At 43.9% G+C, this 72,089-nt stretch overlaps 1 protein-coding gene across 1 annotated transcript; it reads left to right on the top strand.

Moving 5' to 3' along the window:
- Window positions 1-48,130: 48,130 nt before the first annotated feature.
- LOC120837877 lies at window positions 48,131-71,419 on the top strand. Its single transcript, XM_042293825.1, has 4 exons — window positions 48,131-48,268; window positions 60,869-60,922; window positions 70,289-70,431; window positions 71,314-71,419. The coding sequence occupies exons 1-4, from the start codon at window positions 48,131-48,133 to the stop codon at window positions 71,417-71,419; spliced, it is 441 nt and encodes a 146-aa protein (XP_042149759.1).
- The last annotated feature ends 670 nt before the right edge of the window (window positions 71,420-72,089 follow it).

Here is a 72,089-nt window from a genome sequence, read left to right as displayed (position 1 = left end):
TTAAATATATAAGACCATTAGAACACAAGACGTTGAGCGCAGTGGCGGATCCAAGGGGGGGGCGGTGGGGGCGATCGCCCCCCCCCCCAAACGCCTCGCCATTTTTTTTTTTTTTTTTGTGGAGCCAGTGTTTTTTTATATTTTTTGTCTTTTTGCTCGCTTTTGAAGCACATCCCTTGGTACGCCAAAAAGTGTGGCGGCAACGCGAAGGGAGTGACGCTGTTGCTTCACTTTCAAGAGCATTCGTAGTGTTACTTATGCGCCATGAAGCCCCTGTTGTCTTTCTTTTGTACATTTTGATCCTCCTAGACACCGAGAGGAAAATATGACTCAGGAACAACCAGGAAACTGGTACATTATTGACACACGCGTCATACAATGCTACATTGTCGCGTTTTGTCTCGCGCGTATCCCGTTACGCGAATAATTATTTCCGTAAAAAAAAGCACGCTGAACACTCAAATTTGGTCTGCATGAAGCGAACAAAACTTAGGAATGAAATTAAATTATACCTTGGTAGAAAGTCTGTGCCAACCGGGGCGTACTTCTCGAAGCGAAATCTCGCGCGGAATTATGCACCTCTTTGACGGGCGGTAAACTCGGCCATCTCAAATCGGCATTTCTTTTTCTCCGGAAAGGACTTGCCAAAGGCAGTCATTTATGGCTCACGCAAAGTGAACAGGCTAAGGCACGTCTCAGTGAAGCTTGAGACTTGTGTCTAGGTGATAGCTGGCACTAAACAAAAACTTTCGTTGGATGCCTTCACTCCAACTGTCGCATTTTGCCCCGCGTCTCATTTGGCCCATCTTACCCTACTTCACTTTGGACAAACGCAATCTATTAGTTTTGGAGCTTCCCCCACACGAGTGTTCGTGCGGTCGAGGTGTTTTTTGACATATCAGTAGTAGTAACCAGGCATTGTGCGCAGCTTTTATCGGCGCCCAGCATGCTCGGGCTCACGAGCGCTTAGCTTCGAAAGCATACACTGTAAAAAGCAACCGTCAAATTTACGGCGCTATACGCTAATAAAAACTACAAGTACGCCGTGAAGAGGAATTATCTGAAATGCATCGTAAACGAGCAAAAAAACCGAGAGGGAAACGCAAAACTTCATGGAGCAAGAAAACAGAAAGAAAAGACGCGCTTCGCTAATTGGTCACCACTCTTGACCTTTCGGAAGCTGCGGGAACCCAGAGAGTCTCCTCTCGCCCCTTCACCTCCTTTTTTTGTCCGCGCCAGCCGCGCCAACGCAGAGCGTAACTGCCTTAACTGAAAAAGGAAAAAAAAAGAGAACTAAGTGCAAGCAGTAGAGCAACAATGCGACTAGCTAGAAGTGCTAGAAGCATAAACAAAAGAAAGGAACGTTGGTTGGGACAACGCGGAAAGGAGTGGAAAAAGCTGACGTTCAGTTCATTTTCCCGCCTTCCCACCCGTCTCCGCGCCATTTTGTCCTCGTTCGTTTGTGGCATTCCCGGATTTTTGTGCGCCTGAAAATTTGGAGCGGAAGGTAACTGGATACTCGAGGCAGGTATTTCACAATCAATCTGCTGCTTGATTGGCAAGGATAGTGTAATGGTGGCATAAATACAACACCCTAAAAGATGTTTACTTGCAGAATTTGTAGTTTCTGTTCAAGCACGCTTGATGGTTGTGCAATTCGATGAGCACGTTTTCAGCTCTCGAATTCTTCAGTGTGTGGACGAAGGATGCTGTCGCCAGTTTGTTACGTATGATGCTCTCAGGTGTCATATTTTGAGAAGACATAGGCCTTGGTACGCCTAAGGGAAGTTTGGTTTGTTTCGAGGACTTTGGAAAGCTTTCAGTGCATTTTGCCACCATGCCTAGAGGAGTGCCACACAAGGGAGGCTTTGCTAAAACATCTAAAAGGCCACATCACCGACAGCATTTTGTTTTCGTGTTCGTGCTCCAACTGTCAGAAGGTGTGAAATCATAGTTCGATCACGGCACATTTGAACTGGGCGCATTTACGAGTGACGGGTTTCTTGGGCGACGGCGCATCGCCTGCAGGCCCGCTTCAGGTTGAGGACTCTTCGACTCGGTCGACTAGTGCGGATTCTAATGAAGACGGTGCTGTTAACGTGATGCAATCCCCTAATGATAACTACGACGTGTTAATGTCTCTGTCTGCGGGAGAAAAAAGGAAGGCCGTAAAATACGACCTTGTTTTTTTTTGTACCTGAAGTTCAACGGAACGCTTCTTATGCCGGTATCAACAGTTCAAAAAACCATTTATGAATTTCAACGTCGGCATTTCTTGCACAAACAATACATGTTCGGCCAACTTGCTGAAAGCCTTCAAAACGTGCTTGGTTCAGTCGAGGTTCATAACATCATTGAGTTCATAACATCACTATACAATGATGTTATGAACCTGAATACTACCTCCTTTCTCGTCGTTTAAATTGCACCGTAAACATAACGGCGCGCTGTAAATTTTTTTTACCGCAAATTTGAAGGCCGACCGTAGATTTCTACGGTCCCCGTTTATATTTATCGTAAACCAGATTTACAGTGCACCGTTATTTCTACTGTACAAGTTTGGCAGCATCAGCTGCCTGGTATTTGACCGTAAATTTTACGGTCAAATTTACAGTCAGGACGCTAGAGTGTAGCGTCCTGACTGGTGCCTCATACGAGCAGGCACGTATGGCGTGCACGTGAATATAGCTTTAGTAAGCTTGCAATTGCACGTGATTTTCCGCACGAGCAGAGACATTGCGTTGGCCAGATGCCCAGCTTTCTGAGGCTATGCAGTCAAAAGTACGGGAGCGTGTGCCTTGGTGTGCATAGCCACAGAAAGTTCAAAGAGTTCATCCCCGACAGGTAAACCGATACAAAAGCTCTCAAGATCTATATTATGTTATCAGAGTTTAGTAAAAACGATGACTCCACAAAATATATAAACACTCCCCCCCCCCCCCCCCCCCCCCCCGTTTTACGCCGAGGAACCGCCCCCCCCAAAATGGAGGTCTGGATCCGCCCCTGGTTGAGCGTTGAGCACTGTGAGGATAATTTTTCAAGGCTTAATCCAACATGCATATTCGGAAATATTCGGGTTCGTCTAGTCCGGATTAAACGAGCGCTTTCTTGCCGCCGGCGTCGTCAGTGAAGAAGCCACTTCCGGAAATACGATGAAAACACGACGCTCAACCACGCACGTCAATAACAGAATGGCAGTATGGCCGCCAGATGTGCACTTTCGGATACTTTCAGCTTAAGGCTTGGATTTAATTGGGGTCTGTGGCTTTCCCATTTGTTACTAAATCTAGTACCCGAAGGAAAAATCCATCAATGTAACCCTGTTTGGCAGTCAATGTTTTCTAGTGGACCGCTGACTGTGCCTGACTGTACGTCAAGCATGTCTGATTGGCCAACAAGTTACTCTGACCGACAGTCAAACTCCAGTCAGACCCCGCTTGTCGGCTTTCTGATGGTTTCCTGGTGGCAGTCGGCCGCCGCGAAATGCCATCAGGATGTCTTGGTGGTGATTCTGACTGTACATTGATTGTCTCTGACTGTACGTCAGAAAGCTTTGACGTGCAGACAGACGTACGGTCAAAGGACGTAAAGTTCGTTCGGATACCACTATTTCGTCAAATCTATGAATACGAAAAGTAATCTGTGCACGAGAAAACGATTTTGGGACGTGAGCCCATAAAACCGCTGACGTTAGAGATATGACACGCAACCGACCGACAACCTTGATCAGAAGCCCGCCGAAGCGCCGAACACGACACTTCGTACTTCGCTTCGCCCATAGAGGCTTCGCCGAGCTTTCATGAACGATCGCTCTCGACTCGTTTTGTTTGCCCGCTCGCTCCAACCTGTCGATCCTGCCCGGGCTCTACAATGTCTTATGTTTTAGTAGAATTTCTACTCGACAAGACCCAGCCTGTTGTGAGTTCCGACGATGTAAGGGACTTTAGCGGTGTAGTTGAAGACGACAGGGTGTACCAGGTCTACTGGGCCGGTGATGCGCGAACAAAAGGATCGTTCTACGACTCGAAAGTACTCTACATGGCAGGTGAGTAGAACTGAAGTACGGCGAGTGATGTACGAGTGCTTCGCATAACATGCTGACGGCTTAACTGCATTTGCAGCCTAAGCATTTCGTATAAAACCAATAGTCAAATCGAATTTCTCTAACGGTGGCGTAGCATAGCGGTTAAGGTGTCCGATTTGTACGCATGTGGTCGCGGGTTCGATGCGCGGTGGTGCTCCTATTTTTTTTTTTTTTTCGAACATTTTGTTTTAATGAGGCATTTGGCGATATTTATGAGTGCGTGTAGCTTTACTCTTATATAAATGCTGCCCTTGTTGATGAAATTCCCTTGGCAGTGGCAGTCAGACGTCATCTGATGGACCATCAGATGACGTCTGATGGTCCATCACGTTCCACCAACGCTGCTGACTGGCAGTCAGTGTCCCAAATTACGTAGCTTGATGGAATTTTCAATAGGGTAGCTATAAATGAATCTAGCCTAATGTCGCGCCCTCAATCCGATCTAAGGCTTGGACTGAATTTGTCGGCTGTTCCCTTTCCATCGGGCAGCACACTGTAGATTGGGTGAGCAGAGCCCGCGCTACCGTTTTAAGCAGAATGTATTGCCTATTTTTCTGCACTCGATGGCGTTTCCGGCTAATTTTTTCTGATTGGGTCCACTTTTTGACAAATTCCCTGACGAGTCCCTGATTTTTTTTTGTAACTAAAATTTCTCTGACAATTTCCGGTTTTTCCGGTTTTCCCAGTCGCTAGACACCGTTTGTTACATGCAAGCAGAAGTTGCGAGAAATTTTAAACAAACAGGACAACAAATTTCGCATGCAAAGCCAGATCAAAAAGAATAACAAATATTGCACATACCGTCTAACGCAATATCATTAAGAATGAACAATAAAAAAAGAAAAAAAACTTATTCACACACAAAATACAAAACAACAATGACAACGAAATTAAATATGAAAACCCATTTGCCCATATACTTCAATCCAGATGACAGGAAAACAGTAATTCAGGTGATGACCCGATTTTGACTTTATTTGTACTATAAACAGGAAGTTCTTTTAGGCTTAAAAAATCTGCTAAAAAAAAATAAGAAAGCGCGAAATCTACTCTTATAAGGTCTGTGCAGTTGAGTTATCTGGCCGGGGTGATATAGTATAGGGTGCGAATCGTCGCGATAGAACGGATCAATAAATTTTTTAATTAACTGTGTAATAGTTGAAAGTAAACATATGGTTCAAATCACGTCCGTGCAACCGGCACAAGGCTGATGGTGTGAAAACTCGGATAATAAAACGCGTAAAAAAAAAAACTGGCGGGCGCATTTTCGGGCACGAATGAAATATTTTGTGCACTACCGCGATTCCCAGTACGCTCTGCGCGTCTCTAATTAGAACCCTAGGTTGATATTTACTAATTTAAATGTTAATTACCAACTTTATATAATTAGCCGGCTTATTGGGGCGATTATCCACCTATAGTACGCCCCGCCCCCATACATATAAGTTATAACCCACCTGCACAGACTGCATAAGTGTAACTTTCAAGGCTATTTTAAAACAGCCGAAGTAGCATAAAAATAAACATCTATAACCTTCATTGCATTTCGGCAATGAAGCTCAGTTTGTAATGGCAAGCTGTAATGGTGAATCGCTAAATTGACTAGTACGGCGGTTTTATAGGCTAATTTCGGAAAGTTCATAATGTCTGAGAAAAGTGCGACAAGAGCGAACTAATAACCTTTCTTTGAGATAAATTAATTTGCTATGTTTACAACTGTACGATACAAGCAAACTGATGCCTAGTGTCTATTAAATATATAAATCCTCTTTTTGTGTTACTGCCGATACGCTTAAGTACAGTGAGTAGTGTTTAATTCTAAAACATACCCCTAGATGGTTCTTTTTTTTTTTTTTTGTGGGGGGGGGGGGGGAGATTACGTAGTTTAAATGTATTTTAGGGGCCATATATGACGCTAAAACACTGAAGTTGTGACCCGAAGAAACAATTAGAAATTAAGCGGTCCAGCTTCGTGAGGTGGTAAAGCAATAGTCGCTCAATGAGCCCCAATGACATACTTGCTTTGTGGACCATATAACAGACCTGATATAATCAACTTAGGCTGTCCGAAAAAAATAAAAAAAAAAATGTTTAGATATTACTATTAATTCCAGTTTTCAAGGCGAATATCGTTTCTTATGGTAATGAAATCTGCTGCATCTTGTTTCATCCAAACGTACAAATTTGATTATATTCATCCACAATTTCGAACTCTTCAGTTGGGGTTCCGGTTTTAACTATTCAGTTCAGTTTTGGGTTCAGCTCCAAACCTAAAAAAAGTAGCTGTTCAAGACAGCTTCGAATTGATTCAAAGCGGTTCGAGCCACAAAAGTTTTAATGTTTTCTCGCATTTCTGGCAGCAGACATTTGTCTCCACGGAGCGAGTAGTCCACACATTTGGAGGTCTAGGCGTTGATTAAATAATTTAACCCGATTAATCGCCACCCTTTAGTTGTTTAATTTATCAATTAATTGGCTTAGTTCATTCTCAAGCATAATAATTCTAAAACATCAAACAAAGTTGTGCCTTTGCTGAATATGTGATAAACGATGCAATATAGAATTTCGAATTTTATATCCACCTTAAAGTGTAGTTGAGACTCGAGAGCAGTCAGAAGGTGCCCGCACGCACAACCTATTACTTCAGCAGCAGAAGCAAAAAGGTTCATTGATATTCTCCGGCAATAGCTAACTGCTCTTATTGTTCACAGCTGTCTCTGCTGCACTAAACGGACACTCGCACGGAGTCCAAGTGGCACGTTCAACCTTATCCTCTTGTTTGGAGTTAGAAGTCTCGCCCCAACAGCTTACTTTGGGTGAAACTTTCACCTGATATTTGCCTTCAAATAGGTGTATACTCATCCACGTCTGCGTGGTGAAAGCGTTGAGTTCTTACTTTTTTATTAGTAAAAAATGAATCGAGATTGAAGCATTAATCGATTAACTGATTAAGATCCCAGCCTTAAAAGTATTCCCTATTGAAAATTCCATCAAGCTACGTAATTTGGGATACTGACTGCCAGTCAGCAGCGTTGGTGGAACGTGATGGACCATCAGACGTCATCTGATGGTCCATCAGATGACGTCTGACGGCCACTGCCAAGGGAATTTCATCAACAAGGGCAGCATTTATATAAGAGTAAAGCTATACGCACTCATCAATATCGCCAAATGCCTCGATAAAACAAAATGTTCGAGAAAAAAAAAAAGAAAAAGCAGCACCGTTGCGCATCGAACCCACGACCACATGCGTACAAATCGGACACCTTAACCGCTATGCTAGGCCACCGTTAGAGAAACTCGATTTGACTACTCGTTTTATACGAAATGCTTTGGATGCAAATGCAGTTAAGCCGTCAGCATGTTATGCAAAGCACTCGTACATCATTCGCCGTACTTCAGTTCTACTCACCTGCCATGTAGAGTACTTTCGCGTCGTAGAACGATCCTTTTGTTCGCGCATCACCGGCCCAGTAGACCTGGTACACCCTCTCGTCTTCAACTACACCGCTAAAGTCCCTTACACCGTCGGAACTCACAACAGGCTGGGTCTTGTCAAGCAGAAATTCTACTAAAACATAAGACATTGTGGAGCCCGGGCAGGATCGACAGGTTGGAGCGAGCGGGCAAACAAAACGAGTCGAGAGCGATCGTTCATGAAAGCTCGGCGAAGCCTCTATGGGCGAAGCGAAGTACGAAGTGTCGTGTTCGGCGCTTCGGCGGGCTTCTGATCAAGGTTGTCGGTCGGTTGCGTGTCATATCTCTAACGTCAGCGGTTTTATGGGCTCACGTCCCAAAATCGTTTTCTCGTGCATAGATTACTTTTCGTATTCATAGATTTGACGAAATAGTGGTATCCGAACGAACTTTACGTCCTTTGACCGTACGTCTGTCTGCACGTCAAAGCTTTCTGACGTACAGTCGGAGATAATCGATGTACAGTCAGAATCACCGCCAGGACATCCTGATGGCATTTCGCGGCGGCCGACTGCCACCAGGAAACCATCAGAAAGCCGACAAGCGGGGTCTGACTGGAGTTTGACTGTCGGTCAGAGTAACTTGTTGGCCAATCAGACATGCTTGACGTACAGTCAGGCACAGTCAGCGGTCCACTAGAAAACATTGACTGCCAAACAGGGTTACATCAATGGATTTTTCCTTCGGGTTGTTATTGTTTTACGATTTTGTTTTCTAAATTGAAACAAAATTTGTGACATTTTGCTCAGACTCAGACACCTGAACAACAACAAACCTTATTTACCTCATACATGACTGTTTCATATTACCTATTTCGTTTAAATTTTGTTTAGGAGACTGACCAAATTAAAGTTCAGGAAGAATAACTTCGAACATGTGTGCAGGCGCAGCTAACCTAAAGAAAAAATCACAATGCTGAAAGTCCAATTAAAACTGCGCAACTACTTTGCTTGATTTTTGTTGTGCGCAAAACATTAGGACACGTGCCTTCTGGTCGTATATCATATACACTCCGTGTGACGCGACCGGCGCGCCGCCGCGCGGCCGTTACCGAAGCTAGACAGTGAGAGCCCCAGCGAAACGAAACCACGCCGCGTACATTGGTACGCATTGAAGTCAGAGCGGTGCGGTTGCGCTGGGTTGACAGCATGAACTGCTGCGTCGTTAAGTGCTCCAATAGTTATACGTCGTATCTCGTGGGGACGAAGTTTCACAGTTTTTCACCTCGCCGACGTTTTGTGGGACAGCGACAACGATGGACCCGTGCCGTACGACGCGAGAAATTTGGTCTCCCGATCCCGTCTGCCACTGTGTCAGCACGGATAACATAGTCTACACTGCCGTTTTGCGCTCTGCGTTTGTTTTCGTACCAGTAACGCCCACATATCTCAGCTTGAACTGAAATGCCATCCCGCGCTCGAGGGTATGCAGCGCGAATTTCGTTGAAGGAATGCCCTCCAAAGACGTTTCGTCCGCATCGTACGTGTCGATGATATTTCCGGACCAGTATGGCACGCAGTCTGTACTTTTGAAGAAAGATTCGGACGGTACAAAAAGTGACAAATATGAATTTAAAGAAAACTACAATGAAACTTGGAATCACTGGACAATCGATGTTTAAGTATGGAAGTTTATGTGGTGTGCTTTTTTTTTTTTTTTTTGATCAGCCTCTTTTTGAATGTGGAAACGCTGACACCCCGAGTTCTGTAGACAATTTTTTTCGCAGTTTTAGAGCCACCTATCGCAAAGTTGTTCGAACTGAAAGTACCGTCCACTGGTCTCTTTCCACCTGTGAAGTCTGCACCTCCCGGTCATGATGAGTGGTATTGACAGCCTTTGACGGTGAAAACCGGTTCCCATTTAGTAACGCCGCCCAAAAATATTTCCACCTGGTTAAACTATGCCACCTCTTCTAGGTATATTAAGTGTTTTGTCAAGTTAGGTTGTCCAAATACCTGTGTGCCGAAAATCAGCACCTCGCACAACCAGATTACTACACAACAGCTGACTGCAAAATCCTTTGACGGCCAAACCGTGTGTTTGCCGGCAACTTGGTTATCTCGGCTCTGAATCCACCTTTCGTAAAGTTGTTTCAATTGAAAGTACAGCGCCACTAGTCCCTTCCTACCTGTAAAGTCTCCATCTCTCACGACGAGTTGTATTCTCTTGACAGCCCTTTCATGGTTAAAACCGTTTTCCATTTAGTTACGCTGCCCAAACCGAATTTCCGCCTGGTTTCCCTATGCCACCTATTTTTGGGTATTAGAGCTGTTGTGTCAAGTTACGGTCATATCCAAGAACCTGTGTGTCCACATCATACTTCGCACAACCCGGTTATAACACATTTTGGGTCCAATATTGGATATTCTTGACAGCTATATTTCTTTATTCGTTCGAACCATAACTTGCGCACCTGCTGTCTTAATAAAACTTGGCCCACTTAATGCACAAACTTAGTGAACATCTCACTCGCCTCAAATATCATCGTCCAGCTGTCCTAGGTTTATAGCGACGAGCGAAACAAATTTCCCACTGAGAGCAGTTATGGTGGCGGCCGTCTTGCTTTTCGGAAAATTGGTCAAACCCCTTTTTCGATCGCAACGAAAGAAATCACCCCTAATAACGACCCAAACTCAATATGTAGGAAGCGGAGAACAGCTAAATGCTCTTCTTAAATCTACCCCAGCACTCATGCAACGTCACCCTGAACTTATCTGCTCAAAAAGCAAAAGTTCCGTCCGTGCGCGCTTCCGCCGCCACAGCTTCGCACGCGAAAAGGAGCCGCAGGCTGCTGAGCGCGCCTCACTGTCGAACGCCAGCTCCTCCGCTTGCGGCGCTACGCGCGTTTTTCAAAGCGCCCCCTATAGTTCCCGCACGGAGCGTATATTAAAAGACGCGTAAAACAATGCCATTTTGAAGCATCACATACATTTCGAAATGAGTCACTGATTTTCCGAAACGCTGCCATCCTGCGACTCACCAAAGCATAAAATATCGCGTCGCACCTCTCTCCTCCCCCCCCCCCCCCCTCCCACCCCCCGTTTCTTGCCTCGACTTTTCATGATATCATACGCTTTTCATTTTCACTGCATGAACAGTAATAACACGAATTACGGTTAAATTTTATTTCACAGTTACGGTATTCAAACTGATTCAGCTGTGCTAAAACCGCTACTCTTGGTTCCGGTTCGCCGTCCTGACAGACGGGCGCGTTAAGAATTTCAGAACGAGGTCATTTAAAGGATCTACAAACCGGCGCAAATTTGCGTGCTGATTTGCCGATGCTTTGAAGGAGTTCGTTCTGAAGGACTTTGAACGTGCCCGTTGGATGGCGGTCTAAGCTTTACGTCCTGAAATTTGTTGTCGTCGACGTCACATCATAAAGCCAAGTTCATAGCTTTTTAAATTCTAGATATGATTCGCCCCCTTCCCACCCTAAAGCTGCCTTGAACCCCGCCTCCCCTCCCTTTTTTTAGGGTAGCTATCCACAGTTTGAAAAACACTGAGAAATCTACTTCGAAACCCTTTCTTTATAGAATCACTTAGTGGCAGCCACAGGAGTTTTTTTTCTGACAATATTATTTACACAACACTCTAGTCTAGGCGACAAATCAGGAAAAGTAAAATAGCTCTAAGCGTAAAATTTATATCATTATTCAAAGATTCGTTTAAAGGCTAAGACTGCTCATGCAAAGCGCAAGGCCAATATAGTCTTTTCTTAAACAATCGTTTCCGCAATTTCTTCTTGATAAGTTGCCTGTCAATAAAATGCAAAAGAACAACACGTTTCTTCATTAAAGAGACCATGAAATGATTTTAAAATTGAATTTCATCCACCACACGTCGTAAAAGGTGTGAAAAGAAACACAAAAACACAAAAATAGGGAGCCAAAAAAATTATTTGCTATAGTACTTTTAAAAGAAAACTGGACTCTTTTGCGCCTTTTTTCCTTCGAAAGCTCTCTGCTTTTTCACTATGATGCATCCGCGGAAACGGACCACGTCAGCCAAATCCACGTCGCCTATTGGGTAAAAGCCTACCTCACCAGCACCGCGATCGTAAACAATAAATAGCCGGCGAATGTTTCCTAAAAGTTTTGTTAAATAATATTCAGATCCACATTTTGTAGCATAATTAGAGATGTGTGGCGAAAATTGCCAAATTTGATAATGCTGAGAGCCAAGCGCCATTTATCGTGTGGTAAACGAAGCAGCTACTGCGCGTGCGCAGTAGGGCAGGGCCGACTTCAGTTACTTCGGTCGCTTGGGTCGCGACGACCGACGAACGTTTATATTTCTACGTGTTCTTCTCGCGCGTGCCGACTTCAAGCAGCAAGAAAAAAAGTACTTAAAACAGACAACGACGAACAAGAACGCTGGATCCATAAACACCCGAGAAAAGCAACAACGGCCATGAATCCACCGACTCCGACGAAGCGAGCTGCTAAGAATATGGGCCTAGCAGGCACTCCGACTCGGCGCAGCGTTGCTTCGTCGCAAGACCGTCTGCCTACGACCGGCTGGCGTGCTGAATGGAATATGCCCGCGCTACCCTTGTGGACCCTTCCCGTATTATAGTTTGATCGCTGACCTCACTTTTAGATTAAGAGGTGAGGTCAATCTCTTCCCCTTGTTTTCCGAAGCAGTGTTGACGAACACTCGTCGAAAAGGGACTCTCGTCGATTCTATCTTCTTGTTTTGTGTGATATAGAGCTGAAATAAACGCCGTATGGATTATCTTCGTAACACGGTATGTACACTTTGTTATTGGTATGCCATTATTATTCTGACAGACTGCACGTCACTATCGAGCTATAGCAGTTCGTGGGAGGTATACGTGCAATGCCGGTCCAACCTTTCTTTGCCGAGTGTCGCGTCAGTATCGAGTTGCAATCGTAAAAGCTCGGTCCCGAAGCGCTTACCTACAGCGCTAATACAGCACTTCCATCAAACGCGCGCGTCCGCTCCGAGTGGGAACAGGTATTTACGTGGTTCTTGCTGACACTCGTAGTTCAAACGTATCTTTTTTTAACGTCGGCTCGCTCCTGCATCTCCGAGGCCGCGAAAAACGCCGCGGCAATTTGCTTCCATCTACGTCGCTTTGCAAACGACTGACACGGGCCGCCTTTTACCAACAATGACAGTTGGGTTGACTTCTGGAGTCTTCACCGGAAAACTCGCTGCACTTCCCAACAGGCATACCGGCGTATGGGACTAGTCCCAAGCTGTCGCTGTAGCGTAACATATCTCATTGAATTTCGCTCAGCTGCGATGCGGCGATGAGAGGCGCCGATTCAGAAAATACGTCGGTGACATCGGCGCAGTAAAACCTACCGGCGCACCCCAACTCGTCGCCGCTAACGCTCCCATTCTCCTACTGCCGAGAGAACTTCCGGTTCCGGAAACAGCGTACGTCACGGCTTGTTTTGCGGTCAGTTGGACAGAAAGAAAAAGTCGATATTTCATTAATTTTTTTTGTGTAGAAGTTAATAAACCGAGACGAAAACGGATGCCTGTTCGGCATTCAGTGAACATTGACGGTTTAATGTGAAAGTTATCTGGAAAAAGTAAAAAGGTCATTTCATGGTCCCTTTAAGCACTATTTCTTGTATATAGAAAACAAAAGTTGCATTTGATGTGCCGCTGATAAAATGGTGATTTCAATAGGACTTGCTTTTGTGACCTAGAAAATACCCTAGTTTCCGCTACTGGTCTTTTTGTAAGTGGCTTTCCCCTAAAGAAACATTACACTGGTTTCAGTCGTTTGAAACACGATTACAGGCATATAGGCTGCAAGAGTCATTAACATGCAAAGGAAGCATAGCTGCTCAAATATGTTTTAAATGAGATGCCTTTTAACGCTACCTCTAATTCCACATTTTTGTCTGTTCATCCGTCCGTCCCCGCGTTTCCCACTAAATATAACGGGGAAACTTAATTGATGTTTAGGTAAAGTGACATCAATTGATGTAACGTGACCTGCCGTCACGTCACCTATACATTATTTCAGTTTTCCCGCTAAATTCAGCAAGAGTACTGAGGTCACGTGACTTGACGTCCCGTGACCTAAACACCAATTCAGTTTTCCTGCTATATTTAGCGGGGAAATTGATACCACGTGACCCGACCTCACGTCCTGACGTCCCGTGATCTATACACAAGCTAATTTCCTGCGGAGTTTTGTTTTTCAAGAAAATAGATGTCACGTGATGTCACGTGACCTACATACCAGTCCAATTTCTCCGCTAAATTTAGCGAAGAAACTGATATCACATGACCTGATGCCACGTGACTTATACACTAATAAACCGAACTCACCAACCGTTCGGCACGCGCGAGCTTGAGCAAGCCAGCTTGGGTGCCGCCATAACTTTTGTCCACAGACGGGAGGATCGCGGTGAAAGCGCGGAGGCATGCGCAGGTCCAAAGCCTATGCTGCTGCCGTCGCCTTGCTCCCTCGCTTAGGCATCGCACCGCCAGGACAGGCATGAGTGTTCCGCTTTTTTTTCCCCGCTAAGGAAGGATGAGTATGCTGTCCAACGTCTTCTTTTTTTTTTCAGCCCCTGGTATTTGAACACAAGACCCACTTGAAGCGGCGCAGACTTGTCTCATGCTTTTGCCGCAAAGTTTATTTGCCGTGTTTAGGAGGGAATATTTTAGAATATCACAAAGGGTTCATGAATCCCCTTCGAGCAACTAATCCTGGTTTAATTAAGCCCTTCTTGAGCTGTGATTCTTTTCAGGGGCACGCATGATAGTGGCGAGTTTGATTTTTATGTTCGTGTGGTTTCGGCAGTCTTAGGTAGTAACGCGTTACTAGTAACGCGTTACTGTAATTTCGTTACTTTTTTGGTAACTTGTAACTGTAACGAGTTACTTTTTTAAAATGTAACTTGTAACTGTAGTTCTATTACTTTTTTCTGAGGTAACGATGAAAGTAACGACGTTACTTTTGTCGTTACTTTCCGGTGTTTTATGAATAATATATTACTGATCGGAGGTACAATTTAGATTTTCCTTGCACTTTTCAAATCGTCTATTCCGACATTTCGAGTGTCCAGTTGGCCTTTCACAAACCTGTGAATACGTTCTTTTTCACGAGTCACCACCCCAATATAGCTACGTGTAGATATCATGAGAAAAAATCTAGTTATCTTTAGGCACGCGCTTGAACTTTGTGACTGAACACTACATCTTAGTGTCCTGAAGCACTATCTATTTAGCGGTTTTTCCTTTTTCTGTAAAAACGCTTTTTATTCTGGTGAATCAACCGTGAAACAACAATACACGCGGAGGGCACTGCGTATGTTTCGTATTCTGATTTGTGTGGCGAGGAAATTTTCAAACACTAATTTCGAGAAGCCACTTCTGCTAAGTTACAATATGAACTAAAAAGCGTACTGTTTAATTTTATGCAATAAAACTTGGTGAAGGGCGTTTTCTAGTTTTTCCTATTTTTTGTGTTATAAAAAAGTAACTGAAAAGTAACGTCGTTACTTTTTGAAAGTAACTGTAACTGTAACGAGTTACTTTTTTGTTGCGGTAACTGTAACGGTAACTTCCCTACTTTTTTCTGAAAGTAACTGTAACTGTAACGAATTACTTTTTAAAAGTAACTTACCCAAGACTGGGTTTCGGTCATAAAAAAGTCTCAGGAAGGAAGCATCAGTGTTGCGCAATTTTTTGTTCCCGACGTGTGTCGGTGTGGCCGTAAAGCAGCGCCAGATTCGTTGTTAAAGATTTTAAAGGCTTGCATTTTGTGTAAGCTTTTTGAACGTAAATACTTGAATGGTTTACTGACAAACATGCTGAGCAACATTTGCACCTGTGGACATTCAGATCCCGTTGTTCCTGTTTTCTTGTGCATTTGGCTTCTACCCTGCAAAACGTTTTGGGATACGTTTGTAAACAAGGCATTAGTTTACATATTGGAAATGTGCTTAACCGATGCTAGTTCATGTCATGTTTCTGTTTGTTGCTTCTACCTTTGATACAGGTTTTAAAACAGTTGCATGTCTCGCCAGCTCTTCGGTCGCTGCTTTCGAGGCGTCTCTTACCCGCGTGCACTTGGCTAGAAACCAAGGGACATGAAAAGAAGAGCTTAATAATTTCGCTTTGCGTGACCGGTCGGGGGCACGAACTTGGAGAAATAACTGTAAACGTAGAAAACAATGGTACAGAACGCTCCCGGTAATGACATGTGTGTTTAACGAATGAGTGACGAACACGAAATGGCGCACGCTATCGGGGCGCAAACACGATCGGAGACAAGCACGATCTTACGACGCCCCCGATGAAAGGGACCAAACCTGCGGGTTCCGTCAGTTTTGTCCTAATCCATTCTCAACAACAAGGCAATCGAAATTCGTGTGAGTTCGTTTTTGCGACACAGCGTTGATTTTCTAGCTTTCTCAAACAAGCAGACTCATTTACAGTCCCTTACCGCCCGCTCGGGGAACTATGGGGATCCCTTCTTCTCTCAACTGCCGGTTCTTCGTAAGCTATGAAACCCCACACCCATGTTTCTGGTTGTTTCTCAGCCAAGGACGCATCACGTAAAACCCATCATAACAACGGAGAAAAATATTTAAACACGTTGGAGACGCTAAGGTGTGATTTTGGAGCAGATAGACTGAATTAACGGTAAGGGTGAGAGCGTGCATCATAGAGTCCGCGTAGATGTTTCATATTAAGCCGAGTTACACGCAGGACAAAACTGCATAGCGTTTTGGAACCAATGAGGGTAATGCCGTCTGCTTTGTTCATACTTGTGGCAGGTGCTTTGTCTGCCAGCCAAGATATTCTCAGCATACGAACAAGCTACACAAGTTTTTTTCTTTAGAAAAAAAGAGTTAAAAGTCGATCCTAGGTTATTTTTATCCCGTGAATTTGAATATCACGTTCATATTCCCCTAAGATGTAACTAATTGTAAGAAAATATGAAAAACCTCCGACCAGTCGTTACGACATACCCAAATAGTTCGGCCGTCAAGCGCGTGCCGCTCGTGTGGGCAGCGCGTGCAATCGAAAGCTTGCCTGGTATATCCCCCGCACTGATATCAGTCGTGACGTCTTTTGTTTCCCTTCTTGGAGATAGCAAGAGTGCTCGTGTATACCTCTAATAGGCGCTGAAGATGCTCGTGAGCGGCGATTACGAAAACTCTGGATATGACGTCACGCCCATTGAAGGAGGGGCTTCGCGCTACTTGAGAATATAAAAAAAAAAATAATAATCTGGGTATGCGTGATCCTGGAGGCAAAATGAAGACGATTTTAGTGTTTTTCCTGAAATGCAGAACCGATTCAGTTTCCCTCCAAGCCCAAGTCATATTTACGAGCACCCTACACCCGCTTGAACGTGTAGAACGTCAGTTGCAAAGCCATGCACGCAACTAAAATTCCTAGCAAGCAGTGCTTCACCGCATTCAAGAGGGCATCTGCCGTCGCCATGCATATGCTCGTGCGAGCAAGCCTCTGCAAACACAAGCCTTCCACATTAACCTTAACACCCATACTACACGTACTCGCATACATGGTTAACTTGCCGGAAAAGTTACGAAAGGAGCAAAGGCTTCGGCTCCAATGCGAGAATTTAACTCCTATTACAGGTTACTCAATGCTTGCCATGAGAGCGAGAAGTCAATGTACGACGGAAGGCAACCAACACATACTAGGGACTAAGCTTCTGCTGCATTCTTGACCAGTCAGCAATGTAAACGAAAAAAACATTCTCCCCAAGGAGGGCGCTAGAGATCAAATAAATGAAATAAAAATAATTCAAGCCCATGCTGTTTCAAGCAAGCAGTAGCACGTAAAACTAGGCGCCTATGAACGCCAACGCACTTCGTGACAACGACCGCAGCATGTAATGCCGTCTGCTCTGTTCATACTCCTGGCAAGTGCTTTGTCTGCCAGCCAAGCTATGCTCAGGGTGAAAGCAAACAAAACTACGAGTGAACGCACACAGAATTCTGAGTTCGTTTACGTCACCGCGTAACATGCGTCATAGCGACAACAGCTCGGCGCTGGCGTATTTTGTAATAACTGTATACCCGTTATTTTTTGTTGCGACGCTTCCTGATCATGTTTTTAGGAATTCCACAGCATTTTTTCTCCCACTCTCGATTCTACTCTAATGCATCGTCCGTACTGAGCTTACGACAAGCCTCTTCAACGAGCCGTAACCGGAAATTGAGCTTTTTGAACCCGCTAGAGACTTTCGAAGGTCTAGCCTTTAAAGATCTCTAAAATTACGAATTTTAGTTAATTGCTCACCAGACAGTGAGGGCTTGCTTTCCCTTCGAATGTCCGCCGAGCTCAAAAAAACATATAGCGAAAACGGCATTCCCGTAGCAGTAAAGACGCTTTTTAAGAAAATCTGTTTCGAATGATAAATATCACCCGGTACATAGGTATAGAGACCGCGCGCATCCTAGTTGCCAGATAGCGTCCTTTCCTCGCTTTGGTGGTAAGCGGTGCCACCAGATAACTCTTCGATAAGCGGCTAGTGGCAGCCTTTTTCAGGCTCGGTTTCCCACGATTCAGAGGTGGCAGTAATAAAATTACTGTAATGAAGTTACAATTAATTTCTTGCGATAATGAGCAATATAATAAATCACTGTTTTAAGCTGGTAATTGACTAATGCAATGCTGTAATAAATTACTTTAAGGCAGTAATTTTAAAAACATAACCCCCTACTTTTGATATTACATTTGTGTCACAGGAGACAGTCTGTTTGCGAGCTTCCGGAAGAAATGGAAAGACTTTTTTGGGGGAATGCGAAGATGTTGTGAAAAAGAGTGAAACATGAGCCGAATAAATTAGGGCTTTCTGAGCGCAAAGTCCCTTACGTGTCACAAGACAGAAGCAAAGACAGGGAGAAAAGCTTTCGTGGGAATACATCACTGGAAACCGCATGAAACTATAGACAAGACGGATTTACGGCGCAGCGTCAACAGGAGTAAGAGGCTTAAATGTCAAAGAGCACACGATCAGTGAGATCAACACATTTTGAATCCTGAGACGACAGGAAACTCCGATCTTCAGCCTTGCCCTTTAGTCGAGCAAGGTCAAACCGTCAAACTTCGACCACTGCGACTTAAACAACAAATGACACGAGTCAATTGTTACTCCAATCTTCTACTGAAAACGCAAAACAAAAAAAAAACAAAAAAACACGCAAAAAAAAACAAAAAAAAAACGGACAACTCAATCACGTCTTCAGACTTCGTTCTTCTGTCCCTGCTTTTTTTTTTATTATTCCTTCGTCTCAGGTTTACTATGAATGTCATTCGCCAGCTCTACTATGTTTTTTTTTCCCCCTATCTTTAAATGTTTTCTTAGGGATTTAGGCCATTTTGTGTCTGGCCGTGGTCTTGGCAGGCAAATTTGTTTTTTATAATCGAAAAACAAAGGAGAAGTGAGCTAAACAGGTGCCATTCGCTGTGTAAAAATCTGCTTTTTCCTTGAGGAGTTAGTCAGGATTAAGAAAACGCACATACATCGGCACCCGTTCGTTGAGAAAATATACATTTTAGAAAGCTCCCGTCACCCCTTTCTTTCCCTGGCTGCGTTTCTGCTTAGAAAATATCCCACCCCCTTGCGTGACAATGCGCGATAACTTGCACGCTTCTTGTGTTCTTGAGTAATACATTCCGAGAGAAATGTTTGGGAATACGCTGACTAGTACGTTTGGGATAAAAGCAGGAGACTACGTCCGGGTATGAAGGGAAACGTCTCACATGACAACTTCTTGCGAGAACGAGGTGCCATGGCCCGACTTAAGTTGCTGACATGAGCTATGACTTCTTCAAAATCAGGAAGACGCAATCCCAACCGCCTTGAACCAAAAGCCTTCATAGTTAAAGGAAATGTGAATCCGGTAATTTCATAAGTCACATCTATAGAAGCTGCTAATCATTATAACAATAATTCTCCCTGGTGTATTCTTGTTGAGCTCGCTTGCTCCATTGCGTTAATTTCATTATTGCCGTACTCACCGTTTAACATTTCTGTAATTTACTTCCGGAGAACGACTTACTTTGAGGTGCATGCGGCGGTTGCGGTGCGAGCAGAAATATTTGAGTACTGCGTAAATAACATGTTCACGAATTACTGCTTGAAAGTCTGGAAAACTAATGTCAAAGTAATTTCATTACTCTTGAAAAATAATTTGCATGTAATGAAATCACTTTTAATCTGGTGCAATTTTCAACACAACCTAATGTAATATCGCAGTTTTCAAAGATGTAATTAGTAGTGTTACTTAATTCCTGTTCGACAGTGATTCCGTCATCTTTGCCATGCTTCTCTATGGGAGACCTGCTTGTTTTAAATATCGTTTCGTGGGTGTGACGCGTGATAGCAGAACTTGGTACTTGCACTACGCGTGTCGCTTAGAATCAGCTTTGTCATGTGACCCAAAGTTTGGGCCTAAACGGTGCCAAATAGTTTTATGAACGCGTTGAAGCTGAGAGACCTATGGCGCGGTGTTCAAGCCAGCGTACGTCGACGTCAGAGCAGACACGCGATGTGGTGCCCGGGTGCCATGGCAAGGAAATACTTTTATTTTGTTTGTTTGTTTATTTTTTCCTCATCTGCGCCGTCAGCCCGGCGAGAAGCCTTCGGCAATAAGTAATACTTGGGTGCGCTTCAATAGTACTTCATCTGGTCGATCGAGTCCCAGCGTTCACCGCGCTGTTTCAATCAAAATACTATCTTAAGCCGTGGTCTCGTCATTGGCGTGCAAGATCGTCTGCTCGGATGTTCCTGCGCTCTCAGCGACACAACAGGGTGACGAATACAACGTATCTTTCGAACGCCCGGCAAACCCGCTGAAGCTTGGCGACAGACGCCCCTAGTTGTATTTAGAGCTGGCAAAGCCACGACCGCGAGACCGTGCTTTCGTAGAATGCTTTGTTTGTATGAGCACTCACACAAAGAAAATATTTCGAAAACAGCTCTCTTATGCCTATATGCCATTGCCAGAATTGAACACAACCTACGAGTGGTTGGAAGTTTGCCAAAGGGATCTTCACAAACAAGCAGCACCTGCTTGCACGTGTAACACGAAAGTCGGGAGGCCTCCCAGGCAGCAGACAGTTTTGGGCCAATATTAAAAGAGTGCTGACCAAAAAAAAATAAAGGTCCAATGATGGTTCACTTTAGTCAATCTGTTCTCAATATTGTCTATGCCATTATTTAGAATCTTTAGTGTTGGCCCAGCTTATCTACTGAACAGGGTTGTAACCGATTTCCAGGTACCGATTTCCAGGTACAAGTAACTGGAAATCGGTATCTAGGCACATTTGTTGCATCTGAGGTACGAATCTAGGTACTTTCATTTCTTGGTATCCGTATCTGTATCTTAGGTACACTTTCCAGTAACTTGTAACTATATGAAGTTACTTTTTACATATACTTTTTTATTCACTTTGTCAAAATTGTACAAACTGTAAATCTTGAAGCATTAACACAATACCACATGCCGTGATTAACGTTGAGTTGGGTACGACCTGGAAGCAGACTTGTACACGTTACTGAAAAAAAGTAACCGATTACAATTGCAATTACTACAGTCAAAAAAGTAACCGATTACCGTTACTGATTACTGCCTCCCAGAAGTAATTGAACAATTACTGCAAAGTAATTGATTACTTTTCACGTTACTTTCACGTTACTTTTTATTGCGATCACAGAAATACACAAATACACAGTAAAATATTGTGTACACAATTTTGTTTGGTTATTGTTTCCTTTTTTGTTTTCAGACCCGGACCTTGTCGTGTAGCTGACGCGTCGACCTAAGGAACAAAGCCCACTAAAAAGTCAATAGCGAGTTCCCGCTTCCCGTCGACTTTATCAGCAATCTGCAATGAGATCCGGAACTCCCCAGCCAAGGCTGGTGGCGCGCTTGTAGAAGAGCGTGGCGTAAAAGAAAAAAGGATTTGCCGACTAATCCTAGTTTTATTTTTTTTAGATGTTAAAAAAATGTCAATCATTTTTGCTCCATGGCTGAGTGACTATGCTGATTTTTGTGAGAAAAAAAAATTGTGGGATGAAAAATGTAATTGGTAATTGTGTAATTGATTTTGTAATTGATTACAGAAAAAAGTACTTGAATTACTCCGAGCGTTACAGCTTGACAAATGTAATTGAAGCGTTACAAAATTACACTTAACTGTAATTGATTACAAGTAATCAATTACTTGTAACGCGTTACGTACAAGTCTGCCTGGAAGGCACTGACTTGGTCGAACGACGCTTGAGCGAACGAAGCCCCGCCCATGATGTTTCATCGAACGACACTTTAGTGAATGGCGGTGTTTATTTCAGCGAACGGTGGATTAGCGATACCTTTCTAGCGACACCAATTTATCGAATCGCTTGAGAACTTCGTCTAGAAAAAAGAGGGACCTGCTTCCTTCATATCAAACCGAAATCGATATCATTGCGTGTTTGAAGTTCCTCTGACAGCTATATCAGGGAGGAGATAACTTGAAAGATGTACGCAGTTTCTATGGCCTGTATCTTCATTTCATTTCATTTATTTATTATGTCTCTTAGGGCCCGAAGGCATTATACAGAGGAGTGGGGCACAGTAAACGGAGCAAAGCAAATAACAATGAAAAGGCGGAAAATACACAAAATAATTACTAAACATCATTTAACACGTTAGAAATGTCACAGAACATGGAATGAAACAAATATCAATGAAACGGCAAAAATACATAAAATTACTACCGAACTTGATGTAACAGGTTTGTAATGGGAATAGTAAAATTGTCTGGGAAGGTGATTGTGACAATGATTGCGGGAAGGCGGTTCCAGTCAATCGAGGTTTGAGGCGAAAAAAAACAAAAATCTTGTCTGGGTGGTGGCCCTCTTCCGCCGTAAATACAATATAAAATATGATTAAAAATTGATTATAATTACAATCGTAAAGCAATGTAACATCGCGTATATAAAACAGGTTCCCCTAAGAAAATCGGACTCAAAATTTGTAGTGATCAAAACGGGAAAAGGTAAAAAAACAAAAACAAACAAAAAAACAAAAAAAACTGATTTTTTTTTTTTGATTACCGAAAGAAAAAAAATACGAGGAATCTTGAAGTATTTGTTCACCGTTACAAAGGTTATGGGCGTATACACTCGACTCATGCGTTTCTTTATGCGGCCTACGTCTTCTGGGCCCGTCGACGTCAGCACCGGCTGAGGGCAAAAGCGTCAGCAAGCAAGTTTCGGCGGTTTCGGCGTGACATGGTAAACAGTGGAAGCTGTGTCCTCGGTGAACCAATTGGAGCGTGGGGATAAGGCACGCAAGGACGCAACTCCAATGTGGACATCGCATTGACACCAATAAAGCATATTTATCGAACGTGTTTCTGTGTGTATCCTTAGTATAAAAAGCCTTACTTCCAATTCATTTTGATAAATTTGGGGGAAAAAAGTGTTTTTGAAGTACTCGTACTTGTACCTAAGCACATTTTTAAGCGCGTACCAAGGTACGTACTTAGGTACCTTTTTGTATGAGTAACTGTAACTGTATCTTAGGTACATTTTTGAAGTAACATTTACATCCCTGCTACTGACCAACCAATATTGGAAGTACATTGGCATAAAATGGCAAATCTTGGCCTGTCAGTTCTATTGACTTGCAAATATTGGATAAACGTGGGCATAAAATGTGCAATCTTGGCCTGTCAATTCCATCGGCTTCCGAATATTGAATGTACACTGGCATAAAATGGTCAATATTGGTCTGAACGTTCCATTGGCTCATATTAGATGAATACTGGCGTAAAACGGTCAATGTTGGCCTTTGAGAACCCTTGGCTTGCTAACGTTGGAAGAGCACCGGAATGAAATGGTAAATTTTGGCGCGTCAGTGCCATCGGCATTCCAATGTTTGATGGTCACCGACATAAAATGAACACTCTTGGCTTGCCTGTATTATTGGGTTGCCCATGTTACAGAAACACAAGCTTATAATGGTGAATGTTGGCCTCTTATTGCCGTTGGCTCATCGACATTGTAAGAACACCGTGGCAATGGGTTCATCTGATAATACCATTGGCTTAATAATGGGAGCACGTTGGTGTAGGCTGGTTTAGGCGGGTTAGTTTGCCGTTAGAAGTTGAGGTTGATCGAGCGCTCGTCAACTTTATTTAATTTCATCAACGCGCGATTGAGATGTTTTTCTGCGAAGTAGGAGAGAAAATCACAAGGTACGGACATTACAGGCGATATCCTGCTGCTTCTATGTGCATATTAAGGCGTCGCCAGCAATATAGGCTCATAGGGACCGCCAACTTGGACCGCCGATGCCTGCGTCTATGCCTCGTCGTTCCGTTCCGGCGAAATACACGAGACCTTCCGCTCCATATTATTATACTAACCCTATGATCTCGACAAAAGGTTCTTACCCCAACTAAGAGTTTCTGGACTGCACTTCTTGTCAGATATGGAACCTCTTTGCGATTGACTAAAACAAAGAAATATTTTGAAATGTGGTTATACAAAAACGTCTTTATGACTCGGCACTACTGCTGTCACAATAAGATGCGGAATGCCTCCAACATGGAGTAAAGGCACAGATGGCAGACGACAATGTTGGTTTCGATTTCGAGTCTAACAGGAAGTGACGTCAGGTTTATATTTATAGTGATCGAGATTAAAATATTGACAGTATACTCCGTCGTAACGTTGACGAGCGCACGCGCTCGACCGCGTTGGCCGACGCCGGCTGCGAACGGGGGTTCATACACCGTCGTCATGCGCAACGAGACAAGGCGCAGCTTAGCCCGGCGCGCGTCAACGTAGCTCACCGCGGATTCGAGCATGATTTATTTAGATCTATTAATAAGCCAGTTCTCGTTAAAAATAAAATCAAACTTGGTGATTCCCAAATTGAGTTAGTTAGCCAACATAAAATTTTAGGAGTACTTTTTTTAGTATATGATGTGGGATTGCCATATTAACTATCTAATTGCCAAACTTTCCAGAGTTGTTCGCATTATTGCCCGCTGTCGTAATGTTTTACCGATCAGTATTAAGTTAAAACTTTACTACGCACTATTTGAGTCCAATTTAAATTACTGTCACCTTTTATGGGCTACGACAACTAAGACAAACCTTCAAAATCTACTATTGTTGCAAAAAAACGTTTTACGTTATATCGCGGGTGTTTCATATACAGACCATACAGAACCATTATTTTCTAGATATTAAACACTTCTCGTAGAACGCGTATATAATTAACGTTTACTCTGTACCCATCGTTTCTCATCGCCAACACTCATAGATTTTTTTGGTATTTTCTTACTGAACTTGGAGAAACGTGAAGGTGATATAAACACACGCCGTGTAGACACTTGGCTCCTTCCTCGGTGCCGCACAAATTACAACCTCCAATCATTGCATTACAAAGTACCGTACATGTTAAATAAATGTTTCACGAACAACATAAACATCTACACGATTGGCAAGAAAGACTTACGTACTTACTGTTTCAACGATTGATAACTAATTTTGTTCTTCTGCTACTTCAATGTTATGTGACCTTGTTTTATTTTTCTTATCATCCTGGTAAAGTGTTTTATATGTTTGTTGTCCGAACTGCTGCAATATATAAGGGGAACCCAGGCCCAGTCAAGCTGCTTTTAGCAGCTTTTTGTCTGGGAACCCCTCTAATACTTCTGGAAAAATAAAGTTTATTGTGTTGTATTGTATTGTATTGTATCTATTCCCGCCGTCGACGAGCGCAGACCCACGACGGTGACTATCCCAGAAGCCCTCGCAAGAGTGCCTCATTCGGGAATCCGGTTGTCAGGACTCAGGGCGTCGGAACATCGGGGCCATCGGGGCTAGTCAGGATTTGTGAGATACCCATTTCTGGGATCTGAACTTATCGTTCTTGCCATCTGTTGTGTGTTGTTGTCGTGTTCCTGCCTTGGTGTGAGCATTTAACATTCGTGCGCTCGACTGGGCGAGTGTGTGCGTGGACGGGGACCGCTCTGAGGATGCTCTACCACCAATTCTTATTAGGCCTATCGACCTGACGAGCCGGTTGTGGTGGGTCGTGGTGTTGGGATGCCGGGAAAAGCTGGAAACTCGATGACGCGCCAAAGGTAGTGTTAATTAGAATTAAGGATGACCTAATGTGTGTGCTATGGTCACGTGGTAGTCGCACTCACCGGCAGCCGTTCCCGATCAAAACAGCGCCGTCGAAAGTACGGGAACGGTGGACCCAGTGAAACCTCTAAACTATTTAGTAAGCCATAAATTTTCAACTGGGATGTCTCAACTTGTAAACGATAGCAGCCGGACGCGGTGAAAACTGGACTGGATCCCGTATTGTTTCTATAGACTCTGTAGAGTGCGCTACAATTTCGAACGCGTACATGGCGTAATTGAGGCATCGTCCGCTCTCTTCGGTGCCAGTCTCTGGAGTCAGCGTCAAAGTCTACTATGATGATAACACACCGGCTATCTTTCAGAGAGAGGTGTCTGTGGAATATCGAGTGCACCGATTTTATCAAAGCATTCTGGCGGAATCACCGGAGTCTCTTGGCGCGACTCCGGCAAACTTGCTAGGTTCCAACGTACGTTATATTGAAAAAAATATTATTTTAGTTAAAGTTTGTGTAACATTTTGGAGAAAAGAAATGGTAGTTTGCACTTGTTATTAGTATAATTTGCTTGTTATCGAACTGCAAACCACTCCCTTTGAATAGCTGGACAACACGACGAGGGCGAACAACATTGACCGATAGCATCTAGGCTAGGTGGCGCAATCTACCTCCCGTAGAGACAATGCGGTTGCCACGGAGATGCGCATGTGCAAAGTGGGGCAGTTTGTCGGGGCGCGCTGAACCACGCTGGTCTACGCTGGACTGTTAACGCCATGGTTCGGGCGCTCCTCGGCACGGCGCGACGTGGCGCACTCACCGACGAACGTCGATCTGCGTTGGCAGGGCGTTCCGTTCGTGGACGTTGAAGTATAAGCCACCATTTCCGCTCCCCTGGTTAAATACTTTTTCCATGGTGTAAGATTTTAACTAATCCGTTTAACGTGTTTCTAAAATTGTTCATGATACCAATTGGTCTTATAAAGTAGTGAATTGGTAAATCATGGTGCAGTCGCTTATGTACCAAGACTGCGATTTCCCAGAAGAGCAATATTGGTTGTTGTTATGGTCACAAAATTGAACATGTCAGCCATTGGCAGTGAGGCTCTACCCATTAAAGAAACTTGAGTCGGTCACACTATAGGACGGTTTCACATGACATATCCTCCGGCTTGAAATGCCTCCGGAAGTCAGGTTAAGGAATATTTTCCTGTGCCTTTCAAGGCATGGAAGAGTTTTTTTTAACTCACTTGAGTCTTGTTTCGTATTTGACTGCTCTGGACAGACTAGTCAGGAATATATAAAATAGCTTTGGCTAGTACTCAGTTTTTATACATACATGTTTTTATTCTGAATCAAGACGAGCCGGTGATTGACGGTCAAAACAGTACCAGTAAACAACGCCTGCGCGACTCCGAAAAGAGAAAGCATGATAAGCAGGGGAATTTATGCGACCAAAATGCCGTCTGTATTCATACTAACAACAAAAGTGGCGAACACTGTCGAAAGCATTCCGCAGCAGCACAAAGCGCATCTCCTACAGCTATCCTACTAAAAGCCGAACTCTGAAGCACATTGACTAAAAGCTAATCTCCTAAAACACTTCGTTCAACAACACAACAGCTGACGCTGTCAGTCGCAGAACTTTTTGTGTGGTCTTTTGTATTTTTATATTTGAAATTTAATAATCACTCCTTTATACAAAAGCTCGATTGCTTTCTGGATTTTCTTTTGTAGATTTGTTGCATGTCTTGTCGGGCCTCCCTCCCCACTCCCCCCCCTACCCCCTCCCTCAGAGTTTAGGCATTTTTTGGTACCTTTTTGGTGTTGAAAAAGTCTGTGTTTACCTTGCTTACCTTGAAGAAAACAGTTTATAGTCGTGGACCGCTACGTACCAGGTTAAAGATCTGCAGAAACGAGCAGTAACATCACTCACAAATGTTTTGTATCACGTACACTCTCACCGCTACTTCGTTGAGTATTCTCTTGTTACAAAAAAAAAGCAATCACACACGCAAAACATTTCCAGTATGCATGTTCCACAAAATAAATCCAGATCCTGAATATACACACAAATATTATGCCAACACAACATCAAGATACACATTACGCACCATGAAGTACCACCAATCAAGAGTACGAACAAACTATGATACACAAAAAAATGTCACATCAAAGTTCACAGCTGTTATGCTTACACCGAAACTCTTTGTTTATCTTCGAATTGAATGGAGACAGAGATAATAGCAACTCATTCCTTACTTGACGATCCTATCTCTCCCTCGGCAGCAACAACGGAAGCAACCACCAACAAAATGTTCGTCTTTAGAAATAATATCAATTATTTATAGCCCCAAACAATACATACATTTAAAACCATTTCAAAGACATATTTCGTAGCTTTAGCGTGAAATTTTAAAATACGTGTGGTAAGCTAAAACTGTTATTAAATGTAGTGTATTATTTTGGCCAACGTTGAATAGCATTTTGTTTATTTCAAAATTTATATCCAGTTTCGTTTTATTTTATTTTTTCAATTTTATCTTTTTTTTTGTGTGTTGCCCTTGTAAGCTGTACAGGGGTAGAGGGTCTTATCGTGCGACACGAATCGCTTTTTGCCCAATCCTCCTAGACTTCATAACGGTGCAACTAGACTCCTAGACGCACCGTTATTGTAAGAGAAGGAGATTGGATAAGCGATATGGTCCCCGAAGAAAGAAGAAGCTTCGCAAACACACATCCCTTGGCTACGCGTCCAACCACCACCGTGTGACTGATAGTGGCGTTCCGTTGAATCAAGTAGGATGTTAGTTCGCTCAATTTAGCACGAAGTTAGCCCTCTAAATTTAGACGACTACTCCACGGCTACGGTCACGGCTGGGGCTATGAACGTATGGCAGCGTAAATCTACTAAAACACAATCTGCATCGATTTGCGTTTATTAGTTTTAATTGAGCTTCCGGAGTTTCCTGAGAACAAATAATTTAAAGGAATAAAAGGGTAAAAAGTAAGCTGTCAGAAAAAAGCAATACAAAAACAGGTTGTTTGAACTTGGAGACGGAGACCGACAAAGCAAAAAGACACAAGGAAGAGTTTCAAACGCAGCTGGATTCCTATATCAGTGCATTGAATTCCTTAGCTCTCAACAGTTAAAGCTGTTCGCTGGTGAATGAACCCAGCTGTAGTCAGCAAATAAATAGAAGTCTTTACGTTTTCTCCAATGTCTCTCAAGAAGAGCCTTTGATCAGTGTGTTAGAAAAGACTAAACGGAACCCGAAGCTTTTTTACAAGTGAGTCCTGATACATTTTACTTCGCACTTAGAAAAGAAAGATTAATAATACTGATTCGTTGAAGATTAGTTTTCATGGCGCGGAGACTAGCATACACAAGTTAATTACTCAGCGGATAACCATGAAAAAGTCAACATAATTTGAGTGTCTTGAGCACTATCTTTAAGATTTGTGGCATCCAGATGTTGTAATTTTAATGACACAGCGTGCTCCGCACGAGGACATATGCGCATGTGACTGAAGTATTACACTGTAGCTTCTTTTATTATAAGATTGAATGTGTTATGATGACTTGTTTTAGTTCTAGGGTAACCAGCTCGTGACAGCAGGGGCAAGTTTGGCAAAACCTACAAAACATATCTTAAACATAAAACAAAATAACAATAAACGAAGCTGTGTTTTTGGTGCTTCGCTGTGGGTCAAAATGAGTTATGACATTCTTTATCTTCTCTGAAGGCTGCATGCCGCTGATTAAAGTGCGATGACTCCATATCAGCTAAGTGCTAAATAGGCATAAAATGACCGCAGATTTCTATCCATTACAGATACATCACTAAAGATGTGGTGCGATTTTTCGTCGGCTTCTCGGTTCTTCAAGCGAACCCAGTGGCGTCACAAGGAAGGTGCGAAGGGGGGGGGGGGGGGGGGGGGGAGGAGGGGCAGACCACCCCAGGTGCAGCGCTCCTGGGGGTGGCGCGGCGGGCCGCGAGATGGGGAAGGGGGGGGGGGTGGTCACAGCGGGCGACCAGAGGAGGGGGGGATGTTGCGACAGGCGACGATCCGGGGGGAGGGGGGTGGAGGGGGGGGGGGAAGGGTCACCGCGGCCCACCGCCCCGGGTGCCGCTCACCCAAGTGACGCCATTGCGACCTTCCGTCCTAACAGAAGGAGCCCGCTCAGCTCCTATATCCCTAGCCGAACTTCGCTCTCTTTCCACCGCCGTTTTTCTATAACGTCAAGCACAACCAAACTCAGCATGTCGCCGCTTTTTTTCAGCTATGTTCTTTTTAATCTGTTCTCCCCTGTTGCAAGATTACGGTACATCCAGAGAGTGACTCGTTCCGCGACCCGGCCATGCGTGCAACAAGGAGAAAAAAGAAGGCACGTGTACCTCACTTTCCCGTTAACATGCGCACATGGTTTTGATGTGAGCACTGAAATTTTTTAGGTGAGGTCGCACACGCGTTTCGCGTTGGCGTAGAGACATTGGCGAGAGGCGTGCGCTTGCCATTGGAGCCAGACGTCATTTTTGCGCGTTGCAAACGACGATATCGTTCCATATGGATGTACGAGTTTGTTGTGCTTTTTTTGATGCTAAATGACAAAGAAATGTTCCAACGCGTCGAGAACCCGAGGGAGAGGGGCGGACGAGAGCGCTTGAAGAGGTCAGAAAGGCCGAGCTGTGGTTGCAGTGGGTAGTCCTAAGCAATGCTTTCTTTCGCATCAAGTCCAGACGCAGCCGACACTACGAGCAGATGGAACCAATCGTACAGCGTCAAAAGCACACCATCGTGGTGTTCGTCGTGCTTCAGAATCAGACTTGTACGTAGTTCAACTACTCTACTCAAGTTACTGTAGTTTAACTACTTTTCTGAGTAGTTTAGTAACTTTCAATTACATTTTTATTTTGGCAATTAGAAGTTTAATTTAATTATTTTTTCCGACTAACTTCTACTCAAATAACAAATTTTATTACTTTCGGATTTTAGTGGTTGTTTTGCCTATGAACAAACATTCCTACACAAAAGAGATAAAATGTTGGAAGATCAGCTGATATTTGCAAAGGGGGAGAAGCATGGGGCGTAGGAAGGGGGAAGGGGGAAGAAAATGGTTTGGAAAGTCCGAAACCCCCCAAAAATTTTCACGAGCCCCCCACTGCAACAACACTGCTACGAGGCGTGGGGAGCGAACATACACGACGCTAGAGAGTCCAAGTAACTGCTGAATTAGCGCCGAAGACTGGCGTTTCTTTGTGTTCCGAAGCTCAAGGAGACTTGACCCATTTGAAGAAAGAACTGGTCCCCGCTTCTTCCCAGTGTAGAAGCTATCGCCAACTACAGAAGGCGCAAACACTGCATTCTCACTCAAAGGAGGCAACAAAATGCAGCACCTGCTTCGAAACTCATATGGTGCTCCCGCAGTTTGTGCTGTACTTCAAGAATCGCGTGCTGAAGAGCAACGCAAAGGCGACCTTCTTGCGTTGCCTTTTCTCCCAAAACTCACAATAGGCAGATCTTTGAAGATTCAAAGATCGTTCGAGAAACCTTAATAAATCCTTCAACGTGTTTATATAAAAATAATAAACAAGCAGCGTTGGTAAGTACTCTAAGTACATGGTACTTAAAGGGCCCATGAAACGATTTTTGGGTTGGGATAGATCATTTTAGATTGGAATTTTACTAATAGCACATCGTTCAGTGGGCCAAAAGAAAAAAGGTAGAAAGTCAAAAGCCTGACATTCAGTGCGAAAATTTGAAAACACAGCGGACTATTTCGTTCCTCCTCCCCTTCGTAACCGCTCTGCCTTTTCACTGAGATACATCCGCGGTCCCGAAAGCGTGTCATCGGGTCCAAACTGACGTCACACAAAACCGGACCTCATTTAGACCCTTCACCCCTAAGCTGACATTGTGGTGGAAGCTACGCGCTTGCCGAACCTATCGGCCACCTCCGTTTCATCACCTGACTTCATTCTCTGCAGCCACATTTGCCACGCTTACGTGGCAAAAGTGCGGCTAGCCCAACGAGGACGTAGCTTCCACAGCACTGTCAGCTTAGGGGTGAACGGGGTAGGGAAAAAAACTTTCGTCTGATTTTGAGCGACGGGCTAATCTTCTAGGGGGAGAATGAATGTGTCCGGATTACACAAACCAGGTTCCGAGCGAGAGGGGCCTCCCGTCTTTTCGTCTTCTTGAACTGTTTGGTGGAATGCGCGATTTGTGAGTTGAGGAGGAAAGCGAAACAGGAAAAAGTTGGAAAAGCGTTTCATGACCCCTTTAAAGTACTGCTCTTTAGAAAACTTTTACTTTACTTGAAGTACATTCTCTGAGCATGTACTTGTACCTTCCGAGGAAAGAAAAACTCCCGACTTCAATGTACATTCCCCGAATTTAAAAAAAAAAAAAAAATGGCGTATCGTCGTGAGAAAACGCGCTATTTCGAGACGTCATCTGGTCGTTATTTTTAAATGCGACCAGATGACTTATAAGTTGATTGTGTCAAATAGCTCGTCAACGAGAGTCAAACAACTACTCTGCGGCGACTTGAGTTTATACAATATTTGCTGCCATTTCCGTAAAAAACTGATGAACCTCCGATAACCCTTAGAGCAATGCATACCAGTTTGAAAAAAACAAAACAAAAACACTATATATAGGGAATGCAAGGTCAGCACGAAACATTATGTTAAAAGTACACTTTACCTTATAATATATTGTATTTGTAGTATGTTACTTCAAGTACATTGCACCCGGTGTCCTACTACTTTACTTGAAGCACATAACCTTTCATTTACTTTGTACCTTACGCCACACTGTAAACAAGCATGCGCTGTCTAAAAAATCCAGCTCAGGCAGTGCTAAACCTCAAAGTAGAAATGAAACATTTGCAGTACATTATTGACCAAACAAACAAAATAATTAATGCAGAAACAGAACCAGCTAATGAAGCATTTCTGTGAAAAAAGAAGCCAATATATATTTGGCCAGCACAATTTCACTAACGGATCAAAACCTATGTACTTTCTTTTTACATAAAAAAACATTTAAAAGTAACTTCAATAGTAACTTCAAAGGTAATTCGATAGTTATTTACTGTAATTTGTAATTTTTTAATTACTTTCCATTCGAGTGATTTCTACTTTACTCAAATCACTTTTGAGGTCAATACTCAGTACCTTAAGTTAGTCACTTTTTTTGAGTAACTTGTACATGTCTGGTTTCAGTACGTGTTCTATCGTCGCTAAACCAATAGGAAACGAAACATATCTAGTGACTTGCGCTTTGGACGCTGTTCCATTGGTCCCTTTACCTTGTAGCCTTGGCTGCGTCCGGACTTCAGCTGAGACGAGGTATGCGTAGCGCAAGCTCGTCTGCTTCTTGCTCAGGGGTTGCGATGATGTGAGAACGCCGAGCCCTTCTTGGCTGATTACAAAAAAAAAAAAAAAAATATAGTGGGTAGACCACGAGGTATCTGGCATTGAGGTCTACCCACCATCCTTCCAATCAAAGCCAATAAGAACTCGGGGTCGTTCTGACGTCACCGCAGCCACTTTGCAAACAGCAGACATCTTGCTCTCCGCATAACTACCTTTGTCTCCACTGCACTCGATGAAGCGTTAAAACGCGAAACGCGGGCGTTCGGCGTTTGGATTCCGCGTTCGAACGCGTACGACGAGTGCAGTGGAAACAATGGAAGCCTTTTTCTTCACAGTAATGGCCGAACGCGCTAGAGCACGGAACGTCGGCTTCTGACGTTAAGCGACGGCATTGGAAAGCAGCAAGCTTTTGGTCTGCCCACTAATCACACCAGCCAGAGCTTGCCGCTATGACGTACCCGCACGCTCTCGTGTCCTGCTCTCCCTCAATTTCTTGGCGCATTGGTATTGTCCGGCATACTTGGGCAAGGAGCGCCTTCATTTCATTTTTGCCTCTTCTTCGCCTGTCCCTAACCCTTCCCCTTATAATCATCCCCATCATCATCATTATAATTTATCGCGACCAATGTTACTAAAATACTCAGTTTGGAAACAGCCATTTCGGCCTGCTTTGAAAAAGTGGCTCCGATCCGTACTCCAGAACCTACCTGAAAGCGGTCACAATACCGCCGATTCTCCCACAGTGGCCACTCCGGGAGCTGCACGGCTGCACGTATTGGTTTATAGGTCGAGTCGTGCAAGGGCTGGTGGCGCCAACTCGCGGGGCCATCTCGCAGTAGCTGTGAAAAGTAACTTTTATGTTTTGACGCATCGCTAAAGGGTGGCGCTCTTATAGTGTTTAGTTTCGTCTCGGTGGACACCAGCGGTCCAGGTTTCAAGGGTGAGTTTCCCAACTTAGTGTTTTAGTAACGTTGATTTCCGCTGCAGGTAAAGCAGAGTTAATGAAATAGGTACATCAAAGTTAACACGTGGTTTGTGCAATACCGCCCTGCTATCTATACGTCAAACTCAGCTACCCGGAACCAAAAATAAAAACAAACACCCACACATACACCCTTCAATGTGTACCGCGGATATCGTGCACAGGAGATATATACAAAGTCGCGAATTGAAGAGTAGACTTAAAAATAACCTACGGCACCTAAAGTAATTAAAAAAAAGGAAAAGCACGCAGCTTCTTAGGGAACAAAGCGAAGTAACTTATAGAATACTACTACTACTAATAATCATAATAATAATAAAAGGTTAAAAAACGCGAACAAACGTGGCCAATAAAGAAACACGGACGACCAGGACAGGCGCCTCACTCTTAACTGGTTTTTATTAACACCATTGTCACCTATATATACACATTGCCCAAATCACATTGGATTCAACCGCCCCAATCAGAGCCAACCTTCCAGAAACACCATCTCACTCTGAAGCAAATACAAAGACGGAGCGCTGGCGCAATTGTTTTCTTTCTTTTTTTATGTAGAATGCCTCAATAATCTCTCTTGACGAAATTAATCCCTGGAGAAGGGGAACTGGGGGGACAAAGGAAAAACATAAATCTCCAAACAACAGCTAGGTGACTGGTGAGCGACCGAAAAAATCCGCCTGGTCCGGGTATTGAACCCGGGACCTCTCCATTACAAGTGGAGCGCTCTACCAACTGAGCTAACCAGAGGTTAGACGTCGCTCACCAGTCACCTAGCTGTTGTTTGGAGATTTATGTTTGTCCTTTGTCCCCCTAGTTTCCCTTCTCCAGGGATTAATTTCGTCATTCTTGTCCAGCTCGCTTGCACTTTTGCATTTAATTGCATTATAAAATAATCTCTCTTTCCGTCTTTTCCTTTGCCTTTCTTAAAAACTTTGTGCCAGTCAGGTCAGGTTTACATCCACATAGCCTACAATGGTCAGCGAGATGGCCCCCCGCGTTGTTGCGCACACACAAATTATGTTCACGTGCTCTATCATTGAAGCAGCGCCCAGTCTGCCCCCCCCCCCCCCCCCCCCCCAAATGTAGACTCTGCCACAACTGAATGGAATCTCGTACACCACATTGGTGACGCACGCAGAATATTGAACCGCGTGTTCCTTAAAGCACGGTGTTTTTTTCTGCCTTGTCAACATCGGACATATCCTGGCAAGTTTACACGGTGCCGAAAAAACCACGTTGACGTCGTATCTAGCAGCTACCTTTTTTTAGATTATGAGATACGGTATGCATGTACGGAATGACTTGCCTTCGTTTCCTTTCTTTACTTGCTTCGCTGCCTTTTTTTTAAACTTTTTTTTAGTTTTTGAAGGCAAGTAAAGAAAGGAAACGAGTGCAAGTCATTCCGTACATGCATACCGTACCTCATAATCTAAAAAAGGTAGCAGGTAGATACGACATTAACCTGGTTTTTTCGGCACCGTGTAAACTTGCCAGGATATGTCCGATGTTGACAAGGCAGAAAAAGGCACCGTGCTCCAAGAAACACGCGGTTCAATATTCTGCGTGCGTCACCAATGTGGTGTACCAGATATTGTTTAGTTGTGGCAGAGTCTACATTGGGCAGACTGGGTGCTGCTTCAATGATAGAGCACGTGAAGATAATTTGTGTGTGCGCAACTACGCGGGAGGCCATCTCGCTGACCATTGTAGGCGATGTGGGTGTAAACCTGACCTGACTGGCACAACGTTTTTAAGAAAGGCAAAGGAAAAGACGGAAAGAGAGATTATAGAGGCACTCTACATAAAAAAAGAAAGAAAACAATTGCGTCAGCGCTCCGTCTTTGTATTTGCTTCAGAGTGAGATGGTGTTTCTGGAAGGTTGGCTCCGATTGTGGCGATTGAATTCGATATGCGGTTTGGGCAATGTGTATATATAGGTGACAATGGTGTTAATAAAAACCAGTTGAGAGTGAAGCGCCTGTCCTGCGTCCGTGTTTCTTTATTGTCCTCGTTTGTTCGCGCTTTTTAACCTTTTATTCAGTAATGGACTAACTAGCCCAAACCCAAGTTTTAATGCAATAATAATAATAATAATAATAATAATAACCAATCAATGTTTATTAAAGTGTCCAGGAACAACCAATCGGTCTTAGTGCTGGCATACTAAAAAAATGAGCAAAAATACACACATACACAGGAGTGCAGAAGGAGAACGTAGTTCACCAGTCTGAGAATAAAAATGTTAACAAGTGTGAAAGACACTCAGATCAACAAGGGAAATAAAAAGCACAAAACAGAAACATCACCAGGTGTGAAAGCAAAAAGCAAATACTTGGATAACGTACTGACAAACATCAACACTTCAACTGATCAGCCATTTTCTTGCAAAAGGAAGTTTCGAACAGCATTTCCGAACTTGCTCCCGCATGAGTTAAACAATTGTGGCAGAGCAGTGGTTATAACACTCAGCCGATCATCGATTTAAGCGGCTAAAATATCGAGCTATATAAAAAGATAATTGTAGCCGTGTAGGCACACGTGGAACTCTAAGGTTCACTTCGGACAGAAGGCTGGGAGAGTTAATCGAGCCGTGCAGGGCCTTAAACAAAAACAACAAATCTGCCTTCACCCGGTGGTGCTGCAGGCTCAACAAGTTGACTAGAGGCGAGTTACACCCAGCGTTCAGACAAGGATCACCTTTCTCAAGGTAACGATATTTGAAGATAGAAATAAATTTGTTTTGGACTCGCTCGACAGATAAACTGTTAGTTTTTGGAAATGCCGTTCCAAACAACCGAGGCGTACTCTAACTAAGATCTAACTAAGGAACAATACAGCGTGAAAAAAAGCGGATGGGCTTTTGAATTCCTTCGTTATGCGAGACACGGCACCTAACGTGCGCAAGGCCGATTGAACCACTCCGGTAACGTGAGTGTCAAATCTCAAGGTCGAATCAAAGACAACTCTAAGGTCTGTCAGTTCACTTACACAAGAGAGCAGTTCGCCATGAAAACTATCTAAAAAAATATCTTGGGTCTTGTGAGAATATGTCATTACTTTTGTTTTAGAATGATTCAAACGGATGTCATTGTCTAAACACCATTGATCGAAGGAATATGCGTCATTCTGAAGTGCGATGCAATCCTCTAGGGTCGGTATTTTTTTGTAAAGTTTTATATCATCAGCCTACTCCAGAAATGAAGGATTTATTATAACTTTAGATACATCATTTACAAAAATATTAAAAAGGGGGGGGGGGGGGGGCCAAGACAGATTCCCGAGGCACTCCAGAGCTTGCCTTGTACAAGGACGAGGTAGTATTGTTGACGCGGACGTAGGCTTGCCTATCAGACAAATAGCTATTTAACAAATTGTATACTTAACCACATACTCCGTACGAGGAAAGCTTGTATAAGAGGATGTTGTGGTTGACTACGTCGAATGCCTTACTCACGTCGAAATAAAAATGTCAAGCTGACCTCTATTACAAACTACTTCAGAGGCAGCAGACGTAAAAGATACGAGATTGGTGGATGTCGATCTGCCGGACAGAAGCCAGGCTTATTAGGAAAGAGTATACTAGGAAACTTGAAGGAGAGGAATTGATGGATTACCATTTCAAAGAGTTTGGAAAAAGAAGAGAGAAGAGAAATCGGTCTGTAATTAAGAACATCACCACTATTCCAGATTTTAGGACCGGAACAATCACTGCCATTTTCCAGTAGTCAGGGAATATTCCTGACATCCAGGAGTTATTGAAAATTGCGCACAGTATAGGCGTAAGTAATTCATGATAACCCTTAACAATTGCAGCGAGTATCGGTAATGAACTGCAGACAATGTGGGTTTCATTTTCTTAATACATAGCCTAACACATTCCTCATCGACAACTACGGAACCTAATGATTCACCAAATCCGTCCGAGTGAGGCAATATTGTTGAGGAGCAGTTATTATTATTATTGTAAACTGACGCAAAGTGATCTGCGAACAACTCAGACATGCCCTTCGCGCTGTCGCTATGCTGATTCAAGACGATTTCGGACTCAATGTTCTTCCCCAAGCGCGATTTAGTGTACGTCCAAAATTTCTTGGGATTTTTAAGAAGATCTGATTCTACCGAGTCACAATGCGCCTGACGATCACGGTTTAAAAATTTTTTACATCGCTCTCTGCAGATTTTAAATTCAACTTCCCACCTTGAAAGACCACTTTTCTTAAACCTCCTGTGAAAAACTCTTTTCGTTTTAAAGAGTTGCCGAGTTCACGAGAAAACCAGTTAGGTAAGCGAGATTTTTTAGACGTTTTAAGAGGAATATATACGTCCATGGCCTCCTGAACAACAGTTGTGAGGAGATATACTCGGTCGTTGACATCAGACGTCTGCAAGATAGAAGCCCAGTCAACACCCGACAGATGGTGATACATTCCAGTGTAGTCCTCCGCTGAATAGTTATACGACGTGTGTGGGGAAGGACCATTAGAGGGAGTGAGGACGGACGATCAAAAACAGAAAGAACTACATCAAGAGAAGGGTGATATCTATCCAAAGGAACCATAGAAAGTTCACTTCGGGCCACACGTATAACGCCCGTGTTTGAAAAGCATACATCTAAAGCGTTACCTTGGTCGTTTAGAGTGTTATTGTGCTGTTTAAGATCTAAAAAAGGTGTAAAGTTAAGGAGATAGTTGTAAACAAAAGTGTCAGTAAGGACTTTGAACTGTGTCCAGTTAATACCAGGAGCGTTAAAATCTCCAAGATTCAGATATTTCTCTCCTGTGAATCATTCATTGTATTTTCAATGTCAGCGAGACATCTTTGGAAATCATCTGGTGTCGTCTGAGGAGGAAGAAAAACCAGACCTATTAAGATACGTTTTTGGTAAAGTTTACATCTGTAGCCACTAAAGACAAATGGATGCAAGCCCGTAGCAAGCTTGGGCAATTGTCTCGTGACAATCCACTCGAAAGACTGTATTTCAACGACAGCTTAACTCAGACCAAGAAAGAACTTTTCTGGCAGGCTCGTGCTCTTGGAAAATTAACAGGGTTACACATTCGTGTGGGTCAAAAATGCTCAAATGTATGCCAGAAAAGATGAGGGCGCTTCTCCGGTACGAATTCAACAGAGAAGTGACCTGTACCTAATGACATAATTGACATGGCTAGTTTTTACAGTACGCCGATTTCCCCTCGTTTCATAGTTTGTTTTCCTCTTCTACATCTGACTCGTTCACGGTCCTACACATAAACATTCGCAGTATTCGAAAATACTGGGATGAATTTAGGACAGTTGTTGATCAAATGCGGAACCAAATTGATGCAATTTTGCTAGCAGAAATCAATGTCAGTGCCGATCATTTGTCACAGTTTAGGGTTTTAGGATTTCAAAATTTCTTTTATACGCGGCCAATTACTAGAGGAGGAGAAATCGGCGTATTTACAAAAAAACTTAACAACCCAAAGTGATGTCACATTTCAACACTCGGAGAGCTTGATGCTAAAGGTTTTTAATTCTAACTATACGGTTTGCTTGCTTGCACTTTATAGACCTCCTTCGTCCAACTGCTCGGACTTCTTAGAGGAGGTGAGGAAAAATTTGAGAGAATTGTCTTATGAGGCACATTTATATTTGATGGGAAACATAAACATTGACACCCTCAAAACTTCCAAAACTTGTGTTTGTGATCATTTATCACTACTTGCCGAGCATGGAATCGTACCTACCGTTCAGAGTGCGACCCGCGTAGAAGTATTAAATAAAAATCTTGTATCATCCTGCCTAAATCATAGAAACGTCTGAGCTCCAGATGCTTCCATACACTCCAATGCCATTTTACAAAAGCTTTCAGATCATTATTTGTCGCCTGTAAATGTGTTTTTTCCTCCAGAATAAGTTATAATTTCGAGAGTGCGTGTCGTTTAGAGCGGGTTGACTTCAATACTTTTGATCAACTAATTAAAGAATATGATTGGAATGAATTCCTATCCTCGGTTAACAGCACGAACTTGTACTCAATGTTCGTAGACATCATTAGAGATTTCCAGGAGTTATCGATGACAGTTGTATATGTTAAAAAAACGTAAACCCTCACTGCCCTGGCTCACCCCAGATATTCTTGAAGCTATAAGTCACAAAGAAAACTGGAAGAAGTTGCGGAGGTCCCCCAACAATGTTTCTCTTGAACTATAATGTAAGATGCAAAGAAATCGAGTCATTGCCCTCATTCGGTCAACTAAGCAAACCTATTTCGCTAAAAAAAATATCAGACGCTCGCTCGGACTCCAGGAAAACTTGGACTGTCGTCAATGAGCTTCGTGGCTACCTAAAAAACAACGTAACTGAGACATTACACAAACATGTGGGGATGATATGGCGACTTCTGTGAACGGGTTTAATTTTTTTTTTCGCTAACTCTATTACTGGGCCGATTGATAGCGCAATGGATTCGACACACGGAACTCCGTTTCACTCTGAGTCTGCTTTTCTTAAAGGGCACTGACACCCCAAAGGTCGTATTCTTTTTTATTGTCTAAAACGATGCAAGTTGTAGTCATAAACACGCAAAAAAAACCGCATCGCGAAAAAAAATTTCCCCGCGCGCGCGCGCGCCTTTTTATTTTTGGCGTTTATATTTCCCGCGCTCACCTCCTTGCTTCTTTTGATCGGTGACGTCAAAAATCAGGATATTTAGAAGCTTTGTAGGCGACCTTTCTATAACATTTAATAACGGCAATCGTAAAACATGTTTTTTAACGCAATTGCGAACGCACTACGGCCTTTCTTTTTGAAATACCGAAAATAAGATTTCGGTGTGATGTCGCTTCCTGGATTTGTATGCTCCCTCGGAAAACTTGGCGGCGCTCGAGCAGAGAATTATCGGCGAGTCGGGGACGAAACCGGTTTTTTTCCCGCGCCGGCACCCTTCTATCCCGCCTGCTCGCCTCCTCCTCGCTTCGGGCCGCGGTAGCAACGGCGCTTAGCTTCACAGCGTGGAGCGGAGGTCCGAAAGAAAGTCAAGTCGCAGGAGACCGCAAAATTTGACTCACTGCACTGGCGCGGATCGCGCGGGAACTTCAAATTCGGCATTTGGAAATTGTTTGTTTAATTCAGAAATACTGAATTCCCAAGTTTCAAATTTTGAGGGTAATGTCCAGGCATCGTTTGCAATCGTTTCAGATAGTAAAATAAAATATGATTTTGATGTGTCAGTGCCCCTTTAACTCTCTGTCAGAAGCTGAGTTGCGGTCCTACCTGTTTGGATTTAAGCGATTCAGATCGGCGGGTTTGGACGGCCTTACAGCTAGAGGCTTGTGTCGGAACTAGGACTCTGTAAAAAGCGTGCTCCTCGTTCTCGTAAATAATATTATAGAAACTGGTAGTGTGCATGATGACTTAAAACAAGCCATAGCTGTTCCTCGTTTCAAATGTGGCGCACAAAACCAAATGTCATCCTACAGGCCAATCTCAATTCTATCTTGCATATCACAGATATTAGAAAAACATATTTTTGTTGTTATGTCCGGTTTTCTCGACAAATACAAATTAATCTCGCCAAGTCAATATGGGTTTGTTGCTGGTCGCAGTACAACTTATCTCCTTGGGAAATCCTCAGATATTGTACACTCTTTCTTCGACAATAACATGTATGTGTCTGCCCTCTTCGTTGATGTAGCCAAAGCGTTTGACCACCGTGAACCACAACATCATCTTAGACAAACTCTATAGAATCGGCTTTCGGGGACCATTTCATACATTGATCAAGAGTTTTCTTTCAAATCGTACACAGGATGTTTCATTAGACAATGTCCGCAGCTCTCAGGTTTTCCTTACTTCCGGAGTTCCCCAGGGCTCCATTCTGTCTCCTTTACTATTCAACCTCTACGTAAATGACATTTTTGCGGTAACGACAAGTTCAACGATTTTTCAATATGCGGACGACACTTTTTTGTTTTCCCGGCACCTGGTCTAAAAGCGTGCTGTGGAAATGCTTCAGGCAGATGCAACTAAAATTATTGAGTGGTTTTCGCCAAACAAACAACGTGTAAATGCTTCGAAAACAAAACTGATCTGCTTCCGTAATCCTTTTAAAAAATGTCAGTTTGACTTTTCCACTATTCCTTCACAACTTCAGTTGTCCATGTTGTAATTGTAGACCTGTCGAATATGTTAGCTCAGTAAAGTACTTAGCTCTTCACTTTGATTGTGATCTTACATGGGACACTCACATGTCTTTCGTATGTCAACGGTTGAGGAGCGTGCCGTGCATGATGTACCACATTGAAGGTTTTATACCATTGTCAGTTAGTAGAAACACAATGCACGCCTTAGCTTGCAGCGTACTAAGGTACGGTATAACTGTCTCTTTCAATTGTTTAATTTCCTGGCATTTAAGAATTGACCGAGTTTTAAAAGGAATTCTAAAAAGTGTCGCATATAACAGCGACTTTTCATCTAACGCCAACCTCTTCACTTCACTTGAGTTGCCGACTTTTTACTCGCTTTTCCCTCAAACTGTCGTTTGGTGGCATTTTTGGGAAAGTGATTTCAAACTCGCGTCTACCCCATCTCGTGAACTCAGATTTGTTCGACGTTTCGTCAGTCCTTTGGTGAGAACTCACTATGATAAAAGTCTGCGCACATTTTATTTCCCGAAAATATTTAATGATCTTCCGGAATCACTGCTTTGCATTAACTCTAACAAAACGTTGATGAAACGTCTGAGAAGCATGTTTTTTGATGTACTGAAACCGTGACATCTTCCTATTTTCCACCTTAGTTTTATAAGGAAATCTTTTCGGTTCACTTTTTTTTTTCCTTTTTTTACACTTTTCGAGCGATCATTGGAAACGGGATTGGTAGAAATATTTTGTATCTTATTATAAATATTTTTTGTTGTTTTTTTCTTGATGAAAAGTATAAAAAATGCATGAAAAGCTTTTTTTTATGAAAGTAATCGTGTAAGTAATTTTAAGAGTAAATGTGAATGCGCATACCTTCTATTTTTTTTCCTTTTGAAAAGTATAAAAAGCTTTTTTTTTCCTTAAGAAAAACAATTCTGTAAAATTGTGCCCGCATCTTTTTCTTTTTTTTTTTTCCTTTGAGGAAGCAAGCTGGCTTCTGGCAGTTCGCTCCTGCTTCCGATACGACTACGGTCTTTATTGCATTCTCGAGCTACTGTGCATGTGCGTATGTGTGTGATTCTTTTTCTCATGAGACTGTGTTTTCCCGCTTATTTTTAAGACCGACAGAAATGTGAACCTGCGCCTTGAGGAGAAGATATTATCGGGGTGTGATTTGTGTTTGTGCGTGCGTTTGTGAGTGTGTGTACGTTACAATGTAAACATCGTTAATATGCCTGCTGCTACTTCTGGGTCTAGTCCCACAAGCCCTTGGGGCTTTGGCAGGACCTGGAACTTGATTCTGACTGTAAGAATTAGGTATTAAAGATTATTAATATTATTATTATTATTATTATTATTATTATTATTATTATTGATAAGGTTAAATATCTTGGGATAGAATTTGACAATGATTTGTCATGGAACACTCATCTCTCACAGCTTTGCAGAAGATTGCGGAGTGTGTCATGTTTGCTGTACAATACACGATCCTTAATACCTAGGTAAAAAAAAAATAAAATAGCTGAAGCATTAGTACACGGAATTTTGCGGTATGGGGGGGGGGGGGTATAGCAATTTTTGGACATAGCTCTGGAGTCTGGTACAAAAAATAGATACAATTTTGAATGGCATTTTTAGAAGCATTGTCTATGGACCACAATTGCAAACTGAACGGGAAAAACTCGCCAACTTAGGTTTGCCCTTCTTCAGGGCTCTTTTTTGGTTCAGACTGTAGTCATTTAAGTATTTTTCGAGTGATATATACAAGATACCCCATGTGGCTACTAGATCACTTAGACACACAGAACGATTTAAGGTACCTTTTGTCACAAAAAATACGGGAACAGGGTTTGGGACTTTTATGTTCCAACGATTTTCAGCAGCCTACCAGACGACGTTTATGGTGCGGACTCTCTGAAGAAACTAAAACTAGCACTCCAAGATCTCAGCAAAACATCATGAATTTGTGTGTCTGTGTGTGTGCATGACCCTGTGTGTTTTGCGTGAACGCTAAAAAACGTGATTTTCTTTGTATTCTTTCTCTAATCATCATCGTCAGTATCATAGCGTGGTAACAGTTGCCTGAGTCGCGAACTGCAAATCAGGGGGACATTTTGTACTCATGAAGTGACGGGTGCTGTCCCACAAGTCATCCGATTGGCTTTGACAGACCCGTTTTTCTATCAAATATGATACATGCAAAAAATAAACATTAATATTAATTTTATTACTAATATTATTATTATTATTATTATATTGATAATAATAACAATATTTACAAGAATCAAGAATAGCTTTTATTTGGTGCCCAGGAACTTTATTCCGACCTATTGAATCTCGGCTGGAGGAGCAAAAGGCTCCTCCAGTCGAGAAACGCCACCTGCCAATTACATTGTTCAGCAGGCACAAAGCAAGTTACATAAAATAACATTTGAAGTGCACGACAGCACATCACAATCTTATGTATATACTGTTAAAGCAAATCACACAATCTTACGATACTTGCACGAAACAAAGATCATTAATAATAAAAAATAGAAAAAAGATGAATATACTTAAGCTTTATTCCATGCGCACATAAACACAATCACAGTCAACACAGTGCGGCTTGCCGCCCGTTCCCGTCCGCGTCGGCTTCCCGTCGACTCGGCCCACCGCTGCCAAAGTTTGCCGACCCTTGGTCTAGGGCGTCGGAGTTTTCGGCGATGGCACTGCGCTTATTGTCGATCTTACGCACGTGGTTCTTATGTTGGCAGACTCGCTAGCAAAAGTTCTTTGTCTCGCCGATTTATATGTCGAGGAGCAGTCTGCGCATGGAATCGTGCAAACCACAACCACTGCTCATTTCTTCTGGTAGATGATATTTGGGTCCTGCCATGAACCTTCCCCGTTTGGACGCGAACTTGTGGTTTAGAATTACTTCTTTCCCCAGTACTCTCGCCAGCGCTTCGCTGGTCCCCTGTACGTAGGGGCGCTGATGCGCACGACTTGATGGGGCTGCATTTCTTCTGGTGGCTTCTGTTTTTATCTGGCGAGACCTTGGTATCGGACGATTCGTCCACTGAAGCTAGTAGCCTTAAAGGGGGGGGGGGGGGGGGGGTGAAACGATTCTAAAAGCAAAATCATTTGCATCTCGTCATTTTTACGTTGTTTATCATGTCCCGGAGGACAAAGGAAATATCTCCTTCATTATACAAATGTCAAGATTCCGCCGCATAATCGCAAAGCAAAGCTCTAGCTTTTCCCCCCACCTGCAGCCGCAAGTGGCAGCCGAAGGAACTACGGCGATAATATTACGTGACCTCGTTCGGCTCTAAAGGCTCTGTTATACTCCGACGTAACGCGTGCGCGCGTGCGAGCGCGTCAAAGCGACGTCACGCCGGCGAAAACCCGACGCCCTATATTCCGGCGTCCGTCGTGGCGTAACCGACGCGACCGGCGGCGTTCGACGTAGCCTGACCGCGTCGACGCCAAAATGGAGCATGCCGTATTCCGCGCCGGCCGCGCCAGCGACGCCGGACCAGGATGCATCACGCGCTGGCTCCCGGCAGCCCTCGCGCGGGAAGCGCGGCGAATACGAGCGATAGCAGACGACAGGAGCACCACTCTGTGTGGCGTTGTTTGAAGACATGGACGCGGTCGTCGAGAAGCTCATCGAGGGAATTCGTCCTCACCCGTGTGTCTACGACACTAGGAAGGTTGAGTACCGTAGACCGTGCGCTTGTCAAAGGTGTACCGTATGGACATTGACCGCCTACGCTTGCGGCGCAGGTGGTGCACCAACAGTGCAAGCGCGAGTTTTCGTCGTGCAAGGTACGTCCACGCCATCGCTCGAACTTGGCGCTCAAGAAGCGCGAGCGTTTTCGTCTGCTATTTGAAACGAAAAGGAACCGGAAGTGACGCACTCTCGCAGGAAACGTGCCTCGTAGTCAGACTCTGCGCATGCGCCACGCCGGCGGCCCACCGACGCACAGCCGCGGGAGTCGCCAGGGCCGCCGGAGTGTAAAGAGGGCGAATTTTTGACGCGCGCGGCGTGACTGACGTGACGTAGCCGACTTCGGCCAGCGTTCGCTTGCGCGCGCGTTACGTCGGAGTATAACAGAGCCTTAAGCTGCAGCATAACGTCCGCTAATGTAAGCAGAGAGAGGAAGAGGAAGCGTCCTCCGAGAGAGCACACGGGAACCTACATGGCACGCCAGAAATGCCCATATTTGTTGTTTCGTTTTTACACAAGAACTAGCTAGCTAGCAGGCGAAATCGGTTTTCTAGTTTTTACTTCACAAGTGTCACAGGGCAACTTCCCCAAATTTTTAACCCAAGTCCGGATATCGTTGCACCCCCCTCCCCCTTTAAGATCTACAATGATGGTCTCCTTCCTTTTGTCGGGTTCCGAAGGGCAGACAGTCGCTGCCCTATGCAGCAGTGTCGAAACCACTGACGCCTAGTGACTCGTTGGGTGGCTGGAGTCAAAATCGAGGTTGCGTAAGGTGTGTTTTGGTTTCCTGCACAGCATAAACATCATATCTTCCCCTCGCCTTTTCACTGGGAAAACTGCAGCGTGCCGTCCGTCTCGCATTCCACGGTGAAATTAATAGTCGGCTGGATGGAGTTGAAGTGCGCCAGTTGATTTTTGACGTTTGGTTTATTGAGAACGCAGAAACAATTATCCACTTAGCACACAAATACTCTGGGGCCTTAGGGGAAAGACAATGGCGCTTCTTGTTCGATTGTTTTCGTAAAAAGGTCGCCGTCGTGACCGAGACAGCCGCTTTAGTTTCGAAACCAAGCTTGTTTCGAAACGTAGTCTTTCCTTTCAAGAATTGTTTATAACTATATATATATATATATATATATATATATATATATATATATATATATTACTTTAAAATAAGCTATTTGTTATACGGAGATTCGCTACGGCATATTCAGCATATGGGATAATTGACAGGACCTTCAAGTGCTTCAAGTGCAGGCTGACATTTGTCTTCCATAAAACTGGCCAAAGGGTGTAAGAGAAGATATCTCCGGCAAGTTTGGTTGAAGTCGAATTCTAGGCACCACCTCATGGAACTGCATAGACAGATTCGTTTGAAAGATGCCAATTCTGTCTTTACGTCGCCTGCCAATGAAAGCAAATCCATTTCTGTCATAGAGAAAGCTGCACTTAAGTGATTTCCATAAAACGACTTCTTTTTGGTGTGACCTATTTGTTTTAACGGATTGTTTTAACAATTGGTGTCCGCGTTGGCACAGGGATAGATAAATCGACGATCGAAATGGCGTGGTCACTTAAGGCAGCAACACAGTTGACAGTTTTTATTACTTCTTTGATGCTTGCAAGGACAAGGTGAAGAATATTGTTGCCACGGATGGGTTGCTCGACAACTTGGGTGAGGTTAAAATTCGAACAGTTACCGAGAAACTCCCTCGCAACATTCGAGCCGCTCGAGGTAAAATTAACCAAGACAGTGTTTGGACAATTAAAATCGCTAAAGATAAAGTCTGTTTTAGGGTAAAGGCCCTGAATGTCAAGCAGAACGGTGTGTAGAGTGTCACAATACTCAGAACCACTCTTCGGTGAACGACAACACGCACCGATTATAGCTTCTTTTATAATCGGTGCGTGTTTTCCTATAATCGCGCGGGAACGTCAGAACTCGGCGTTCTGACCGTCAACGCGCGGCCTCACCTCCTCTCTCTCTCTCTCTGTTTCTCGGTGCAATGCTATCGCCTTTTGACGTGGTCTGCAGCAACGCAACTCAATATTGTCGCCCCGTTTTTATTAAAATTGACATTTAGTTAATGTCAATCGACTAAATAGCTGCACGCTTCTGCGCACCTGTTTTCGTTTTGTTGCGCGTTGTCTACATTTTCTGCAGGACACTAAAAATACTGTATAATCAACGACGAACGTTCTCTGTACAGGCAGGCCTACCAAAGAATAAAAAGGATGCCCCTGCACCTGCATCTTGAAGCGTGGTCACTGCTGCTGACTTGCCTTGGGGTCTTCGAAGTCACCTCCCCATATCCAGTCAAAGCTGACCCGGTGATGGTACCATTGCAGACACATTTGCTTAATAGCAGTAAGGTACTTCGTGTTGTTTTTCAGTTATTGTTTTGGCTTGGGTGAACGTCCATACATTGAGCATTTTTTTAGTTATATTTTGATCCACGTAACGTCCAATTCTGAAACTTTTACTTTCTATCCCAACTGCTAGCGTCATATTCTCGCAGGGTGTGAGCTTTCTGCTATGCATAGTTCACTTACCCGAACCGGAAAGCAGGGTTTCCCTTTTCCGGAACGCTTTGTATATATAAATCACTACATAAAAAAGCGCATCTGTTATTACCAATATACCTAATATACACATCCAGGGACTCAAGAAGGAAGAAGTATTCTCATTCGATGGACGATGAAAAACAAAGAATACAGATTATTTCCATGTTGCAGAGTTATGATCTAGTACTTGTCACTTCCAATAGTTTTGAAATCACCAATAACCGTACGGTCGGATTATATTTTGACATGCACACAGACTTCAACTCCCACTTTATAGTTTCGATTTAAATAAATATGTTCTAATTCTATCGCTTATTCATTTTATGAGAATTCTTACACCATGTCTCGGTAAACAAAAAAGCATCAAACAAAATTGAGTCCGCTTAATACAATGCTTAATTCATCAAAGATTTTTCCACACTGATTGCACATTTAAATGAACGGTGTTTCTTAAATTATACGTTTTGTGAAGATATTGCAAAATTTATATTTTTACTGTTAGTATTGCGCTGTGAATAATAATAAAGCAATTAATCATATAATTACCCATATACCTTTTAAAAGGCCCGCAGTGTATTATTACACACGATAATTATTTAAACGAGAAAAGGCAGTAAGAACGCTCAAATATCAGCACTGAATTTCCAACAAATACAATATTCTATGTTTATTGTGAAGGGTTCGAAAGACTCCGTGTTTGAAGGGACACTGAAAGCTCCAAAATATTTTGAAGTGCATGAATCAAATACGGATGCCACAAAGTAAAGTATCTGCGAACAACTTTGTTAACTCAATAATTGCGATGTGAGACACATATTGAGTCATGAAAGATTCTAAAATTAAGACCTATACCGAGAAATTAAAAACAGAATAGAGATGAGCTTGAGGTTTCGTCTCAGAATTAAAACGTTCGTCCTGGCGTAAATGTTACGCCAAACACCGTTTTCATTTCCAGGATAAAGAGGTGACGTACGCTCATAGCACCCTAGCTTCCTCGTATTACCAGAAAAAAATTGTGTCGCTGAGTGAAGCCAGCACACTAGACAGGCTAAGCAGCCGCACATATTTCCGACCCTAAAGAGATATTTTCTACAACATACAAAGTGTGTAGAATGGTGCTGCTTTACTGCGCAGCTCATAACTTAGAACTATGGGACTAGGAGGATTAAAAAAAATAGACAACAAAACACAAAATCTCAAGAAACAGCTGAGTTTATACAACCACGGGAAAACAAGAAAAGATCGAGAGAACAGTACATGAAGTCGCGAAGGTTTGACCAGACGTGGCTTGACAGGCTAAATCATTAGAACACTAGACAAGCTTCCGACAACGAGCATCCGCCGCCAAGCACCCGCAAAGATTATCTCCGTCAAGACTAGGAGAACCGACCAACTTCGAATTCCTGGTCTCAGGGTGTTAGATTATGGGGCGGCAAAGAAAAGCTCGCCGGAGAAAGCTTGCCGGAGATACGCTCACCGTAGAACCGGCAGATGCAGAGAAAAGTTCACCGGCCCTGGCGCGGCTGTGGGAAAAAAGCTCATCGACTTTTTTTAACTTATCGGGTTGTGCGCCACACGTGGAAATTAATGGAATTGAAATTCGTCGCTTCAATCAAAATAATAGTCATTTATTTAAAATATTTATGGAGTTTATTTGGGGCATATTCGCTAATTTTTTAGAAATTAGTAATCACCCGTTCTGTCTATTAATGCCGCTACAAGTATAAAATGAGAACATGGGACACCCGTAAAAAAGAAAACAATTTATTGACAGCTTGACTGTGCACCGTCAGTAGCTGTCAGATAAAGAGGTTTGTTTTTTTGCAAGCTAATTTGAATAGCAGTGTGTGAACCGTTTCAGCCCCGAAGATTGTCGGGTGCCTGATGGATGTGTAGGTATTTGTTAATGTTATTAGAGTCGGGTACACTGTTTTCTTTCTGTTCTTTTTTTTTCACTAATAAGACACTAGTTGCGAGAACAGCTTCGTTATGTCGTGTCTGTTGTCTTCACTCCGTCTTCGTCGTTTAAGCTGTTTTCATTATGTTTACCAACTCGTCCAATTCGCTACCTTACACAAGGCTAGTTCTTATACAGTATAGGCCACGAGTAACAACGGTGAAAGTGTGCAGCTCTGAAAGTCATGGGTGGTTCGCCGTAGAAGGGCACCATCACACACAGGCAACGTGTGGAAAAACAAGCATGAATGCCTAGAAAATGTGCAAGTCCGTGGAAGAAAGAAAACTCAATATCCTGCCTTCTAATCGTTCTTTCCTGTTTTCAAAGGTTAACAACAGCTTCAAAGAAAATTTCTGGAACCGCGTTGCTGTTCATGCCCTTCCAGATGTTAAAAATTTACAATTTAGCTTTTCAGGCTTTAGGCCAGACATTATTAAGTTTTCGAACTTCTTCCTTTTTTTTAAGTTCATAAAGTTTTCAGTTAGGCTTTCGTTACCTAGAAAGTAAACCATAGAAAACACTCGCCTCGCCCGCAATAATTAATCTGGGAGCAACGTACCGCTCAAGCCTAACAAATATTAGAAGAAAATACATTTTATTTTTTACAACACTTAAGAATTTTAATGATAATAAACTGATGTATGTTATGCATGATCCGACAGCTTCCATATAAAAAAAAATAAAAAGGTGAGTTTTTTTCAGCATCTGCTCAATGACCGGTGAGCATTTCTCCGCTTCCGCCGGTTTTGCGGTGAGCTTTTCTCCGGGATTCAGATTAGTATGTTTCCTAACCAGATCGTTTGCGTGCGTTAACTTTTCAAAAATTCATACTGTACCAAGCTCTTGTTACCTTTCTCTATCATTGTTTTGCCTCTAAAGGCACCCCCCCCCCCTCCCTTTTCCTTTTTATTTCGTAATGAATTTCGGCGGACGCCACTGCTACCGGGAATTGTAAACAGTAGGAATGAATGGTTGCCTTGAAGCTCAAGCGCACATACAAGGAAGGTGAGGCACTGCGTAAACAAAGGCAGTTAAGTCTTCTTTAAAAAGCCTCTGACACGCAAAAAAAATATTTTTTTTCATGCTAGGCGTTGAATTGGCATGTCAGGACATTACAAAAAAATTGTTTCACTACAGAGGTGCGTAGTCTTTTTTATAAAAAATAGAAATACGAGGCCCAATTCAAAGTTCCCGCCAGTGCACTGTGACGTATCAGTGTACCGCAAGGTGTCGGGACGGCCAGAAGGGAGGCATCGGCGGAAGACACGTGAGTTGTATCCCTCCTCGTGGTTACCGCGAGCGCGCGTAATATTTTTTAAATATGTTTTGTTGTTCTCCGCACCTTCACGAGCGATCAAAGCAGACAAGGACAAGGTTTCCTTTATCTGCTTTTCATCGCTTAATGTTGCTGCAAAAGTAGAAGAAGAGGAGTCAGTGAAATGACGTAATCAACTACAATGCCTAGAAGGTACTGTGTAAGGGACTGTCCCGGTATTTCAGCAACTGAAGAGATCACAATGCATGCATTTCCGACGGACGGCAGGCATTTTAAGCCTGGAGAGTATAAATGATTCGACGACAACGGTGTCCGAACCTTCAGCAATGCAATTGGGCGTGTCGTACGCTAGCAATCCTAATTTCTGCGAGCGTTCTAAATTTTTTTTTTAAGACTTGATAGCTTCTTTTGCGCCCAGTATAGCTCTGTATCATCGGACTGATCGCATGCACTCGTACACTGGCTTGTACTCGCAACGCTTTCATCACTGACCTTACTGACTCTTCGTCCTCAACTTTTACAGCAGGCAAACTAATCAACGGTGCAGCGATAAAGAGCTAGTGGAACTGAAACTTCGTTTTCTACAATCGCTCGTACAAAGAGCAGAAAAAAAAGAGCCTTAGGCACGGTCGCGGAGATCAGAAGGAGTGAAACTCACGTGACTTCCTGCGAACGCACTTTTAGTGACGTGGGTCGATGCCTCCCTTCTGACCGCCCCGACACCTTGCGGTGCACTGTTACGTCACAGTGCACTGGCGGGAACTTTGAATTCGGCCTCCTATTTCTATTTTTATAAAAAAAAACTACGCAACTCTTTAGTGAAACAATTTTTTTGTAATGTCCTGACATGCCATTTCATCGCCTAGCATGAAAAAAAAATTTTTTTTTTTGCGTGTCAGGGGCTTTTAACATGTTCTCTCCAACTGCTAATGTGCGAGTTCCGCAGTGCCTCCCTCCAGGCTCCAAATGTTAGGTTAGCGTAGTAAAACTAACAGCAAAAACACGTCCCTATGGTTAGCAACTTCTCTATCTTGTGTTACTTGTACGAATTACGCTACACGTCGATAGTTTGAAATGGTAAGCCGATGTTATTTGTTTTTCACCTCACAACGCTGAGCACCAAGATAGCGGCCCCCCAGATACTACTTCCCTCACTTCGTTTACACGGTGACCGAGTTAACTATGTTCAAGAAACCTGCGCTTGAGGAAGAAACGAACATATAAGTCGAAGGAACAGAAAAATTTGAACTGGTGAGAGGATGCCCCTTTGTGTTTACAGTGGATGATTGTGGGCTATATAAGGAGGCGGACTAAATAAACCTGGTAGCTGAGTTTTAGACGTCGTCCTGTCTTTTTCTGTTCCTTTGACTTATATGTTCATTTCTGCCCCAGTCTCAGGTTTATTCAACATGGTTAACATTCAACAGCTCGCCCCCCTGCACCCTTACTATATTATCTGTGACTGAGATGCTTGATTTACCAAGGCATTAAAACTTGGGTTTGGGCTAGTTGGTCCATTACTGAATAAAAGGTTAAAAAGAGCGAACAAACGAGGACAATAAAGAAACACGGACGACAGGACAGGCGCTTCACTCTCAACTGGTTTTTATTAACACCATTGTCACCTATATATACACATTGCCCAAACCACATCGGATTCAATCGCGACAATCATAGCCAACCTTCCAGAAACACCATCTCACTCTGGAGCAAATACAAAGACGGAGCGCTGACGCAATTGTTTTCTTTCTTTTTTATGTAGAATGCCTCTATAATCTCTCTTTCCGTTTTTTCCTTTGCCTTTCTTAAAAACTTTGTGCCAGTCAGGTCAGGTTTGCATCCACATCGCCCACAATGGTCAGCGAGATGGCCCCCCGCGTTGTTGCGCAGACACAAATTATGTTCACGTGCTCTATCATTGAAGCAGCGCCCAGTCTGCCCAATGTAGACTCTGCCACAACTAAAGGGAATCTCGTACACCACATTGGTGACACACGTCAGTATATTGCACCGCGTGTTTCTTGGAGCACGGTGCCTTTTTCTGCCTTGTCAACATCGGACATATCCTGGCAAGTTTACACGGTGCAGAAAAAACCACGTTAATGTCGTATCTACCAGCTACCTTTTTTAGATTATGAGATAGGGTATGCATGTACGGAATGACTTGCACTCGTTTCTTTTCTTTACGTGCCTCGGTGCCTTTTTTACTTCTTTTTAGCTTTTGAAGGAGGCTCTCACAACAACTAGAGATTAGATTAGGGGGGTACCCCGCGTCTGTTAACCTTTTTGATTGTCGTTCAAAACTGATTTTCGTCTGATGGTTGCAACTTTTTTCCAGAGCCGCACTTAGACATGTCAAGGCTATACCCCTCTTTACCAGTTTAGAGTGAGCAATTTCAAACAACACCAGGCTTTTCTTAGTGCGCGGACAATACTGCCAACAGACATGTTCTTCAGAAAAAAGGATCAAAATGTCTAAAAACTGAATGCAGTTATTCACAGGCAATTCCCAGGTAAAATTAAGTCCGCCTGACACCTCCCTAAACAGTCCGACAATCTTCTCAACCGTTTTCTCCAAACCCGAGTCTGTATCTAAAATTAAAAAATAGTCATCTACGTATCTATACGTCTTTAAAACATGGAGATCTGCAAGTCTATCTGAAATTTGCCGGTCCAGTGATGCCAAAAAAATGTTACACAAAACAGGGGCAACTGTCGGCCCAATGCACACACCAGACTTTTGTACAAAATATCTCTCGTCAAAACTGACGGCAGTCGACTGAAGATAAAAGACTAGCAGCTCCAAAAAATGATCGCTGCTAACGCCCGCGGAACTTTGAAATCTAATTTCTCCAGACTCGTTGATATTATCCCGAACAGCCTTGAGAAGTCCATCGTGAGGAACGGAATAATATAAGTCCTCAACATCCACAGATATTGCAGTGACAGCATTCTGAAAACCTTCCTTAAGTTCATTGACTATTTCTAGCGAGCTTTGCACCAAAAAAGGGTCTTTTAGCGCAAGAGTGTCCAAATGGCGCTGTAAGAACCGACTGATCTGAACCTGCCAAGTGTTCTTTTCTGACACAATGGCTCGGAAAGGACACTCAGCCTTGTGTGTTTTTCCCGCGAAAAAAATTTCCAAAATTCCACTTTCTGCTTTGTCTACAGCTTTCCTTAACATGTCTAGGTTCAGTCCCTTTAGCAACTCAACAGCCGCTGATTTTTGAGACTTTAGTCGAAACTTAACTTCTTTGAAGTTCTTATCTATTGCTCTCAATGCTTTTTCCTGGAATTGGCCCTTCGACCTTACAACAAATCCCCCTTCCTTATCGGCCTGCACAAGCGAGAGTTCGTTGAGCTTGAAAAAATCTACAACCTTCTTAAAAGGTGGTTTTGCCTTAGGGCGTCGACTCACGGATTCTTTCAGGCAGTCCACACCATCACCAATAGCACGCTCCCTGTTCTGTTCCCCAGCGCTGTTCGCTACTCTTCGTACCATGGCCAGCAGTTCTGGTCGAGATGTTGACGGTTCGAAGCTGTACTTTGGTCCTTTGTTCAGGACATCCTTGATCTTCTCTGGAAGCGCCGCTCCCCCCAAGACGGTAACGCTGTCCACGCAAATGGCATCGCTCTTCTTTCTTGGCGGAAGCTGCATTCGCGTCTGTTGCCAGATGAACTCCGTTGTTTGCGACGCCAATCTTTTGTAGTCTTCAAAGCGGCGCTTGGCATGGTAGTCCTCCTGTCCTCCCAGTGCGATGATACGGAGCCAGTCCAAATACAGTCGTATTTGTCTCCAGTATTCTGATTTCAGGATCTTGCACAGCCGTCTAGTGTGCCCCCAGGATGGTTCCACGACTCCGAAAAGGCCTTGCACTTCCCTTGGCACAAGCTTCCTCTTCAGGCAAAAAGAAATGGTTCGGGATTGGCACGTTGAAATGGCGATTAGATTGATGCACGTGATGGCGGGATCTTGGTGTACACGATGAAAAAGGAAGGAGCCCAGTGCAGAAGAAATATGTTGCATTAAAACTTGGGTTTGGGCTAGTTGGTCCATTACTGAATAAAAGGTAAAAGGAATAAAAGGGAATAAAACGTGTGTCACCAATGTGGTGTACGAGATTCCCTTTAGTTGTGGCAGAGTCTACATTGGGCAGACTGGGCGCTGCTTCAATGATAGAGCACGTGAACATAATTTGTGTCTGCGCAACAACGCGGGGGGCCATCTCGCTGACCATTGTGGGCGATGTGGATGCAAACCTGACCTGACTGGCACAAAGTTTTTAAGAAAGGCAAAGGAAAAAACGGAAAGAGAGATTGTAGAGGCGTTCTACATAAAAAAGAAAGAAAACAATTGCGTCAGCGCTCCGTCTTTGTATTTGCTCCAGAGTGAGATGGTGTTTCTGGAAGGTTGGCTATGATTGTCGCGATTGAATCCGATGTGGTTTGGGCAATGTGTATATATAGGTGACAATGGTGTTAATAAAAACCAGTTGAGAGTGAAGCGCCTGTCCTGTCGTCCGTGTTTCTTTATTGTCCTCGTTTGTTCGCGCTTTTTAACCTTTTATTCAGTTACCAAGGCAATCTGCCATTCATACTGTTCGCAACTGCCGGCAGCAGTGACGCCCCGCCGACTCTCCTTAGGAAATCAGAGAGAAGGAGGGGGGGGGGGGGCAGTTTAGGAGGATACACAAGGAAACAGAAAGATAAAACAAGGCTTGGTAACACCCTGAGATTAGGAAGTTGATCGGTTCCCGTGATCTTGACGGCAATTATCTTTGCTGGTGCTTGGCGGCGGAGGCTCGTTGTCGGAAGCGTGTCTAGTGTTGTAGGGCCACATCTGGAAAAATCTTCGCGACGTCGACGTCATATTCTGTTTTTATAGCGAAGCTGTTATGTGATAGGATCTAAAAAAAGATGCGTTCATAGACTTAAAAAAAAAATCCCGTTTAAACGGCACTCGTTCGTTCCGATTGGTCGTTGCAAGGATAAATAAAAAGAGGGGGCAACCCGCGTGAGTCAGCATTCCTTGGCATTATTCGAAAGTGTGGTCTTGGCCCCTTGTTCTCATCCACGGTCACCGACTTATCTCAGCTAAGAGTGCGCTGTGACGAGGCTGAGGATAAAACGTGCTGATCTTTCTTTTTTTTCGCTGCCGCAATGCTGACAAAAAAACTTAAGCTCAATCGAAAAAAAAAAAACTGTTTTTGAGGTGCGACTCGAAAATTTTGGTGTATAACTTACAACGTCGTGTATTGAAAGAGCTCATCGCCTTTATGTACTATCGTGGACACTGTTAGCTATAATACGGCAGCGGCGGCCGTCCCGTACCCCCAGCGCAACATAGCAGGCGCCGTCCGAAACTCCGCGCATGCGCCGTGCGGCAGACTCGCTCTTCCTGCCTGCGAGCACATCGTCGCTTTGTCGTCTGCTATACATCGTTTCAGCCTAGGTCCGAGCGCGGCCGATGTTATGAGCCGAACGGCCAATCAAACAGCGAAGGCGGCACAACGTCATGGTGTGCTCTCTGCCGTTTATAGGAATAGCCGGTATTCGCCGCCTCTCTGTGCGTGCTCCTCCGCCGGCCAGTCCTATCAAGCGTAGAGAGCACGCCATGACGTTGCGCTTTTTGCGCTGTTTGATTGGCCCTTCGGCTCGTAACATCGTCCGCGCTCGGACATAAGGTAAAACGAAATATAGGCACAGAGCAGACGACGCCACAGCACTCGCCGAGTACCGCGTAAGAGGTGCCCACGGTTGATTTCCCGACTCCGCTGGCTAAGAATAATCATCGCCACTAAATGCAATATCATAGTAGATTACATTTTTTTTATGGGACAACCTTGCAGTTATACTCCGCTTCACTTTAGGTCTCAGCGCAGCGGACGCTACGAGACGATAGGGCCAACCAAGCAGCGACAAAAGCGCACTTTTTGCACCTTATTGGGTCTCCCGGTGATGCACTCTGTGACGTTGCACCTTTGCCGTTATTTGATTGGCTCTGTCGTTTTGTAGCGTACGCTGCGCTCGGACGTAAGGTGAAACGGAGTATATCAGTCTATTTCTGTATCACACCTGCAGCGCTCATACTGGTTTGCGAACGCATATCGTTAAAGATGCATTCCGCACGCCTGTTCGCAAAAAAGCAAAAAAAAAAAAAAAACTTAAACAGGATTAATGCCCTAATGACTTTGCAATCTGCCCCAATAAAAATTGCCGGTTGGAAATGAGTTTGAGACCAGTTCGGTACGGCCAGGGTACCAGACGAGCAGCACCTTGGCATCGCCTTTTCTGCGCCTAGCACACGACAAAGCGAGGGTGTGCTCGCAAACGGGAAGAACGAGTCCGCTACACGTCGTATGCGCAGAGTTTCGGACGGCGCCTGCTATCTGTCGCTGGGGGCTCGGGATTCGGGACGGCAGTCGCTGCCGTGTTATAGCTAACAGTGTCCACGATACAATATACGTCTTTGTTCAATCAATATAACAATTCGCTGTGACGTTAACCGCCATTCGCTCTAATGCAACCAATGGCTGTTTACCCTAGTGACCAAAAGGCAATGATCACTTTATTCACTTAGAATTAAATAAAGACAACTAAACAACGAAGTCGTGTACATTGTATATTCATTGCAACCATATGTAAATCGTGTAGACGTCGTATAGTTGTTGCAAAGTTGTCATAAAGTTGTCGTAAATTTGTCGTAAAGATAACAGCTTCGTTGGTCCTTCAATTTCACGTAAAGTGGGTAGGCTGTAAAAATATATGGTCGAAGAAACTTAGCTGTCCTTGAAATTTTTGTTGCGTTTTTCCTTTCTTTTTTTGATCTCATGATTTTATGTTATGACGACATTCTACGCTCTGCAATAGCGCAGCACTGTTCAACATATTTTGTTGGTCCTCAGAGCTTATCTTCTCGGAGCTGACATCGTGTGGCAAAGCCCCTATAATGAAGACAAGCTAGCTGAATTTGAATGGAGGTTTGTTGTCGCTTTTCTGAATTGGAGGTCATATGCTACTGAATAAGTTTGGCATCACAAGTTATTTCAAGTTACGTCCAGGAATTAAGGAGTGTTTAAGAGAAACAAACGATGGAGATTTGTTTTTTTAAATATTGACGTGAAATTTTAGAACTTTTACATAAATGACTTATATCTCTGCATTATTAGCACAAGTACAATAATGTTTAAGCAAATATTTTTTTATATATGCGTAAGCTGCATTTCAAGGCGCACATTTACATTTGAGGCATTTTGGATAAAGCGTTTTGTTGGTAAATAATTTGTGAAAGTGTCTCTAAAACGTGTTTTTTTATGTGTTTCGTAATTTTTGTTTTGCATTAAAGTATATAATCTTAATTTATAATATTTGGCGTGCGCGTTGTAAATTGCTTACGCAATAAATAACAAAAAATCGTTAAATACGTGCCTGTTTTGGTGTGAGATTGGCGGCTGTGAAAATTACCATAGTGAAATCTCGGCAATGTAGACGCATCGAGCTTCTCAATTTCATATCTCAAAGAAAAATTTAGCTACGGCATTCACTTATAACTGAATGTTCTTCCGAAGAACTTGTCTTCCACATATATTTATTGCAAAAATATGAAAAATATGACCCGGAAAAAAAGAAAAAAAAACAACCTTGCTTTGCTGTGAGCCTACCATGCTGCCACTGTTGCCGTGCTCTTCTAGTAACCCTCTATAGAGGGTTACTAGAAGTGCACATCCTCTTTTCCTGACCCCTTCTTCCCGCTGTCACTACTCTCAAAGGCACAGTGTCATACGACCAACGTTGGGGGCACATATCTTCGCGCGTAATTAAACTTTTTTACGATTTTTTTTCTTTTAACAACGTCGGCAGTGTTACAAAGCAACGAAAAGCGATACTGCGGCACGACAGGCGGAGGCGGATGAGGCTGCCCTTAATTTGTAGTGTGCAGACAACACCCAGACCGTTGTCGTTAGTAAAAAAAGTTACAAAAAAAGATCTAGTACATGCGACTCGGACCCGCGAATTCTCGCTAGCATTTTTTTACGGCGTCCTCCTTCTCGGGGAATTTCCTCCTCTGTTTTAACTGGATATAAAGATCTGTTGTGCGAATACACCATTCATCGAATTTAATCCTGAAAATATTCCCTTTCAATAAAAACCCTTTGCCACTTTGTTCCAGGCTCCCATATCATAATCGGTGTTGGCGACAGGTAGATACAAATAGAATATTTACTTTTTAATAGGGCGGGATCCATCTGAAATTGCTGGACTATCAACTTAAAAAAATGTATATATTTTCTTCTTTTCTTTTATGAATATAATGGTAAGTGAAATCAACTATTGGTTGCGCGTTCATGGCAATATTGAATGCTTTAGAAATAAATGTATGGCTACAACACCAGGTAAGTTCGATTCATCTGCCGATGGATATTGCTTACCAAACATACCCGGAATACGCGAACGGCGTTTTATTTTATGGGAGCGCTATCCTGGCGACAGCCGAAGAACTGCTTCGTGACGTACCTTTCAATGAAAGAGTCCGAGTAAGGGAGGGGGGGGGGGGGGGGGTGAGCACTCGCTCAAGGCTGAAATCGCTTCTGAAACAGAGATCCACAGAGCGAGTTTACCTGCGAAGCAATCTACGCTTCTTAGTTTTAAGGGTGTGCGAATAGTGGTTCGAATCGAATAGCGCAATGTCATTTTCAGCATCAACACTGCAAAAAGAACCGGTAGGTTTGGGTTCTTTTTTGGAGCTCTGAAGGCTATAAATGACGCAGCGATATTCGATTCGAACAACTATTCGCACACCTCTTCTTTTTACCTCATTCTGCAGAAGTATCATGGGGTTACTGATTGAATCATCCTCTCCCAAACTGTTTCAACAGTCACCTTTCCATCTTCGCGCGAAGAGGTGGAGACGGGTATAGATTAATAGGCCGGTAAAATTGCTATGGCGTTTATTGTCTAGCGAGCGGCCTCTCCTCCTCGGACTATTTCATTGAGCGCTACGTCATGAAGCCGTTGTTACGCCGCCGCCAGGATAGCGCTCGCATAAGATAAGACAGTGCTCGCGTGATTCTGATAAGTTTGGTGACCACCGTACGTTAACTGATTCGTTTTATAATGCTACTATGAAGACGTACTACATGTTTTATATAAATTCTACCCTTTTGTCACATTTCAGACCCCTCTTAAAGAAAAGGATGTAAAGCTTGGAAGATATCAAGATTTTAAAAGGGTAAATCAGTTCATCTGATGAAACTAAACTTTTTTTCGAACTTGCCCTTGGCAACCATGCGGCGCTGCCTTGAGAGTGCTCGAAAGGGTGCTGGTCAGTGGTCACTATGATGGGGCTGGGCGCTGCCATTAAGATTTATGACGCCGCGAATCCAAGCATCAGCGCTGCCGGGTGTGATTCGCTTGTTTTGATTCGGTTCGCGTTCCGATTGTTTACCACGAGTTTGTTTGACATCCCAAGTTCGTACACTATACGGATGAAATAAATGACTGCCACGTCGCCCGCAACGTGAGCGACTAAAGGTTACGTGAAGGCGTGTTCGCGATATACGGCGACTCTTTTTCGTTGGTTCGTTCTTACATTGGTGACTGAAGTGGCTGTCACGTTTTCGTTGGCGGCACTGTCCACATCGGTGACAGAGACTCCTGTCGCACCTTCTTTGACGATGCACTTTACTTAGGCGATTAAATTCGTGGCCGCGCCGTCGCTGCCGGCGTCGTGACGTTCACATAGACGACTGCGTCTCTTACCGCGTCTCCTGCAGCGAACGTTTGCTTCGTCAGCAGTGGTAGACTTTGACACGTGGTTCCCTTCTCAAAGGCCTTTTATCAATGTTGAGAAGAAAATACTAGAAACAGCTTGTTGTATCAAAAAGCGGCCGCAACCAGCAACGTTCGGGAGGTTCAGTCTGCCTGAGCTGCCTCCAGCCTAGCCTTGCATATCTTTTGCGCTGATGAATTGATCGATTATCCTACCGATTAATCAATTGATGCTTTATTCGCGATTAATTTTTTTAAGCAGTTACTCAGTAAAAATCTGACGAACCAGAAGTAAAAATTGAATGCTTTCACCACGTAGACGTGGACAGGCATGTGAAGGATAAAATTTAGGTGAAATTTTACCCTAGAGCAAACTGTAGGGTGAGATTTGTAGCTACAAACAAGTGTAGAAGGTTAAACGTGTCCCTACTACTTCAACGACGCGCGATTGTTCGCTTAGCCCCACAGATACTATTGCGAACAATCAAAGGGGGTCACTCTTGCCGAAAAATATTAAAGAACCCGTTTTCCCCATGCATCTGAAGTAACAATCAGTGAGTGTGAGCGTCTCTGAACTGTTCTCAACTACACATTGATATTGATTCATAATCGAAATGGCACTTATTTGCGCCACATATCACATATTCGGCCAAGGCAAACAAATGTAAATTTGACGTCCCAAAAATATTATCCATGGAAATCAACGGAGACCGATTAATCGATTAATTGACCAATTAAAAAGTGGCAAATAATTCGGTTGAAATTTTGAATTCACACTCTGCCTTAGTATTTTTGTTATTTATGTCCCCCCCTTCCCTCTTTGTCGTTGTATAGTGATTACCAATTTGCTTCAAACAACGAGATCACTCGGGGAGGGAGAAAAGTGTACATCTGAAAGAAAGAGTACAGAAATTCCAGAAACTCTCATAGGCAACGCTTAAGGTCTCATAGTAAATCTTCGTCCCCCCCCACGAGCGTATATGTATAGCGCCAAAGCGCAAGACTTAGAGCGGTGGCTCACGCAACGTCAGGAGCCAATGACGTTTAAAGGAGTATTCACGCGAGGAAGAAATCCCGGGGATTTCTCCCCGGCGCGCGCGTTCCACGACGAAAACGTCAGGCGTTGCGATGTGCAAAAGCCTCGCGTTTTCATCTCGTGATGCGCGCGTGCCGCGCGCGCGTGCATCTCGCGTGCATATCTTTTTAAGCGTGCGGCACGAGCAGCACCGACGGGACCGAGTTCCGGGCTCGAACAGCACAGCACGAGCCTGGCAGCGTTCGATGGTGTAGCACGGCGGTCTCACCGGAGCTCCTATTTTATATTCTTTTGAGTTTTTTTTTTGTGGTTATAAAGATCAATTTGTTGATTTGCATCGACGGACGTCTTTCCTGAACCCCACAAATTGGTGGCCCTGAGAACGCTCCACCTCCGAAGACCTTGATCTTCTGTACCAAGGGTATTCAAGCCACCCTCACTCGCCATGTCTGTTGCTGAGCAGCCCGCGGCGGGTCAACTGTCAGCACTCCACCTCCGTTTGCCTCTATTCGGGACGGCGGACCCACAGATCTGGTTTGCCCAGATGGAGAGCCAGTTCACCACCTCGCGGATTGCTTCACAAGTCAAAAGGTTCCAGCACAATATTGCAGCGCTTCCGGCAGATATCGCAGCAGAAATCAGGGACCTGGTCCTTACACCGCCTGCAAGCGATCCTTACGACATTCTCAAGGCGGAGCTCATACGGAGGACCACGTCGCCGGAACAGCGCCGACTCCAACAGCTCCTCACTTCAGAGGAATCGGGCGACCGCAAGCCTTCACAGCTGCTGCTGTTCCTACAACAACTTCTGGGTGAGAAGGCACTTACCTTCGACGTCGCGTTGCTTTGGGAGGTTTTCCTTCAGAGGCTGTCAACTAACGTCCGCATGGTCCTGACGTGTGCGTCTGGACTTGACCTCGAAGAACTGACAAAGCTCGCAGACTCCGTTTTAGAAGTCGCTGTGCCCACCATTGCACAGGTCCAAGGACAGACCGGACTACTACCGTCCATGACTTCACCTGCTGGCGTGACGACTGCCACAGCCGACGTCAGCGGCCTTTGGGAGGAGTTTCATCTTGAGATCGGACGCCTGTCTGCTCAGGTCACTGCCCTCACCAACCGCATTCCAACACACCGACGTCACGGATCGACTTCTCAACAACGTCGGCATCGTTCTTCCTCACCCTACCAAGGTACGTGATGGTACCATCGAACTTTCGGAGCGCAAGCCAAGAAGTGCGTTTCACCATGCACGGCCTCGAAAAACGCCCAGACCCACCACTAGAGGTGGCGAGTGGTGCCGGTTCCGAAACCAGCCGTCTATTTTTTATACTAGACGAGAATACTGGTCTTCGGTTCTTAGTCGACACCGGCACCGCAGTAAGCGTCCTACCCGTGACGGCCATGTCAATCGAGCCACAACGCGCTAACGTCACCTTGCGGGCCGCAAACAAGTCCGCATCGCGACGTATGGTGAAGGAGCTCTCACCCTCAACATCGGGTTCAGAAGACCACTAAGATGGATTTTCCTGGTTGCCGACGTGACGGGCCCGATCCTTGGAGCAGATTGTCTCCGCAACTGTAACCTGCTAGTGGACATGCACAGGCCTTGCAGGCCTTGCAGATTCCACGACTCACCTAGCTGTCCAAGGCATATCATCCATCTCACCGCTTCCACAACGTTGCATTCCAATCACTACAAAGTTTGAAGACCTTCTCCAACGGTTCCCGTCGCTCACACGTCCCGCCAAATTTCTGCAACCAGTAAAACACGACGTGACACATCACATCGTGACGTCCGAACCTCCCACTCATGCTCGTCCACGACGCCTCCTGGACGAATGGTTGAAGATAGCGAAAGCCGAGTTCGAGCACATGCTTGAACTCGGCATCATCAGACCATCGTCCAGTCCAGGGGCATCCTCCCTCCATATGGTGCAAAAGAAACCCCCTGGTGATTGGTGGTCCTGCAAAGACTACCGCGCCCTGAACAACACCACCATTCCAGAGCGCTATCCCCTACCCTACATCACGGATTTCTGAACGTCCCTGGAGGGAGCAACCATCTTTTCAAAAATCGACCTGGTCAAAGCGTCCCATCAGATCCCCGTGGAAGCAGGTGACATACCGAAAACAGCCATCACAACACCTTTTGGACTTTTCGAATATGTGAGGATGCCTTTCGGCATTCGTAACGCGGCCCAGACATTTCAACGGTTTGTTGACTGCGTCACCTGTGGGCTTACCTTTTGCTTTGCCTATGTCGACGACATCCTGGTGTCCAGCGCTAACTCCGAACAACATCTCGAACGCCTGGAGATCCTTTTCCAGCGCATGGGGGAATACGGGCTCATCATCAACAATGCCAAGTGCGAGTTCGGCTTTTCACAACTGGATTTTCTTGGCCACAAGGTCGGCTCCAAGGGTGCTCGCCCTCTTCCATCCAAAGTCGACGCAGTCACGAACTTTCCAACGCCTATATCACGCAGGAAGCTTCGCGAGTTCCTTGGCCTCGTGAATTTCCATCGCCGTTTTCTGCAGCATTGCGCTACTGTCCTCCAACCCCTGACTGATCTCCTAAAGGGAACTCAGCGGAACACCGCACCTCTACGATGGTCTCCAGAGACAGCGGAGGCATTCCTGACCATCAAGTCATCGCTCGCAGAAGCCGCAATGTTGGCGCACCCGCACGCTGGTGCATCTCTCTCTATCATGACGGATGCCTCGGACGTCGCTGTAGGAGGAGTACCGCAACAGTTCGCTAACGGAAACTGGCAGCCCCTTGGGTCCTTTTCCAAGAAGTTGGCGCCAGCCGAGCCCCGGTACAGTACTTTTGGACGAGAACTACTAGGCATATACATCACCATCAAACATTTTCGGCATTATTTAGAGGGTCGGCAATTTCACATCCTCAGCGACCATAAGCCGATAATTACGCACTTCAAACGACCAGCAAACGTTTCTCTCTTTGAGAGAGTCGGCACCTTTCATATATTGTGGAGTTCACAAGTGACATCCGCCACGTCAAAGACACAGACAACTCGGCTTTTGAGGTGTTGTCACGGATACCTTGCTGCATCGCCATTCCCACCGCTGTGGATTTCGCCGCTCTTACAGCAGCAGAGCAAGGCGACCAAGATATCCCGAAGCTACGATCCCCATCTAGCAACCTTGATTTGCGTGACGTGTTACTGCAATGCTGCGGCACAACAATAATTTGTGACATGTCCACGGGATCATCCAGAAACGTTGGAGGTGGTACCTCCAACGTTTCGGCGACTTATTTTCAACTCACTGCACAACCTTTCTCATCCCGACATTCGGGCGACCCAACACCTCATCGCCCAACGCTTCGTTTGGCAAGGGATGAACAAAGATGTGCCTGAATGGGCTCGCACGTGTCTGCATTGTCAGCTGTCTGAAGTTCATCGACATACCTTTGCACCTTTCGCCACAATACAGACACCCACCGCTCGCTTCGACAACATCAACGTGGACATCGTCGGTCCTTTGCCACCATCCGACGGAGCCATCTGCATACTCACTTGCATAGATAGATTTACCCGCTGGTCAGAAGCTTTCCCTATCGCAGACATCCGCGTGGAACCGATAGCGAAGACAGTCGTCAGTGGTTGGATTTCACGATTTGGAGTTCCGTTATCTATTTTCATCGACAATTCGATTCGAATCTCGTTTGTTCAACGAGATCATGACTCTTATCGGGTCCTCCCGAATTTGAATGACAGCGTACCATCCCGCTGCTAACGGCCTCTTGGAAAGATTTCATTGTACCCTAAAGGCCGCACTGAGAGCACACAATGACCCGAACAACTGCAGCACACTTCTCCCCATCGTGCTTCTAGACCTCCGCACAACACTCAAGCCAGACTTGGGATGCACTGCCGCAGACCTAGTTTACGGGCAGTCACTTCGCCTCCCAGGAGAAATGTTCATGACGTCTCCTACTTCTACCGTGTCCGATCCTTCCATCTATGCCACCCAGCTTCGAGAAGTTATGCGGAACCTGCGTGCCACACCAACAAGGCATCACGACCGTCATCCGACGTACGTATGCGACGAGTTAACCTCGCCCACACATGTCTTCTCGTGTCGAGACGCAGTCAGGAAATATCTGCAACGACCTTACGATGGCCCTTTCAAGATCCTCGAAAGGAGCGACAAGTACTTCGTTCTGGATTTGAACGGGCGGCATGACACCATCTGCGTCGACCGCCTGAAGCCTGCTCACTTTGAACCCTCGTCCGCATCCAGCCTAGACCCTCTACATTGGCCGCCTTCATGCCAGCCATCGGCACCATCCTTACAAGCCACCAAGCATCAGCATCATCGCTCCGTCTCTTGGGCACAACATCGCCCTAGCGACTCCTCTAGAGGGGAGCCCTTGTAGTGCCAAAGCGAGAGATTTAGCGCGGTGGTTCACGCAACGTCAGGAGCTAATGACGTTTTAAGCGCGCGGCACGAGCAGCTCCGACGGGACCGAGTTCCGGGCTCGAACAGAACAGCACGAGCCTGGCAGCGTTCGATGGTGTAGCAGGGCGGTCTCAGCGGAGCCCCCATTTTATGTTCTTTTCAGTTTTTGTTTGTGGTTATAAAGATCAATGTGTTGATTTGCATCGACGGACGTCTTTCCTGAACCCCACATATCCTTCCATATCACTTCATTCATCTCGAGCATCGTGGGCGCACGTAACGGACTGTGGTTTATATATGTACATTTTTGGCAACAGCTGTAGTTTTTAATCAAACAGGAAACCTCGTTTTATTTCCTAGAATATCATTCACGTCCTTCCGCTTGCACAGTGCCGCGTAGCCATAAAATCGCACCTGGAAAGGTGCGATGCGGTCGCTACAGCGTACTGGCCTGCGCCGCGGCCTCTTCCGGTATAGTGGCGCACGTGACCCCGCTCAGGTGTCGCGCTTAGCTTAGAATTTACGCGGGTCGATGGTGAATCATTGATTAAATTGTATTGCACATGTTTAAAATACACATATCAAAGGAGTCTCCCGCGCAAATTTCTCTTACCATAGGCACTCAAGGGCGTATCATGGTTGACAAATTAGAGGGTAGAAAAAACTAGAGATTTTTGTTTCAGTGAATATAAATTAAAAAGAGAAAAATTATTCCGCCGTCTCATACGTTTTTTTTTAATATTTTATTTAGCGAGCCATTAGTGCAACTGCTGTGCTCTGCGAACTAATTTGCCACACTAGTTACAAAAAAAAAATTAACTAAAGAATCTCGGATGTTCTGGTACTATGCTGAAAACCATAAGACCATATCCGCGACACCGCGCAAAACGCATGCTTGAGGGAAGCAGCTGGCATTCTGTTTTTATCAACTGACTTAGCATATATTTTTTTCTGATTACTTCTGCTCTGGCTATCCTTCTTCAAAAACTGGTGGTAAAACTTTTTTTTTTTTTTTAAAAGCAGACCTTTTGTTTTTACTGTGAATGACGTAGAAATTCTCAAAACTATTAAAAAAAAAAAAGAAAACCTACGCTTTCGATGGAGATGGACAATATACCCAATTTTATTATGGACCCCTTTTGAAAGTCACGTGCCGATTATTGGAAGGTCGGAGCCACTGCACAATGGCGGAAGAACAGCCATTTTGGAACGTGCAAGCCATTCCAATAAATAGCGAACGTCAGAAAGAGGCCAACACTAGGAGCCGACGAGCAAATAATAGAGAGTCTGAAGTTCAACGTCGGTGTGCTCACAACCTTTTCATGTGGGTGTATTTTTGCCTTCTAATCCTACCAAACGCATCAAATCAACCATGACGTTGCAGTTTTAGTTCGCCAATGTGTAAGGATTCCACGGCTGGGAAAAGAGAGCTGTCTTTCGAATGGAGTCAGTTATGACCTGTTCCGATATATTTGCTCCGCTTTTGCAACATATATGTTTAACCTATCTCTCGTGAAGGGCATTTTTCCTGGTCTGTGGAAGTCTTTTATATTTGCACTTATTTTTAAAGCTGGTAAATGGTGCAATTTATGACTGGTGTAAAAAAAAAACGCTTTGTCGGTAAATCCAGGAAAAATTTAAATTATTTCTTTTTTAAGAAAGTGCGACGTTTTCTTGTTCCTTTCTAGGATTTAGAGCATTGCGATAGATCGTGTATCTCATTTGAAAGATTGTGGCGTCTACATAAATTTTATTTACTGTTCACGTTTCTAAGATAGGTGATTCAGCGATAAAAAAAGTTAGGAATGATCCCTCGTTTAGAACGTTCTTTCACTTATTCGTTATCTGTCGTGCGTCTGTTCTGTATAGTCGCCAACGCTTGTGGCTTAAATTTCGTTCAGATATTTTGGACTCACTATGTTTAAACCAAGTTCCAAAGAGTGAAATTGTGTAGGAATATTTTTTTGAATTAATTACTACCGACACATTATAGTCGAAACTTGTTTTCTTAGTTGCGATTTATTGCAATCAATATTTAAACTTGGAAGGCTTTCAACGAGGGGGGCTATCAGAGGCATTTATTTTCTTCATAAAATAGTGCGTGGCATTGTTATATCTGAGAGTTTACTAGTTCGTATTGTCTTTCTTGTGCCCTCTGAAGCTAGTCGACATTAGCTAATATTTTTCCATTACCTTGAATACAGTGTGCTCTTAATAACAGACAATTTTGAATTAGACATGATTAAAAAAAACCAAGACTGCAGGTAACGACAGAAACACTAAAAAGTATTGACTGTTCATTTGAAGGCAGCTTTGTAAGAGTGTATTTTATCTGACTCTTAGTTTGTATAGAAGTTGCATCTGCTTTGCAAGCCAGTATGCTTGCCTTTTCCATGTTTTTGTACATTTTAAATTGTGTTACTGTAAACACGACCTGAGAGTGCACCAGACAAAAGGCTCCAGGTGTTTCTGGGCACTAAGAAAAAAACAAAGCATTATTATTATTACACGTTATTCTTATATAAGCCGCATGAAAAAAACTAAATCGCACATACAACTGCCATTGCGCGCGGCTGCTTGTGCAGGAGAGTATATATTCTAAATGTTTAGTCTGAAAATATAACAAAACAAAATCAATAAATTAATTATTTTCTTCAAAATATCATTATTGACAGCGGCAGTCCTAAGGGAACCAGTTTGACGTGACAGTTGTAAAATTTATGACCCAAAATGTTAAATAATAAATTATGGGCGATAATCATTCGTTCCCGCACGTTTAATCGAAAATTCGTAGCCCGTCATCGAAATCGCACGTAACAGTTGCTAGGTTTTAGGACAAATACAGTGCTCTGAACGTGACGTGCCCTTTTGCAATCTCGTAACTGAGAAATATAGCGCCAATGACAGCTTAAATTACTCGCCTTTACTGCAAAAATAATTGCATTATCAATAAATTACCTTCATTCCCCGAAAGAAAGTATGTTCTATCAGCCGAATCCTACGAGAAAGCCGTCTTGATCTCCCGTTTGCGCAGGATTGTGGCGTCATGGTGCCACCTGGCGCCACAACGTCGCGTAACCTTATACTGCCATTTGGCGCCGTGACATCTCATGACATCACATGACATTGTTACGTTAGAGTAATGTGATCTCATGATATCACGTGACATCACACACACCTAGTATGCGCCCCAGCTCGTTGGGAACACGTTTTGTGCTTCCCGTTTTTCGTCAGCATGACGAATCCAATGTAATTTTTTTTTGTGCAATTGATAGAACGCTTTAATTCATCTTGCAAGAAAAAAGTCTGGCACGGAGTTGCACGCGCTTACTCACATGCACTTCGCACATTCATTTGCAGGGCATGTTGTATGGAAGTCTTGTACTGGTGCTGTCTTCACTGAAGGATGACCCTTTTCGATTGTGCATGTTGACATACAAACCAAACACTGAGATAACATCTGAGGGACAGATTGATATTCTGACGTCGTCAAGTGATCCAGTGTAACAATATTCAATAATTACTCTTTCAGTGCATTTACGTGATGTTCCTTGGCACCTCTAAGTGTGAGACGGCGTAGCATCATTTGAGCGGTTCGAGATTAGATACCAGAAGAACGTTGCCTGGAACGATGTCTTCGACCGGTCTGTTTAGTGCCCTCTCCCAGCTGCTGGCGGAAAATGCGGGCGCGGACCCGAGCGCTGCCGCGGCGTTCCAACTCGTGGCTGCTTTGGCTTCCAACGAATGTCTGGCTGAATAACAATCTCATCAGAACTGGCGTCTGTCGCGTCCGCCTATATACTGCCATGCCACCGCCGGGCTCGCGGCAGGGAGCCGATCGAATGTCAATTTTATGACGTCCTAAGGCAGATATCAACGCGCCACATTTCAAGACGTGGTAAACACACCAGTCGGAAACGCAAACCAGGCACCGTCGTCTCGAAAATAATAAAAGAGCTCTAGGAGCGCCATGTTTCTGCCGCTTAGAACATTATCGCGAAAGGAGATGAAATATTTTGCGGTATTTTTACCGGGGGATTTTTGTTGTAAAGACGCGTTTGTATATATATATATATATATATATATATATATATATATATATATATATATATATATCTGGATTTGTATGCATGAATCTAGTTTCATATCTAATGCACGTACCAGTTTCAGCTAAGTAGATGAAGAGAACAATGAAGAACGCATGAATTATAATCTGAATTGTAAGTTAGCGCCTTGTTTGTCGTTTGTGTCTCCGTTTTGACCCTAGTTTTTTTTGCGCTATTTTTCTGCAGCACGCTTAAAAATATTGGCCACAACCAGAATGTTGACATACGCTTGCGGTTTTTCATTTCACTGGATTCGCGAGTAACAAAACACTATTTTAGTTACAGATCTATGGTTCAAGGATTTGATGCAGAAACCGCCCATTTCCACAATAAAACGTTGAGAGCAATAGCCTGGTTCTATCGCGGTGGTGCTGCTGGTATGTAAACCCGATTGCTCTCTCAATGCGAGCGCGTTACAATTTGATACGCATTTATCTCTTGATAGAATTTTATGCTTCGAGAGTGATCTTCTCGGACTACAAACATTGTACAATACTCAGGACTAAAACGTATCACAACCGTAAGTATCTTAACTTTCTTGACTCCAACTCTTTTTTAAACACAGCTCAACATGGATTTCAAAAGTTTTATTCCTGTGATACCCATCTACTAATTGACTCATGATCTTCACCTTACTCTAGACCGGGGTTCTACGACTGACTTCATATTCCTGGATTCCTCAGAAGCATGTGACAAGGTTTCTCACCAGCTACTTCTTCATAAACTTAGTAACCTTAACATAGATCCGAATGTCCTCACACGGATAAAATCATTCCCAACGAATCGCTTCAAATTTGTTTGTGCTAATGGCACAAATTCTTCGCTTTCACTTGTAAACTCCGGTGTCCCTCAAAGCTCTGTACTCGGACCACCCTTATTTTTTATTTATATCAATGACCTTCCTATGCATGTTTCTTCCTCTATTAGTCTATTTGCTGAAAACTGGGCAATTTCTAAAGAGATAGTTAACGACTTTGACATTTCCGCCCTTCAGGTTGATATTAACAACTGCAAGTGGTGCAAGAAATCGCTCATGAAGCTTAACATCTCTAAAT

Source organism: Ixodes scapularis, unplaced genomic scaffold (genome assembly GCF_016920785.2).
Source record: "Ixodes scapularis isolate PalLabHiFi unplaced genomic scaffold, ASM1692078v2 PGA_scaffold5__190_contigs__length_132052651, whole genome shotgun sequence".
NCBI lineage: Eukaryota > Metazoa > Arthropoda > Arachnida > Ixodida > Ixodidae > Ixodes > Ixodes scapularis.
This window is presented reverse-complemented; position numbering and strand designations above follow the sequence as displayed.

Bases quoted from the DNA above. Each gene is read 5' to 3' on its own strand.
- LOC120837877 (XM_042293825.1), top strand. From the start codon at position 48,131: ATGCCCCTGCACCTGCATCTTGAAGCGTGGTCACTGCTGCTGACTTGC. The intron at 48,269-60,868 runs GTACTTCGTGTT...GTCACATTTCAG, and splicing joins ATTTGCTTAATAGCAGTAAG to ACCCCTCTTAAAGAAAAGGA. The intron at 70,432-71,313 runs GTAACAATATTC...ACACTATTTTAG, and splicing joins ACGTCGTCAAGTGATCCAGT to TTACAGATCTATGGTTCAAG.